Source organism: Hypanus sabinus, unplaced genomic scaffold (assembly GCF_030144855.1).
Source record: "Hypanus sabinus isolate sHypSab1 unplaced genomic scaffold, sHypSab1.hap1 scaffold_1385, whole genome shotgun sequence".
NCBI classification, from domain to species: Eukaryota; Metazoa; Chordata; class Chondrichthyes; order Myliobatiformes; family Dasyatidae; genus Hypanus; species Hypanus sabinus.
This window is the reverse complement of record NW_026779457.1, coordinates 20,906-92,994: the sequence shown is the minus strand read 5'-3', so window position 1 is coordinate 92,994 and position 72,089 is coordinate 20,906. Positions and strand designations below refer to the sequence as shown.

General features: G+C 46.2%; 1 long non-coding RNA gene across 1 annotated transcript; it reads right to left on the bottom strand.

The window, feature by feature from the left end:
• Window positions 1–24,202: 24,202 nt before the first annotated feature.
• LOC132386911 (uncharacterized) lies at window positions 24,203–29,041 on the bottom strand. Its single transcript, XR_009509706.1, has 3 exons — window positions 28,980–29,041; window positions 27,148–27,216; window positions 24,203–24,295 (listed from the first exon to the last, which is right to left on the bottom strand). It is a non-coding gene; the product is annotated as an uncharacterized LOC132386911 (long non-coding RNA).
• Window positions 29,042–72,089: the final 43,048 nt, after the last annotated feature.

The window sequence follows — 72,089 nt, the reverse complement described above, 5'->3', positions numbered from 1 at the left end:
GGCCCATATAACCATATCACAATTACAGCACGGAAACAGGCCATCTCGGCCCTTCTAGTCCGTGCCGAACGCTTACTCACCTATTCCCACTGACCTGCACTCAGCCCATAACCCTCCATTCCTTTCCTGTCCATATAACTAGCCAATTTTATTTTCAATGACAATACCGAAACTGCCTCTACCACTTCTACAGGAAACTGATTACACACAGCTACCCCTCTCTGAGTAAAGAATTTCCCCCTCGTGTTACCCTTAAACTTTTGCCCCCTAACTCTCAAATCATGTCTTCTTGTTTGAATCTCCCCTACGCTCAAAGGAAATAGCCTATCCACGTCAACTCGATCTATCCCCCTCATTATATTAAATAACTCTATCGTCCGCCCTCAACCTTCTGCGCTCCAAAGAATAAAGACCTAACCTGTTCAGCATTTCCCTGTAATTTAGGTTCTGAAAACCAGGCAAAATTCTAGTAAATATGCACTGTACTCTTTCTACTCTGTTGATATATTTCCTTTAATTCGGCCTGACCAATGCATTGTATAATTTTAACATTACATACAAACTCCTGTGCTCAATGCTCTGATTTATAAAGGCCAGCATACCAAAAGCTTTCTTTACCACCCTATCCACCTTCAGGGAACTATGCACCAATATTCATAAATCAGTCTATTCTACTGCATTCATCAATGACCTTCCATTTATGATGTATGTCCTATGTGGATTATTCCTACCAAAATGCAGCGCCTCACACTTATCAGCATTAACCTCCATCTGCCATCGTTCAGCCCACTCTTCTAACTGTCCTAAATCTCTCTGCAAACTTTGAAAACCTACCTCATTAGCAACAACGCCACCTAACTTAGTATCATCTGCATACTTACTAATCCAATTTACCACCCCATCAGCCAGATCATTAATGTATGTGACAAACTGCATTGGACCCAATACAGATCCGTGAGGCACACCACTACTCACCGGCCTCCAACCTGAGATACAGTTCTGCACCACTGCTCTCTGGTATCTCCCATCTAGCCACTGTTGAATTCATTTTACTACAAATGTACTTTAATTTTAATACATAACGATTGATCCTTCCTAACTAACCTTCTGTTCGGAACCTTGGCAAAGGCCTTACTGAAGTCCATATTGACAACATCAACTGCGTTGCCCTCGTCAACTGTCCTCGTAACCTCTGCAAAATATTTCGATAAGATTTGTCAAACATGGCCTTCCAGGCACAAATCCATGCTGACTATTACAAATCAGACCCTGTTTATCCAGATATTTATATATACCATCTTTAAGAATACTTTCCATTAATTTACCTACGACTGACGTGAAACTTACAGGCCTATAATTGCTAGGTTTACACTTAGATCCGTTTTTAAACAATGCACCCACATGATCAAAATGCCAATTCTGCGGCATCACCTCCGTTTCTAATGAAATTTCAAATATTTCTGTCGGAGCCCCTGCTATTTATACACCAAGTTCCCTCAAGGTCCTATGGAATATCCTATTAGGAGCCTGAGATTTATGCACTTTTATATTCCTTAAAATGTCAGTACTTCTTCCTCTTTAATTGTCATAGTTTCCGTAACTTCCTTACTTGTTTCCCTGACCTTACAAAATTCAATATCCTTCACCTTTGTGAATACCGAAGAAAGGAAATTGTTCAAAATCTCCCCCATCTCTTTCGGTTCCACATATAGCTGTCCACTCTGGTTCTCTAAGTGTCCAATTTTATCCCTCACTAACCCTATGCTGTTAATATACCTGTAGAAACCCTTCGGATTTATCTTCACCTTACTTGCCAATGCAATCTCGTATCTTCCTTTTGTTTTTCTAATTTCTTCCTTAAGATTCTACTTACATTCTTTATATTCCTCGAGCACCTCATTTACTTCATGCTGATTATATTTATTATAGATCTCCCTCTTTTTCGAACCAAGTTTCCACTATCCCTAGAAAACCATGGCACTCTCAAATTTTTAATATTTCCTTTAAACGTAAGAGGAACATAAAGATTCTGTTCTCTCAAAATTTCACTTTTAAATGACCTCAGTCCTTCCCATAAAACAAAATGTCCCAATCCACTCCTTCCGCCTCCTTTCGCATCTCCTCAAAGTTAGACTTCTTCAATCAAAAATCTCTACCCTGGGTCCAGTCCTATCCTTCTCCATAATTATATTGAAACTAACGCTATTGTGATCCCTGGATCCGAACTTCTCCCCAACACATACCTCCATCACCCTACCTATTTCATTCCGTAACAGAGATCTAACACTACCCCTTCTGTAGTCGGTACCTCTATGTATTGCTGCAAAAAGACTATCCTGCATACATTTTACAAACTCCTAGCCATCCAACCCTTTTGCAGAATGAGCTTCCCAGTCTATGTGAGGAAAATTAAAATCTCCCACAAACACAACCTTGTGCTTACTACAAACATCTGCTATCTCTTTGCAAATTTGCTCCTCTAATTCTTGCTTCCCATTTGGTGGTCTATAACACACGCCTATAAGTGTTACTACTCCTTTCCCATACCTCAATTCCAACAAAATAGTCTCTCTAGATGTGCCTTCTAATCTATCCTGCCAAAGCACCGCTGAAATATTTTCTCGGACAAGCAATGCAACATCTCCTGCTCTTCACTCTCCGATTCTATCACACCTGCAGCAACGAAATCCAAGAATATTTAGTTGCCAAACAAACCCCTTCTGCAACCATGTTTCACTAATAGCTACAACATCATATTTCCAGGTATCAATCCATGTTCTAATCTCGTTCTCGTCCAGAATACCTCTTTTCTGCTCCCCTGACAAAGGCAAAGCTATCGATACAGCTCGCCACTTTTCACCCTCTTCCGTGCTGAGCCACAGAAACATACTCAGTGCCTGAGACCTGCCCGCTGAGACTTTCCCCTGGTTGAGCATTTGCACCTCTCTCCTCCCATCCGGAAGTATCCAAAGTGGTCTACCTGCTATTGAGAGGATTGGCCAATAGTGGCCTCTGCAATGACTCTGGCTGTTTAACCACTTTCACCATCCTGTTAAAGTGGTCAAAGGAACTAGGGTAAAGGACGAACTGAAGGACTTTTAAATTAGGCAAGAAATGGTGTTGTATAGACTGTTGAGTCTCTAGGTTGATAATTCCCCGGGACCTGATGGTCTGCATACCAGGGTACTTAAAGAGGTGGTTTTAGACATTGTGGACGCATTGATAAGCATTTTACAATGTTCTACTAATTCAGGAATAATTCCTGGTGACTAGAGGGTGGCTAATGTTGTCCCACGTTTCAAGAAAGGAGGGAGAGAGAAAACAGGGAATTATAGACCGGTTTGCCTGACGTCAGTGGTGGGAAAGATGCTGGAGTCAATTATAAAAGATGGAATTACCACAGATTTGGATAGCCGAAGAAGGATCGGTCCGAGTCAGCATGGACTGATGAAGGGAAAATCATGCTGGACTGATCTGGAGTTTTTTTGAGGATGTAACTATGAAAATGAACAAGGGAGAGCTAATGGATGTAGTGTACCAGGACTTCCAGAAAGCTTTTGGTAAAGTCCCACATAGGAGATTAGTGGGCAAAATTAGGGCACATGGTATCGGGGGCAGAGTACTGAAATGGATTGAAAATTGGCTGGCTGACAGGAAACAAAGAATAGCGATTAACGGGTCCGTTTCGGAATTGCAGGCTGTGACAAGTAGGGTACCGACAGGTTCGATGCTGAACCTGAGCTGTTTACAATATACATTAATGATCTATATGAAGGCATTAACAGTAACATTAGCAAATTTGCTGATGACACAAAGTTGAGTGACAGTGTGAAATATCAGGAAGATGTTATGAGAATTTATGGTGACTTGGACAGGTTGGGTGAGTGGACAAATGTATGGCAGATGCAGTTTAATGTGAATAAATGTGAGATTATCCATTTTGGTGGCAAAAACAGGAAGGCAGATTACTATTTAAATGGAGTCAAGTTTGTAAAAGGGGAAGTGCAACGATGTCTTGGGGTTCTTGTACATCAATCAAAGAAAGCAAGCATGCAGTTACAGCAGGCAGTGAAGAAAGCTAAAGGCATGCTAGCCTTTATAACAAGAGGAATTGAGTATAGGAGTAAAGAGGTCCTTTTGCAGCTGTACGGGGCCCTGGAGTATTGTGTGCAGTTTCCGTCTCCAAATTTGAGGTAGAACATCTTTGTTATTGAGAGAGAGAGAGCTGCGTAGGTTCAATAGGTTAATACCCGGAATGGCGGGACTGTCATATGCTGAATGACTGGTGCGACCGGGATTGTATACACTAGAATTTGGAAGGATGAGAGGGGATCTGATTGAGACATATGAGATTATTAAGGGTTTCCTGTCACGCTGGAGACAGGAAACTTGTTCCCGCTGATGGGTGAGACCAGGACTAGTGGCCACAGTTTACGAATAAGGGGTAGGCCATTTAGAACTGAGATGTGGAAAAATCTTTTTCACCCAGAGAGTGGTGGATATGTGGAATGCTCGGCCCCACATGGCAGTGGCGGCCAAGTCTCTGGATGCATTCAAGAGAAAGTTAGATAGAGCTATTATAGATAGCGAGGTAAAGGGATATGGACAGAGTGCAGGAACGGGGTACAGATTGTGTATGATCAGCCATGATCACAGTGAATGGCGGTGCTGTCTAGAAGGGCCGAATGGCCTACTCCTGCACCTGTTGACTATTGACTATTGTCTATCACCCAGTTTCCTGTACCCTACACCGTGGGTTTAAAGACCTCTCCATATGTCTTCCCTATCAACCCCTCAGCTTCCCGAATGATCCCGAGTTCATCCAGTTCCAGTTCCAGCGCTGTTCCGCAGAGTCTCACGGCGAGATGCGTGTGGGTGTCACGGTATGGGGTCGTTTAGAGTCCGGTCGGTGTTGTTTCCATGTCATGTTGAGGGGTGCGTAGGTGTCACAGTGTCAGCTGTGTGACTCCATCACTGCCCATGCTGTCTGTGAAGTGGCCGTTCTCTGTGTTTCGCAACCTATCGTCTAAGAGCTTGATTTAACCTATCCCCTGATGAGTTTAAATGTGTCTTTTTGCCCCTCTCGCAGAGCAGTGAACATAAATGACGGAACAGAACAGACCCTTTGGGCATGAATGTTGTGATATACCACTTGAGCTGAATCACTCCTGACTGCACAACAACCAACCCCCTGCATTCCCTGCACAGTAACATCCCTGTGAAAGAGGCACATGAACTCCTCTCTCGTTGAGTTGCTCAGTGATTCTCACGTGACTAGGAAAGCCACCTCGCAACTTTCAGTACTTCCCGCTCATCACGACTAATACAACGGAAACCGGGAATGTTGAGGTGACGCTCCTGCCCGCCCTGCAACGGCGCCTCACTAATGTCTACAATATCATAATGACAGCGGATGACCCCTTCCCTGGGCCCGTCCGTCTTTCGTACAGTACTTCTCGCATTGAAACGGAGGCAGCTCAGAACATGAGTCCCAGCAGGCTCAACCTTTTGCTTGCTCACTTTGTCTGTGGTCTCAACAATATCTACTCCAACAACCACTCCAACATCTGTTTTGACATTCTGTTTTTCATACCCCTGCATCGCTGGTTCAATCCCCATCCTTCCTCATCTTTAGTGACAGAATTTCCGGCTGGAATATCAGTTCCAGTCCAGTCCAGGTGGAAACGGTGAGATTTGCTAGGTGGCGGAGGAAATGAAGGGGCTGCGCCACGTGGGGGCGCTGTGGTGCAGCCTCTGGGCAGGTGTATGTGCTTCCCTCTACTGTTCGCTCGGCAGAAGACAACCTCTGTTGGTGTCGAATCCAGATTTCGGTCGCATTCTGTGGACCACGGGCCTCAAGCTGCGTTGTGGCCTACTTTAAGCCTTATATATTAAAGTTTTTTTTGCACGTTTGGTTCTGGAGTAACGCTGTTTCGTCTGGCTGCATTTCAGCCTATTCATGTAAGACTGAATGAAAGTTCAACTAGGATTATATTGAAACATACACTGGTCACACTTTCCTTCGAAGAGAAGCCAATGTTCCAACTATCAGAAGCCCTCATTCACACCTCGACACTTTAGCCCCGTGTTAGTAGGTGTTGCCTTCCTATTTCTGGCCACATCAGCACGTTCCGAACTTCGCCTACTCACCCTCCCACTTAATATTGCTGAGGTCCCGCTCAGAGTGGTAGTGTCCCCGACACTCGGGAGGCGAAATACCATCCACGAATCCCCCTGTCGCACACAGAACCCCTTTTCTAATTCCCTAACAAATAATCCCCTATCCCACAGCGCGCCTCATCTCGCCCTCCCCCTTCCCTTCTAAACTACAGCGACCAAATCAGTGCCAGAGACCTGACCTGAGATACTTCCCTCTACTTGGTCATTTGGCCCGTCCCCCACCCAAAAGTATACTAAGCGGTAGACCTGCTATTGAACGGGTGGGCTGCAGAGGGCACTCTAACCTGGGCCTGTCTGTTGAACCGCTTTCATCCTTCTGACTGTCACCCAGTTTCCTGTAAACTGCACATTGCGTCTAACCTCTCCCAGTATAACCACCTCATCACACCTCAGCTTCCACGCAAGAATGCCAATAATTCTAAGGCGAAATAAGGAACTGTGAGGCCACATTTGGAGAATTGTGAGCACGTTGATATTCCGTATCGAACAAAGCATGTGGTTATATTTAAAAGGTTTCAAAGGAGGTTCCGGAAATAAATTGCCTGTCGTATGAAGAAAGTTTGATGGTTGTGGGCCTCTACTCGCGGGAATTCAGAATAATGAATAATGAAGGGTGCATATTGAAAAATTTCAGATTGTGAAAGATCATGACAGAGTTGGTGTGAAGAGAGTGGATCTAGGATCAGAAAACACAGCTTGAGAATATAGAGATATATTTTAAAAAGGGGATAACAAGGAACTTCCTTCGCCAGAGCGTTCTGAATCTGCGGAATTCCACGCCGCAGGCAGCCGTGGACTACCTGCCATTCTGTATATGAAAGAGATAGTTTGAAAAATTCTTCATTATTGAAGGAATGAAGGCGCGAGTTTGGAACCAAGAGGACTATGGATCAGCTGTGAAACGACCAGCAGACTCGATGTCCCAATTCTCCTCCTGCGACGTATGGGTTTAATTGAAGTTACTAGGTTATTGTGTGTTAGTAACTCAGAGTGTCTATTGTGGCCCAACACGTTCACGCAAACGCTAAGAAGGTGTCATGTTTCCGCACGTGCATTTCCCAGAGTACAGTTAACAGTCACTTTTCTTCTAAAGATTCAGAGATATAATTGTGCAATGCCACAATTCCTTATGGACAGTCTATAGTTAAAGCACTGTAGCAGAGCACTCGGTGCTCAATCGACCTTCTCCAGTTCGACTGCTTGAGAGTTTGGCTTTGGTTGGCTTGGTGCTGTATTATTTACTTCGTTTCTGAGTCTTAATTCCAGACCTGACTCTACATTTGTGTCTCGTTACAGAAGGGATCACAGCTTTAGGAGTTTGAGGGGATGTGCTCTCTCAGAGAGGATGAGGAATATTCTATGGATGTTCGGTGAGGAACTTTCTGACTCGCCGCATCGCCGCCGGGTGCGGATGCTGCAACGCACAGAATAGTAACGGGCTACAGAGGGTTCCAGCCTCAGTCGCCACTCTGGCGGTCACACCCCTCCCCACCATCGAGGACATTGTCAAGAGGCGATGCCTCGAGAAGGCGGCATCCATCACTGAGTACTCTCCCCACTCGGGAGAAGCTCTCTGCTCGTTACTACCATCAGGGAGGAGTCGCAGGAGCATGAACACCCACACACAACGATTCAGGAACATCTTCTCACCCTGCGCCATCACATCTTTGAACGCACAAGCACACACTCGACATTTTTTGCGGTGTTTATTAATGTTTGTAATTTACGTTAGCTCTACATATTTTTGCCGTACTGATGAAGCTAAAGAACAAATTGCATGCCGTATACATTTCAGGGCAAAAATCAAATAGCGACTCTGGTGAAAAAATATTCGAGAGGACAGGACACTGGGCACGCTGGCCTTCACCGGTCAGGACACTGAACACGGGAAGTCGGGAGATCACGCTGCAGTGGTACAAAGCGTCGGTCAGGCTTTATGCTTCAGGAAAAATGCCACTGAACTGGAAAAAATAGTACATGGAGTTCTCCGGGGATATTGCAGGAAATTGAGGGTTATGCAGAGAGGGAGGGAGTTTGGGACTTTATTCCCTGGATCAGTCTTCTAAACTTACAAAGTTCCATAAACCCAAGAGAGGCACAGAGAGAGGAAATAGGCACAAACGTTCACCCAGGGTTGGGTTATCGAGCACCAGACCGCACAGGATTGACGTGAGAGTGAGTGGGAAGGAGACAGTGTATATTGTGAACACTGAGAGTACAGAAAGACGGAGAGGGAAGGCAGAGAGAGGGGTAGAAAGAGGGTAGAGAGGGAGCAAAAAGTGGGAAAGAGTTGGCATAGGGAGAGGAAAAAGTGCCGGAGGAGAAAGGGCGAGGCAGTAGGGGGTGGAGAAGAACGGCACGGGATGAAATTGCCACAAAGCAGGAGATCAATGGGACAGGAGGTTTGTCGGTGTGTCGTGGAGAGAATGGGGATGCGAGCACTGATGGAGAATGGGATAGGTGGAAGGGACAGAAAGGGTGAGGAGGGAGTTCGAGAGGATGGAGCAGTGATAGTTGACGAAGACAGAATGTGGAAACAGAGGGGAGGAAGTATGAGGCAATAATAAGGTAGGTAGAGGGAGCAGAAAGAGCGGGACGGGGGAATGGAGGGAAAGAAGGGGACGGACGGGGAGAGAGGTGAAAGGGGTAAAGAGAGCAGAAAGAGCGGGACGGGGGAATGGAGGGAAAGAAGGGGATGGACGGGGAGAGAGGTGAAAGAGGGGGGTAGAGGGAGCAGAAAAAAAGCGGGAGGAGGAAGTACGAGGTAATATTAAGATAGGTAGAAGGAGCAGAAATAGCGGGACTGGAGAATTTTGGGAAGAAGGGGATGGACTGGGAGAGAGGTGAAAGAGGGGGGTAGAGGGATCAGAAGAAAGCGGGAGGAGGAGGTACGAGGTAATTATAAGATAGGTAGAGGGAACAGACAGAGCGGGGCGGGGCAATGGAGGGAATGAAGGGGATGGACGGCGGGAGAGGTGAAAGAGGTGGGAAGAGGGAGCAAAAGAAAGCGGGACGGGGAAATGGAGGGAAAGAAGGGGATGGACGGGAAGAGAGGTGAATGAGGGGGGTAGAGGGAGCAGAAAAAGCGGGACGGGGGAATGAAGGGGATGGACGGCGAGAGAGGTGAAAGGGGAGGTGGAGGGAGCAGACAGAGCAGGACAGAGGAATGTAGTGAAAGAAGGGGATGGACGGGGAGAGAGGTGAATGGGGGGTAGAGGGATCAGAAGAAAGCGGGAGGAGGAATTACGAGGTGATGATAAGAGAAGTAGATGGAGCAGACAGAGCGGGACAGGGAAATGGAGGGAAAGAAGGGGATGGACGGGGAGAGAGGTGAAGGAAGGAGGTAGAGGGAGCAGAAAGAGAGGGACGGGGGAATGGAGGGAAAGAAGGGGATAGACAGCAAGAGAGGCTTCTCGGTGTCTGGTGGAGACAATATGATTGTGATAAGCAGAGGAATTGGTGTAGCAGGGAAGGGCAGAGAGGGGTGGGCAGGGAATCTGGAATGATCGGGGAGTGAGAGTGAAAGGGAGACTGGGGACAGTCATTTGATTCACGTCGCCTCCACTGGCTGTTGACAGAGACCCTGGATCTTTTCAGGAATATGCGAGAACAAAGTTGCCGACTTCTCGCAAATGAAATGCTGATCAAGATCGCAAGGGTAAATCCTTCCGAGTGAAGTCAGGTCACACTGACTGCAAGGGGACGTTCCAGAGGACCCCTTGTACAGGAGACCGAAGCTCACATTCCTATTCAAGAGAGTAAACAATTTCAACAGAGGCAAAACAGCTCCAGCAGAGAACTCGAGCCGAGACCGTCCCCAAGCTAATCCCATGGTTTTGCTATCACCTAACAGACTGTGTCAGTACGCAAACTCATCCCACGCAACTGCTCTTCACCACGGCCCGTGCCGGTACCCAGACAGATACCTCGGGTCCCAATATCTCCCACAATCCTTTGTCAGTCCACAACAAAGGCACTGACCCAATGTCTCCCCACAGCCCGTATCCCCCAAACTAATCCCACCGAACCGCTTCCTCAACACAGTCCTCTGTCAGTCCCCATACGAATCGAACACGCCCACCCTCTCCCCTCTGATCTGTTTCAGTCCGCGAACAACCCCCACTCTACCACCGTCAAATCCACCTGCCCAGCTCTGATCCCTCAGATCTACGTCATTCAGCAAACGAATCACACTGTTCCTCCTCTAATCACAGCCCGGCAACTATCTCCGAACTAATCACATTAACCCATTGTGTGCCCATCGCCCTGTACTGGACTCCAAACTAAACCAGTTCTCCTACTCTCGCCCCACAGATCTATGTCAGTCACTAAACTAATCCGGCTGTTGCTCCCTCGCCACACAGCCCGGCGACTATCTCCAAAATGATCCCAATTAAACAAAAAGCGCTCTCCAACCGACATGGGTCATACAAAAATAATCCCTGTGTACTGCACTGTCCCCGCTGCCCCATGCAAGTTTCCGAAATATTCCCACTGCCCTGTCCTTCCCCGGTAGACACGTGTCGGCCCCAAAATGTTCGGACTGTATCACCCTGCACTCTACCCACGTACAGTCTACAGGCAAATCCCAATGCCCCTCCCTTTTCCCACAAAACTACTTCAGTCCGTAAACGAATCCCAGATAATCCCATCAGCACTATCTGAATACTCAACTCTCACCCACACATCAGTCCAAATCTTACCCGTCTTCGCATTTTCCAATCCAGTACTTAAGGTTCTTGTACAAAAGATTGTTGTATACAAAGCTCTGAGGAATTAATTTCATTTGATTAATGCCAAGAATCAAAATCTATGTAAGGAAATTCTCTCAGATGACTACAAAAGGAATCCGTGATGGGACGGTGTGGAGGGCGATTCAATCTGTGTCTGACCCCGGGAGTGTGTGATGGGACGGTGTGGAGGGAATTCACTCTTTGTCTGACCCCAAAAGTGTGTGATGGGACAGTGTGAAGTTAGCTTCACTCTGAGTCTGACCACGGGAGTGTGTGATGGGACGGTGTGAAGGGAGCTTCACTCTGTGTCTGACCACGGGAGTATGTGATGGGACAGTGTGGAGGAAGGTTCACTTTGTGTCAGACCCCGGGAACGCGTGTCTTCACGGCATGGAGGGAGAAACGCTCAGTGTCTGAACCGGGAGTGTGTGAAGGAAAGATGTGGAGGGAGATTCACTCTGTGTCAGAGCCCGTGAGTGTGTGCTGGGAGTGTGTGTTGTGTGTTCAATCTGTGCCTGAATCCGAGAGTGTGTGATGATTCCTGTGATATTGTGGGATCTTCCCGTGCTGTGACACATACCGCTTCATCCTTGAATTGATTTCCAGCAGCCTTGAATCACGGATTGAACATTCTTGTATCGCTTTTTGGAAAGATGCTTTAAACCTGGATACGTAATAACACCGGTCTTTATTTGTGACCCAGTCCTTGGAACTGTTTTGCTCTGGAAATCACGAACACGGAACAGTGAGACACAGAATGAATCTCCCTGCACAATTTCCCATAACACACAGCCGGGGGGACGCACATAGTGAATTTCACGCAATGCTGTCCCGCTATGTTCACTTGAGGTCAGGCACAAAGTGAATTTTTCCGCCCCCAACATCGTCCCATCGCACATTAACAGGATAAGGCACAGTGAATTCCTCCCCCAAACCATTCATCACACACTCGCGGAATCAAGACGCAGAGTGAATCTCGTACCACACTGTCCTATCGCACACGCCCGGGGAGAGACACAGAATGAAGTTCCCTCCACAACGTCCGATCACAGATTCACAGGATCAGGCATAGAGTGAAGTTCCCTCTACATCATCTATCACAGACTCTCCAGTCAGGCACAGATTCAGGCTTCCGCTACCACGTCCCCGAAACACTCACGGAGTCAGACAGAATGTGAGGCTCGATCCACAGCAACCCATCACACAACCGGTGTGTCAGAAACAAAGCGATGCTACCCCCACACCGTCTCAACAGTCTCTGGTTTGGACCCAGAATTAAGTTCCCTCCAAACTCACCTATCGTGCACCCCCGGTATCAGACACAGAGGGCATCAATCTCTCTCTCTCTCTCTCTCTCTCTCTCTCTCTCTCATCTCTCTCTCTCTCTCTCTCTCTCTCTCTCTCTCTCTCTCTCTCTCTCTCTCTCTCTCTCTCTCTCTCTCTCTCTCTCTCTCTCTCTCTCTCTCTCTCTCTCTCTCTCTCTCTCTCTCTCTCTCTCTCTCTCTCTCTCTCTCTCTCTCTCTCTCTCTCTCTCTCTCTCTCTCTCTCTCTCTCTCTCCCTCCCTACCCTCCACAGCGTCCCATCACACATCACACATTTGCGGAGTGAGACACAGAGCTCGGCGACTGTGACAGTGTCCATTCACACACTCCAGAGATCAGACACAGTGTAGCTGCTTCAGCACCGTCCGATTACTGACACCCGGATAAAGGCATGGAGTGAAGACAGTAATTTGGGTTCCATCCAAAATGTCCCGTCGCACATTTTAGGAGACAGACGAAGAATGAAACTCTTGTCTCACGGTTTCTGCATACACTCCCAGCGTCAACCACAGAGTGAAGCTCACCCCACACCGCCCCTCACACATTCCCTACGTCAGAGATCAGAATTAAGATCGCTCGACAAAGTCCAGTCACACAAGGCCTTGGTCAGACACAGTGTGAATCTCCCTCCTTACGTCACCTTACTTCCATCTGCACGCTCCCATCACACAGTCCTGGAATCAAATACAGTCCCTCTCTCTGCACGGTCCCACCACATAATCCCGAATTCAGACACAGAGTAAAGCCCCCGGTGCACCGTCCCGTCACACACTCCGGGATTCAGAGTGAAGCTCTCACTCCACGGTGGATAACGCACTTCAGGGGTCAGACATGGGGTGAATCTCTGTGCAATGTCCGATCACACAATCCCGCTGTCAGACACAGAGTGAAGCTGGATCCATACTGTCCCGTCAGACATTACCAGAGTAAGACAGAGTGAATCACCCTCCATGCCATAACCATACACTCCCGATGTCAAGCACAGAGTGACGCTTCCTCTCTCCATGCCTGCCCTGTGACGAGGAGCGGGTGAAAGAAGGGGATGGTGCCTCACCTCTTCTGCTGGTCAAAATTTCACAGATTTGAGCCTTGGTTTCGTTGACAGATCTATACTTCGTTTCCATCTCAGTGCACTGGTGATGGAGTTCGCTCTGCATTCCTTTAAGAAGGAACAGATTACAGTTGAGTGCAGAAAGCTTGGATTGCAGGGCTGAGTTCAACTCATGGTAGTTTCGGTCGGAGGTGACCTTAGACTGACGAATCTTGGATACTGAGAGGGATGGTGAAGGATGTTTCGCTTTTGCAGTGATACGTGAGTCAACATCGCGCTACCGCACGGGTCTCAGAGAGTTTTATGTCGGTGTGACGGTGAAGGGTGTCCCAGTAAAGGAGGAGGAAATGGCGGCGCGACGCAGCGCGCGCGGCCTCTCTGGAGATGGATATCTGTTACTTGTTAAGTAGGGATCCGAGCTCAATCCTGATTTGATGGAGACAGACGTGAGAGCCTGGAGGAACATCTGGAGAATCTTCTGAAATGCCCGCTTCGCTGCCGCTGCTACCGTGCGGTCCGGAATCTCCGGAGGAGAAGGCCTCCGAGACCTCGGCTTTGCTTGTTTCGGCGGCCGGGACGAGGTCGGCAGTGAATGTCGTGTGGGTGTCAGGACGAGTCTTGACTGTGTTACGGTTCAGGCCGTGTTTTTATCAGGTTAGGGGTGTGTCCGTGTTATGGTGATGGGTTTTAATCGGTGTTACGGTCAGGGCCGTGTCGGTGTCGCTGTGGTGTTTTACACTAACAGTTTAGTCCACTCTCTTTATTTACGGTCTGACTCCACACGGAGCCGGTTCCACTCACCATGGATCGAGAGACCGGCCACTATCACGATGAGGGCGGATGTAACGAGGCAGAGTAGGCAGATCAGACGGTACGGTCTATTTCCGATCTTCACTTTCGACTCCCGTTCTTGCGCAGCTGTGGAGAGACCATACGACCATAAGATCACAATAAATATTTAATAACACCATAGGAACTACTTACTGAATACTTTACTTCAATATCTTATTGATTGTAGTGATGACTTGCAGCAGATTGAAAAATATGAGCATGTAGATGTTACGAAAGAGGATGTAATGGAGCTTTTGGAAAGCATCAAATCGGATAGGTCGCCGGTACCGGACACAATATACCCCAGGATACCGTGAGAGCCGAGTCAAGAGATTGCTGAGACACTGGTGATGATCTTTGCATCATCAATGGAGACGTGGGAGGTTCCGCAAGATTGGAGGGTTGTGGATGATGCTCCTTTATTCAGGAAAGGGAGTAGAGATAGCCCAGGAATTTATAGACCAGCGAGTCTTACCTCAGCGGTTGGTAAGCTGATGGAGAAGATCCTGAGAGGCAGGATTTATGAACATTTGGAGAGGTATAATATGTTTAGGAGTTGTCAGCATGGCTTTGTAAAGGGCAGATCATGCCTTACGAGACTGATTACATTTTTGTGGGGATGTGACCGGACACATTGATAAGGAATAGCAGTTGATGTAGTAAATATGGATTTCAGCAAAACATTTTATAAGGTACCCCGTGCAAGGCTTACTGAGAAAGTAAGGAGGAATGGGATCCAAGGAGATATTGCTTTGTGGATCCACCACTGGCTTGCCTCAGAATGCAAAGTGTGATTGTAGACGGGTCATATTCTGCGTGGAAATCGGTCACCAGTAGAGTGCATCAGGGATCTGTTCTGAGACCCTTATTCTTCGTGACATTTATAAATGAACTGGATGAAGACCTGGAGGGATCGGTTCGTACATTTGCTGATGACACATTGTTTGAGTTTTTGTGGATAGTTGGAGGGCTGTCAGAAGTTACAGCGGGGCATTGATAGGATGCATTACCGGCTGAGAATTGGCAGATGGAGTTCAACCCAGTTAAGTGTGAAGTGATTCATTTTGGTAGGTCAAATACGATGGCAGAATATAAGATTAATGGTAAGACTCTTGGCAGTGTGGAGAATCAGAGCGATCTTCGGGTCCGAGTCCACAGGACGCTCAAAGCAGCTGTGCATGTTGACTCTGTGGTTGAGAATGCGTATGGTATATAGACTTTCATCAACGGTGGATTTGAATTTAGGAGCCGAGAGGTAATGTTGCAGCCATATGGGACCCTGGTCAGATGCTGCCTGGAGAACTGTGCACAGTTCTGGTCGACTCACTATAGGTTAAGACGTGGAATCCATAGAAAGGGTGCAGAGGAGATTGACAAGAATGTTTACTGGAATTCAGAGCATGCCTTGTGAGAATAGTTTGGGTGAACTCAGACTTCTTTCCTTGGAGCGACGGAGGATGAGAGGTGACCTGATAGAGGTGTACAAGTTAATGAGAGGCATTGATCGCGTGGACAGTCAGAGGCTTTTTCCCAGGACTGAAATCGCTCGCACGAGAGGACAGGCTTTTAAGGTGCTTGGAAGTAGGTACAGAGGAGATTTCAGGGGTAAGTTTTTTTTTTACTCAGAGAGTGGGCAGTGCATGGAATAGTCTGCAGGCGGCGGTGTGGGAGGCGGAAACGATTGGGTCTTTCATGGGTCTCCTGGATGGCTACATGGAGCGTAGAAGAGCCTGTATCGTGTTGTCTTTTTTCTTTGTTTGTATGTTTCTATATACATCACAGACAGGAGTGGTCCTGCAGAATAAAGCGTCACATTTACAGAGAGAGGACAGTGCAGGCCGACGATAAAGTGCAAGGGGCCACGACGATGTAGATCGTGAGGTCAGGAGTCCATCTGATCGTCCGGGGAGGCCGTTCTATCACCCGATAGAACCGGGCCAGAAGCCGTCCTTGAGACTGGTGGGACGTGCTTTCGTACCTTTCTCCCCGATGGGAGGGAGTCCGGATGTGTTAGACGGGAGTTTATGGTTATTCTGGCTGCTTCACGGAGACAGCAGAAAATGTAGACAGTGTCGACGAGAGAGAAAATGTCAGAATTCCATCTTTGGAGTGAGACAGCAGGACGCCTGATCAGCGCAGTGTACCAGGCGTGATGGATAGGGACTTCAATGACCTATTGTTGGGCTGCTCTGTATAAGGGAGTGGGGCCAGGGGAGATTAGACTGATTTGATTCCGGTGCACCTGTTCGCCTTGACTGGTTGATAAAGTGTACAGTGACTTTTACAAATACTGTCACATATCCCAGATGGTTAATCACTCTGGGAGATGGAATTGAGGAACGGAGGGAGAGACGGAGAAAGAAAGGAGCGGTGACAGAGGGAGAGAGGGGGGAGATCCGAAGGGTGGAAGATGGAGGATGGAGAGAGATACTGGATGGCCTGAGACCCAGAGAGAGTTGTCGGCCAATTTACACGGGAAGGACAGATCAGGCACGGGGAATAATGCAATCTACCTGGCCTTTAACAAGGTCTCAGATGTCACACTGCTCTGGAAGATGATGGTACAGGAGTCGGGAGGTCACGTGGCAGATGTACAGTGACGCCGCTCTTATTCAGTGTCGGTCGCCCTGATATAGGAAAGGCCACTGTGCTGGAAGGTTTACGAGGATATTGGACTCGGGGGAGTGAGGTATGGAGAGTGGTCGGACAGTTCGGGACATTATTTCGTGGAGCGCAGTGGCGATCTTACAGAGTTGTATTAAACCACGAGGGGCACAGGCAGGGTGAATGAGCACAGACGTTCCTCAGGCCCGGAGTTTCGGAAACCAGAGGGCACAGGATTGATGTGAGAGTCGCTGGGAGGGCGAGAGTGGGGCGAGAGAAAGTGAAAGGGAGGAAATAAGGGTAGGAGGGAATAGAGGGACGGAGCTGGGGAGAGAGGACGGACGGGAAGTGTGGGAGAGATGGGGAGAAAGAAGGCCATAGGTGGGGAAATGTTTGCAGGAGATTGGTGGGGAGAATCTGGATACAATGCAGGAAAATGGGGTAGGAGTGTGGCACTGATGTTTGGGAGGGTAATGTGTGAGTGGAGGAGAGATAGTGAGGAGAACAATGTTGTCTGGACTCGAGGGACTGAGTTCTGGAGACAAGTCGCGCAAATTTGAAGTTCAATTTATACCGTTTTGGATACTGCAGGTGGAGACGACGTACCAGGGACAAGTTGCAGTTGTTACGTCTCTGGCACCGAGACTGGAGCCTCAGAAGGGAAGGGGGGAAAAGAGGAGAGCAGTATTGATAGGGAATTCGATAGTTTCGGGGACAGATAGGAGATCCTGTGGAAGAGAACAAGGTTCCTGCATGGACTGTTACCTCCCTGGTGCCAAGGTCCGCGATATCTCGGATCGAGTTCTCAGTGTTCTCAAGAGGGAGGGTGTGGAGCGGGATTTCGTGGTCCATAGTTGGATGAACTTAGAGCATGGATTGATACATGGAAACATGATGTTGTTGCTATTAGTGAAACATGGGTGCAGGAGGTTTAAATGTTTGTGAAAGCCATGGTTTTCAAGAGATATTGGGAACTTGGTTACGAAAAAGAGAGATATGTACAACAATATTGGCACATGGAGGAAATGAGGTGCTCGAGGAATTTAAATAATGTAAGAAGAATCTTAAAAATACATTAGAAAAGCTGATAGAATATACGAAGTTGCTTTGCAAAATGGCAAGTAAATCAAAAGGGTCACTGCAGTTATATTAATAACAAAAGGATAGTGTGGGATAAAATTGGTCCCTTATAGAATCAGAGTGGAGCCGAAAGTGATGGGGGAGATATTGAACATTTTTCTTTCTTCAGCATTCACTAAGGAGAAGGATATTGAAATGTGTAAGGTAAGGGAAACGAGTAGGGAAGTTATCGAAACTATGACAATTACAGAGGAGGAAGTACTGGCGCTTTTAAGGAATATACGAATGGATAAATCTCCGGGTCCTGACAGGTTATTCACTTGGACCTTGAGTGAGGTCAGTGAAGAAATAGCAGTGGCTCTGACAGAAATATTTCAAATGCCGTTAGAAACAGGGATGGTGCCGGAGGATTGGCGTATTGCTTATGTAGTTCCATAGTTTAAAAAAAGTGTTCTAAGAGTAAACCTAGCAGTTATAGGCCTGTCAGTTTGATGTCAGTGGTGGGTAAGTAATTTTAAAGTATTCTTAGAGAGCGTATATATAATTATCTGGATAGAAAGGGTCTGATTAGGAACAGTCAACATGGATTTGTGCGTGGACGGTTGTGTTTGACAAATATTAAATTTTTTGAAGAGGTTTTGGGGAATGTTGACGAGGGTAAAGCAGTGGATGTTGTCTATATGGATTTCAGTCTATATGCACTATATTTGACCAGGTTAAGCACGGAAGGTCAGTTAGGAAGGTTCAATCTTTAGCTATTAATCTTGAAGTAGTAAAATGTATTCAACAGTGGCTGGATGGGAGATGTTAGAGAGTAGTGTTGGATAACTGTTCTTCAGTTTGTAGGATGGTGACTAGTGGTGTATCTCAGGGATCTGTACTGGGTACAAATTTTTTTGTCTTATACATTAATGATCTGGATTATGGGGTGTAAAATTGGATTAGTAAGTATGCAGATGATCCTAAGGTAGGTGGCGTTGTGGTTAACGAATGAGGTTTTCATAGTTTGCAGAGAGATTTAGGACAGTTAGAACAGTGGGCTGAACGATGGCAGATGGAATTTAATGCTGACAAGTGTGAGGTGCTACATTTTGGTAGGAAAATCCAAATAGGGCACACACGGTAAATGGTAGGGCATTGAAGAATGCAGTAGAGCAAAGTTATCTAGGAATAATGGTACATAGTTCCCTGAAGGTGTAATTTCACCTGGATAGGTTGGTGAAGAAAGCTTTTGGTATGTTTGCCTTTATATATCAGAGCATTGAGTGCAGGAGTTGGGATGTAATGTTAAAATTGTACAAGGCATCGGTAAGGGCGAATTTGGAGTATTGTGTACAGTTCTGGTCACCGAATAACAGGAAAGATGTCAACAAAATAGAGAGAGTACAGAGACGATTTACTAGAATGTTACTTCGGTTTCAGCATCTAAGTTAGAGGGAACGATTGAACAAGTTAGGTCTTTATTCCTTGGAGCGTAGAAGGTTGATCAGGGACTTTATAGAGGTATTTAAATTTATGTGGATATAGATAGAGTTGACGTGGATTGGCTTTTTTCCACTGAGGGTAAGTGAGATTCAAGCAAGAAATGTTCATACACGTGTTCAAGGGTAACACAAGGGGGAATTGCATTACTTAGAGAGTGGTAGCTGTGTGGAACATGCTGCCAGTAGAAGTGGTACAGGTAGGTTCCGTATTGTCAGAGTAATGGAGAGTTGTGGGCTGAGTGCGGGTCAGTGGGACGAAATGAGAGTAAGCGTTCGGCACGGACAAAAAGGGCAGAGTTGGTATGTTTCCGTGCTGTCATTGTATGTTATATATATGGTGAGTAGGGGTGACCTTACACGGGGGACTAAAACTACTAGCGGTGATTGTGTACAGCTATTTCCCCTACACTTGGAAAAAAGAAAGCAGAGGGTACAGGTCTAGGGTGAGTTGATAAAAGGATTTAATTAGGGTGTCAAGAGACAATCACTTTTACCCAGATGGTGGTCAGCCTATGGAACCTAACAGAGGAAGAGGTCGATGCAGATGCATTGGAAACATGGACACTTGAGAGTGAGTCACGTGACCCCTTGGAATGTCTTCATCACTGTGAACTCTGACCTGCTTGTGTAGTGGTTGACAGCCCGGCTGATCCCGAGGCAAAGGGACGACCTTCGTCCTCATCGATGCGGGAATCCACTTTCCAGAAGCTCACCTCTGAGTAAGTGGAGATAAGACCGTTTGGGAGAGAGTCGGTCATGCAGATAAGAAAGAGCGTGACAGACGTATGAATAGGGGAGGGAATAAGCGGATAAAGAGAAATGAGAACGGGAGAGAGAAGAGAGAAGCAAGTGATGGGCAGAGATGTGAGACAACAAGAGAAAGATTTTGGCAAAGGAGTGTGAGAGAGAGGATAGTGACAAGGAGGCAGAGGAGGAGAGCGATGGGCAAAGTGGAGGAGAGGGTGTGGGGGCGATGGACAGGAAGTTGCGTGAGAAAGAATGAGGAGGGAGAACGGGGTGAGAGAGGCGGAGATAGAGTTGGGGAGAGAGGAAGAGAGGCGCTTGCTATCTTGAGGCAAATCAGAGTAGATAAATCCCCAGGACCTCACAGGGTATTCCCACGAACATTGAAGGAGGCAAGTATTGAAATTGCAGGGGCCCTGGCAGATATATTCATAATGTCGGTATCTCCGGGTGATGTGCCGGAGGATTTCAGGACAGCTCATGTTCTTCCGTTGTTTAAAAAGGCTCTAAAAGTAATCCAGGAATTTATAAATCGAGGAAATCTGCAGATGCTGGAAATTCGAGCAACAGACACAAAATGATCCGATCCCAACGCTCACCTTATAACACTACTGCGAAGCACATCTTCCCATCAGCCCTCTCTTTCTGCTTTCTGCTGGTGTGGTATACTGTGTCTGGTTCTCCCGGTGCGGCCTTTTTATTTATTGCTGAGACCTGACGCAGACTGGGGGCCGTTTGGCTGAACACCTACCCTCTGTCCGCCAGAGAAGGCAGGATCTCCCAGTGGCCACAAATTTTAATTCCATGTCCCATTCCCATTCAGATATGTCTATCCATGGCCTCCTCTACTGTCAAGATGAAGCCACACTCAGGTTGGAGGAACAACCCCTTATATTCTGTCTGGGTCGCATCCAACCTGATGTCATGAACATTGATTTATCTAACTTCCGTTAATTCTCCTACTCCCCTTCTTATCCCATCCCTGATTGACTGATTTTCCCTTCCTTCCGTTTCTTTTCTTCTCTCACTCTGCCTATCCTTCTTTTCCTGTTCTCCATCTCCCTCTTGTACTCCACTCTTCCCTTTCTTTCTTTCCCTCTAGGCCTTTCCAGCTCTGCGTCCCTTTTGCCAATCACGTTTGCAGCTCTCAGCTTCACACCACTCCCTCTTGTCTTCTCCTATCATTTCGGATATCCCCGTCCCCCTCCTACTTTCAAATCTCCTACTATCTTTTCTTTCAGTTCGTCCTTACTTAGGATCTCAGCCCGAAACGTCGACAGCGCTTCTTCCTATTGATGCTACCTGGCCTGCTGCGTTCCATCAGCACTTTGTGTGTGTTCCCAGAAATTATAGGCCGGTAAGTTTGACATCGGTAGCAGGTAAATTATTGGAAGTATTACAGAGGGATAGGATCTACAAGTATGTAGATAAAAGTATATAATTAGGGAGAGTCAACAAAGCTTTTTTTGCGTGGTAGCGCAAGTTCAACAAATGTATTAGAGTGTTTCCAGGAGGTTACAAGGAAAGTGGATGAAGGGAAGTCAGTGGATGTTGACTACATGGACTTCAGTGTGGGAGGTTAGTCAGGATTATTCAGTCACTAGTTATACATGGTGAGGCAGTAAATTGCATTAGATATTGGGTCAATGCAAATGATCCTTAAACATCGACCACATGACCATAGTACATTTCCCTGCAAAAACATCATCCTAATTCACACACTCAAGTGTAAACCATGATTGCCTCATAATTTGCCAATTAAAAATTTTCCTTTGCTCTGGAAAATAGGTATAGATAGAATGAATGCAAGCAAGCTTTTTTTCGCCACTGAGGCGAGAGGGAGAAACACAGAGAACATGAGCTCAGGGTGAAGGGGGAAACGTTTAAAGAGAAGATGGGGTGGGGGCTTCTTTACACCGAGAGTGGTGGGAGTGTGGAATGAGCTGCCAGATGAAGTGGTAAATTTCGAGCTGACATCATATTTAAGAAAAACCTGGACAGGTAAATGGATGAGAAGTGCATGGCAGTATATGGGCCAGGTTCCGGTCAGTGGGTCGAGGCAGAAAAATGGTTTAGGGAAGCCAGGAAAGGCCAAAATGCCTGTTCAATGTGCTGTAAAGTTCTACAGTTCTAAGATTCCAGGGACGTAGGAAGGAATCACAGTTGAACATGCAGTTCATTGGGGTGCTATACTCTTCACTTTGGACGGGCATTCAGCAACGTCTGTTTCATGGGAGATAAATAGACATGATGGGGTTCACAATAAACTGGGAATTTGGGCTCAGATTTGGCCTGTGTACCGACCTCAGAGAGCGGCGGACGTCCGTAAATCGTGGTGCAATGCACTGATACGGCCTACTGCTTCTGCTCTTTGTGGCAATGATTTGGATGAAAATATGCATATTCAAGTAGGCTTTGCGTGTTTAGAATCTCCTGCCTCGTAGAGTTAGTAAATTGTTAGTAAATTGTTTTATTATTTCCAGGTATAGAACAGAGACAACCCTGCGGAGTACATGAATGGGCCTGCAAAGTTGTCCCGAATGCATTCCCTCTTATATGAGATATTTCAACTTTGGAAAAAGGTACTGTCTGTCGACTCAGTCTATGCCTCTTGTGATCTTAGAAACATCTGTCGGATCTCCCGTTCAAAATCTCCGGAGGCTATCCAAGGCCTTCTAATCCTCCCAATAACGTGGTGAACAGAACTGTGTACAATACGCCGGATGCAGCCTAATCAGAAATATTGATAACGCTGCAACATAACTTCCTGAATATTTGAACCCGGTGCCCCCGAAGATAAAGTCAAGCGTGTTCTATGCCTGGATAAACACCCCAGAAAGGGTACCCACGGATAACGACTTTGGACCCGAATCTCCTTCTGCTAATCAACACTGTTTAGGGTCTTGGTTTTCAGTGTGCACAATATCTTAACATTTGACCTAACAAGGTGCAACATATCTCATTTGTCCGTGTGATACTCCATCTGCCGTTTCTCCAACCCAGATCTGTACCTGATCCATATCCCACTGGATTCTTTTCAGGTCTTCTACACGATCCACACCACCACCCATCATCGTATCATCTGCAAACGGACCAAACCACTCATCTAAACTGTCATCCGGGCCACTCGCATACATTGCAGACAGGAGAGGTGCCAGTTACATACAGAACACTTTATGGCAGTGTTGCATTTGGAGATGGAAGTCGGAGGGTCAGAACGGGAGTTCGGAGAGAGCCATTTTGATTTGTTTTTCTTCTTCTCATCGGAGTTAAGAGAGTCGGGACTGCGCAGGCGTGTGACGTCGGGCAGTGAAGCGGGAAAGATTTGAAAAAGACACAGCCTTGTACAGCTGGCAGTGGAGTGGCCGGGAGCAGAGTGAAGGCTTAAGGACTTTGGCTCAACGATCTTAGGCGGAAACAGGCGAGGCTTGGTAGGTTTAGTTTTCAGTTTTTCTTGTTATGCAAGTTAATTTGGGTAAGTGCAAGCTGTTGTATTTCAGGAAGACGAGCAGCGTGAGACAGTCACAGTGAAGAGGAGGAACTCTGGGAAGGGTTAGAGAATAAATAGCCACAGGGCTACGCGAAAACATTTCCTAGAAATTAAGGTCAAGGGTGGATAGGGCGGTGAAGATTGCATCTGCATCAATCAAGGCTCTGAGTCCGTGAGTCGAGAGGTCACTTTGCATTTGTGCAGGACTTAGTTGTACAGGACCCTGGAATATTGTGCTCAGTTCTTGTCCACCTGCTCCATGTGAAATGCCACTGAGCAGCAAAGATTGCAGAGGAGGCTTTACGGGGATATTGGCGAGACTCTAGGGACTGAATTATGGAGAGAACTCAGACAGATTACGATTTTACACCCTGGAGTTCATAGGTGACTTACAGAGGTTTATAAAACCACGTGGGGCACAGACAAGGTGAATGCACAGAGTCATTTTCTATAGAATTGGAGAATTAAGGAACAGAGCGCACAGTTCCAGGGAGAGACCAGAAAGAGATTTAACTGTGTACCAGGATGACAATTTTTGTTTAAAAAACGGTGCGCCGTCTGCGGAAGGAACTGCCAGAGGAAATGGTCGATGCAAATGCATTACCACTTGTACACGTGTGCGTTTTTCACGTGACTCCTTCAGAATTACGTCATCAACGTGAACTCTGACCTGCCTGACTTCCTCGTCCCGACGCAAGAGGAGGATCTTCTTCCTTCGCGATGAGAACTTCATTTTGGCGAAGGTTCAGCTGAGAGTAGGTGGGGTCCAGTCCATCTGGGAAACAAAGCAAGAGAATGTGAGAGAGAGACAAACAGAAGGACAAGGGACAGGAAGAGAATGGTGTGGCGGAGTGAGAGACGGTGACACAATTTGAGGGAGATGAGGAAGTGAATGGAGAGAGAGGTGGAGACAGAGCAGCCGATAGAGGGATGGATCGATAGCGGAAATAGGGTCAGAGATGAAGGCGTTCGGATGGAGAATGGGGGAGAATGGGGCGACAGAACGAGGAGAGGAATTCAAAAGGCAGTGTGGATGGAGAAGAAGGAAAGGGACGGTTTGCACCTTAACAAGCGGGGGGACCAGCATTCTGGCAGGTAGGTTTGCCACTGCTACACGGTTGTGTTTAAACTAGTAAGTGGGGGGAGGGGGACGAACTGTAAATACAAGGATGGAGTTAAAGGAAAAGAGTGAATAAGAAAACGTAAGAACGACAACAGAATTAAAGGGGCAGAACGCTCAGGAAGTGATCGGAGCGTATGGCCAAGTGCAAGAGGGATCGATGTTAGAAGCAAGGGAAGTGATGGATGAAAAGTATTATACATGAATGAACGAAGTATAAGAAATAAAGCGGATGAGCTTGAGGCTCAGTTGCAAAATGGCAAGTATGATGTTATAGGAATAACATAGACATAGCTGCAAGAGGACCAGGGCTGGGAAAAGAACATTCAAGCGTATACGTCCAATCAAAAGGACAGACAGGTGGGCAGAGAGGGTTAGGTATGTCAAGCTGTGGGGGCAAGGGTGCCGGGGAACGACACAAACACTTTTTTATTGGTACAATAAAATGGTGGTTCTTACTCGCTACACAGAAGATCGGAAAATCGAGGACAAACAGGAACACGAACCTCAGACTAGGGGGACCAGGGACTAGGATCGCCGCGAACCTGGGACTTGGAAACAGGGAGCTGGTATCGCCGCGGAACTTGGACTTGGACAGGGGGAGCATGGAGTGGGTAAACAGGACATTAGCCTGACTATAGTGGTGGGGAAGGCTGGAGTCAATTATAAAAGATTAAATAGCGGCACATTTGGATAGCAATAACACGACCGATCGAGTCATCATGGATGAAGTGGGGGGATAATGCTTGACTAATTTCTGGAATTTGTTGTGGATGTAACTATGAAAATGGACAAGGAGAGCCAGTGGATGTAGTGCACCTGGGCTTTCAGAAAGCCTTTGATGAAGTCCCGCATAGGAGAATAGTGGGCAAAATTAGAGCACATGGTATTGGGAATAGGGTACTAACATGGATAGAAAATAGGTTGGCAGACAGGAAACAAAGAGTAGGGATTAACGGGTCCTTTTCAGAATGGCAGGCAGTAACTAGTGGAGTACCGCAATGCTCGGTGCTGGGATCGCAGCTATTTACAATATACATTAGTGATTTCGATGAAGGGATAAAGAGTAACATTAGCAAATTTGCAGATAACACAAAGCAGGGTGGCAGTGTGAAATATGAGGAGGATTTTAGGAGAATGCAGGGTGACTTAGACAGGTTGGGTGAATGGGCAGATACTTGGCAGATGCGATTTAATGTGGATAAATGTGAGCTTACCCTCTTTGGTGGCAAGAATCGGAACACAGATTACTATCTGAATGGTGTCAAGTTAGGAAAAGGGTAAGTACATCGAGATCTAGGTGTTCTTGTTCATCAGTTACTGAGAGCAACCATGCAGGTACAGCAGGCAGTGAAGAAAACCAATGACATGTTGGCCTTCATAACGAGGGGAGTTGAGTATAGGAGCAAAGAGGTCCTTCTGCATTTGTATACGGCCCTGGTGAGACCACAGCTGGAGCATTGTGTTCAGTTTTGGTTTCCAAATTTGAAGAAGGACATTCTTGCTATTGAGGGAGTGCAGCGTAGGTTCACGAGGTTAATTCCCGGGATGGCGGGACAGTTATATGTTGAAATATTGGAGCAATTGGGCTTGTAGACACTGGAATTTAGAAGGATGAGAGGGGATCTGATTAAAACATATAAGATTATTAAAGGATTGGACACACAACAGGCAGTAAACATGTTCCCTATGTTGGTGGAGTCCAGAACCAGGGGACACAGTTTAAGACAAAGGGGTAGGACATATAGAACTGAGTTAAGGAAACGCTTCTTCACCCATAGAGTTGTGGATCTATGGAATGCTCTACCTAAGAAGACAGTCGAGGGCAATTCTCTGGATGCTTTCAAGAAAGAGTTAGATAGCGGAGACAAGGGATAAGGGGTGAAGGCAGGAACGGGGTACTGATTGTGGATGACCAGACATGATCGCAATGAATGGGGATGCTGGCTCGAAGGGCTGAATGGCCTCTCCTGCCCCTATTGTCCATAGTCTATCGGCTATTGCGTACAAGAGTAAGGCGCTCATGTTACAGTTGTACAGGACGTCGGTGAGGTCACACGTGGAGTATGGTGTTCAGTGTTGGTCGTCCTGTTCCTGGAAAGATGCCAACGAACTGGAAATGAGTGCAGGGGAAATTTTCGACGACGTTGCCGGGAGACCGGGGACTGAGTTAGGGAAAGAGGTTGGGTTGATTGCGACTTTATTCCTTGCAGGGCAGGGATGACCTTTCAAGGGTATACAAAGACACGAAGAGCACAGGCAGAGTGAATGTGCGCTATTATTTCCCCTAGACTTGGTCAATCGAGGACCTGAGCGCTCAGGTATAAGGAGAGAGGGGAAAAAAGATTCAACTGGTGAGCCGATTGACAACCGTCTGTTACCCAGTTGGTGGTCAGTCTGTGGAACAACTGCCAGGGAATTGGTGGAGACAAATGCATTACACACTTGAGCATTTGGGAGTATGACATGTGAGCCCTCCAGAATGACGTCGTTGTTCCATCACTGACCTGCTTGTCTATTGCTGAGCCGTTCGACTTTCCGAATGTTCAGCTCGGTGTAGGTGGAGGTCAGATCGTCTGCGAGAGAGAGATAGACAAGTATGAGATAGCGCGATAGAGAATCGGGACAGTTAGGTGCAGAGGGAAGTGAAGAGGTTACAGAGACGGTGGGGGGTTAGGGTTGGGGACAGCGTACGGGTTGAAGGGAGGCAAGAGAGGGAAGCGAGATAGGGAGTACAACGACAGAGAGAGTGAAATGGATGGATTGGGTTGTTGAGAGTGGGTGACTGAAGAGTGCCGATGGGTGGGAAAATGGAGCAGAATTGGTGAAAGAGAACGAGGAGAAATAGGATAGAGAGGGGTTAAGTGAGGTGAGGGGAGTGAGGTAGTCAGTGCGGAGAGTAGGATTAGGAGGCGAGGCAGAGGGGTGAGAGAGTTGAAAGTACAGGATGGAGAACTATTGGGGGTTAGAGGATGGAAGAGTCAAAAGGAACGAGAGACTGAGGGAAAGAGTGCAGAAAGAGAGCCAGAGTGGGTGTCAGGGGAATGGTGACAGAGGAGAGAGGATTAATAAAGTGGGCAATGAGAGAGGGAAGAGTTAATGGGTAAAAAGGGGTAGAGAGATACTGGGAGATAGAGAGCGGACAGAATAATCACGCGAGAGGGAGGCAAAAGAGGAGGTAAAGAGGGAAAGGGAGAGAGTGAGAGCGAGGGAATAGTGGGACAGATAGCGTGAAAGAGGGCAGGTACGGAAGAGAGAGAGGTTCAAGGACGAATAGAGAGGGGAGGGGGCGTTAGAGAGGAGCCAATGATAGAGAGCAGTATGGGGAGAATAGTTAGAGGGTAAAGAGAGGGGATGATGAGGGCCAAGGGGGAGAGAGAGAATAAGAGAGGGGAGTGTCGATGAGATGGGAAAAGAGGGATAGATTGAAGAGAGGGGAAACAGAAGAATGAGTGTGAGAGGGAAATGGAGAGAAAAGGGGAAGAGGTAAGGTTTGTGCAGAATGCGGGGGGGAGGAGATGGAAAATACGAGAGAGGATCAAAATATATTTTAGGGGGCTCCCTCATCACCGCATCTCTCATTGCCCTCTCCAAACACCAACCTTCTTACAGTGCTCCTTATTCACCTGCCATCCCACAACCCTCACTCCTTTCGCCTTCTAAGCGCTCCCCTCTCATTCACCCTTCCACCCCACCGCCTCGACCGCGTCACTTCCACAACACTGCCCCCCATGACATTCCGTTCTCCCACCTCACACTCTCTACACACCACTCCACAATGGTGCCTCGATAATGCCCTCCTATGCCAGTCGCTCCATGCCACCCTTCCCAAAGCACGCCAGCGTCACTGACGTCCCCACCCCCTCACATTGCTCCCTCCGAGTCGCCTGTCCTGCGCTTTCCCTCTGACATATTCTCAAACAGCGAATCATTCGGGTCAGCTGTCAGTTTGCCCTGAGGTTTCTCGACAGCAATGGGCAAATTACATGACCACAGTAAAGGCAACAAAGATGAATCTGACTTCCTTCTCTACGGACCTGGGGCACAGAGAGAGTTTAGGCATTAGGCTCCACGTACGATACATCAGGTTCAGAAATTGGCTGAGGCTCCCTCATCATCGACCCAGTCAAACACAGAGTGAATCTCCCTGTGCAGCGTCTCACAAGTCCTGGGCTTAGACACAGAGTGACGCTCCCTCCCCAATGTGCCATCACAAGCCCCCAGGGTCAAACGCAGAGGTGGTTTCCATCCACACTTCCAACTTTCACACTTCCACTTTCCGCTCTCGGAGTCAGACTGAAATTGAAACTCCCTCTCTCCGTCTTTCTGCCCCACTCACCTCGGGAAGGTGCCCTTGAGCCTGTATTTGTGCGTTTCTTATTCATGGAAGCTTCGCGGTCGTCTATCCTGTCGAGGATGCTCTGCGTGTCTGAGCTCAGGAACGAGAAGTAACCGTTGTCAGCGGAAGCCGGTTTTGACAACTGAGTCAGACTGACAATCAAAAACACAAGCTGAACAGCTGTAAATGAGATGAAGCGAGAGCTGGGGGTAGGAGAGGTACCGTGGAGATGGATCGAGAGTGCGAGAGAATGGACTGCAGAGATGGACTTCAGTAAAGCCTTTGACAAGGTCCCACATAGGAGGTTAGTTTAGAAGACTCAGTTGCGAGGTATCGATGGTAAAGTAGTAAACTGGATTCGACATTGGCTCAATGGGAGAAGCCGGAGATTGGTAGTGGATGATTTCTTCCCTGAGTGGAGGCCTGTGACTAGTGGTGTGCCACTGGGATCAGTGCTGGGTCCATTGTTAATTGTCATCTGTATCATTGATCTGGATGATAATGAGCTAAATTTGATCAGCAAATTTGCCGATGATACAAAGATTGGAGATGTAGTGGACAGTGAGGTAGGTTCTCAAAGCTTGCAGAGGGATTTGGACCAGCTGGACAAACGGACTGGAAAATGGCAGATGGCGTTTAATACAGACAAGTGTGAGGTGTTGCATTTTGGATGGGAAAATCAAGGTGGAACATACAGGGTAAATGGTAGGGCACTGAGGTGTCCTGTAGAACAGAAGGATCTGGGGATACAGATACACAATACCCTAATTTCCTTTGTAAATACTGATGCAAAAAAAAAAAAAACAGATAATATCTCTCCCATTTCTTTTGGTTCCATACAAAGCCTACCACTCTGATCTTCAATTTTATCCGTCTGCACTGAACATACCCATAGAGGCTCTTAGGATCATCCTTCACCCTGACTGCCAAAGTAACCTCATGTCTTCTTTTACCCCTCCTGATTTCTTTCGTAAGTATTTTCTAACTCTTATTATACACCTTCGAGGGATTCACAAGTTGATAGGGTTGGAAAGAGAACTTTTAGTACATTGGCCTTTATAAATCGAAGTATTGAGTATGAGAGTTGGGATAAAATGGTGAGGTTGGATAAGACATTGGTATGACCGAAATTGGAGCATTGTGTGCAGTTTTGGTCACCGAATTAGAGGAAATATATTTACAATGTTGAACGAGTGCAGAAAAGGTTTGCAAGGACATTGCAGAGACTCGAGAAACTTAATTACCGAGAAAGGTTGAATAGGTTTGGTCTTTATTCCCTGGAGCGTAGAAGAATGTGGGGAGATTTGATAGAGGTATATAAAACAATGATGGGTATAGATGGAGTGAATGCAACCAGGCTGTTTTACGCTGAGGCCAGGGGAGAAAAAAAAAACAGGGCATGGGTTAAGGGTGAAATTGTTGGCGCGTGGCCTACTGCATAAGACATTGGTCTAGTGATTTAATGGTCACTGGTTCAAGCCTCAGCTGAGGCAGCGTGTTGTGTCCTTCAGCAAGGCATTTATCAACACATTGCTCTGCGACGACACAGGTGCCAAACTGCTTGGGTCCTAGAGCCCTTCCCTTGGAGAACATGAATAAGAATAAGGAACATTTGTTCTTGGGGGATAATGGAATTCTGATAGAGAAGAAGAGAGAGATGTAGAACATGTATAGGCAACAGGGAGGAAATAATTTGCTTGAGGAGTATAAAAAGAGTAATTTTTATATACGTTTGAGGACTATAACAAGTATACTTAAGAAAGAAATCAGGAGTGCTGAAAAAAGACATGTTGTTACTGTGGCAGTCAAGGTGAAGTAAAATATTAAGAGTATCTACAGGTATGTTAAGAAAACAGGAATAGTAATAGATAAAATTGGTCCACTTGAAGATCAGAGAGGTCGGCTATGTATGGAGCCAAAAGAAATGGGAGAGGTATTGACTTTTTTTTTGCATCTGTATTTACTAAGGAAACTGGAATGGAGTCTATGAAAACAGGGCAAACAAGTAGGGTGGTCATGGAACTTATATAGATTAAATAGGAGGAGGTGCTTGTGCCCTGAGGCAATTCAGAGTAAATTAATCCCCAGGACCTGACAGGGTATTCCCTCGGACCTTGAGAGGGACAAGTGTTGAAATTGCAGGGGCCCTGGCAGAAATATTTACATTGTCGATATCCACGGGTCAGGAGCCGGGGGATTGGAGGGTAGCTCATGCAGTACCATTCTTTAAAAAAGTCTCAAAAAGTAAGTCGGGATATTATAGGGCGATAAGTTTGAAATCGGTAGTAGGTAAGTTATTGGAAGGAATACTAAGAGATAGGATCTACAAGTATTTGAATAGACAGACACTTATTAGAAAAAGTCAGAATGGATTTATGCGTGGTAGGTCATGTTTAACCAATCTATTAGAGCTTTTCGAGGACGTTACCAGGAAAGTGGATGAAGGGAAGGCAATGGATGTTGTATACATGGATTTCAGTAAGGTCTTTGACAAAGTCCCGCATGGGAGGTTAGTTAGGAAGATTCATTCGGTAGGTTTACAAGGAGGGGATTATTGCTGGGTCCATTGTTATTTGTTATCTATATCAATGATCTGGATGATAATTTGGCAAATTGGATCCGCAAATTTGCTGATGATACAAAGATTTAAGGTGTAGTGGACAGTGAGGAAGGTTTTCAAAGCCTGCAGAGGGATTTGGATCAGTTGAAGGAAATGGCTTCAAAATGGCAGAAATGATGTATTGCACCTCGGAATGTCACGCCAAGGTAGAACATAAAAGGTAAATGGTAGGACATTGAGTAGTGCAGTAGAACAGAGGGATCTGGGAGGACAGATACATAACTCACTAACAGTGGTTTCACAAGTAGTTAGAGTTGTAAAGGAGGCGTTTGGTACATTGGCCTTTATAAATCAAAGTGTTGAGTTTCAGAGTTGGAATGTAATGGAGAGCCTGTATAAGATATTGCTGAGATCGAATTTGGAGTATTGTGTGCAGTTTTGGTCACCTAATTATAGGAAGGATATTAATAAGGTTGAAAGAGTGCAGAGAAGATTTAAAATGATGTTGCCGGGACTTGAAAAACATACTTACAGTGTAAGGTTGTATAGGTTTTGACATAATTCCCTGGAGCGTCGGAGAATGTGGGGTGATTTGATAGAGGTGTGAGTCGAGCTAGGAGATACCTGAGCCTCTAGTGATGATGTTTGTATCTTCAAAGGGGACGGGTGAGGTTCCGGAGGATTGGAGGGTTGTGGATGTTGTTTCTATATTCACGAAAGAGAGTAGAGATAGTTCAGGAAATTATAGACCAATGAGTCTTACTTCAGTAGTTGCTACGTTGAAGGAGAAGATCCTGAGAGGCAAGATTTGTGAACATTTGTAGAGGCATGATATGATTAGTAATAACCAGCATGTATATGCAAATACAGGTCGTGCCTTATGAGCCGGGTTGAAATTTTTTCAGGATGTGTCTGAACATGTTGATGTAGGTAGCGCAGCAGATCTAGCTTATAGAGATTTCAACGAGAATTTGATAACGTATCCAGGGAAGGTTTATTGGGAAAGTAAGGGTGCATGGGGCAGAAAGGGACTGCTTTCTGGATGCAGAACTGACTAACCCAAAGAAGGATTTAGATGGGTCATATTCTGCATGGAGGCCGGTGAACAGTAGAGTTCCTCAGGGATCTGTTCTGGGACCCTTACTCTTCGTGATTTTATAAGTTACCTGGATGAAGGTGTGGAGTTGTGGCTTCGTAAATTTGCGGTGTATACATGGTTGGGGTTGTTGAGATACCCTCAATTATAAGGTCAGTCAGAGATTACAGCAGGACAGTCACAGGATTCAAAACTGGGCTGAGAAGTGGCAGATGGTGCTTAACCCAGATAAGAGTGAGTTTGTTCTTTTCTGGAGGTCAAATATAATGGAAAGATTGTCGGCAGTTTGGTGGATCAGAGACATCTTGGATGTTCGAGTCCATAGGACACTCAACAATGCTGCGCAGGTTGTCTCTGTGCTTAAGAGAGCATCCGGTGCATTGGCCTTCATCAATCGTGAAGCTGAGTTTAGGAGCAGAGAGGTAATATTACAAATATATTGGACCCTTATCAGACCCCACTTGGAATACGGTGCTCAGTTCTGGTCGCCCCATTACAGGGAGGTTGTGAAAACGATATCGAAAGGTTGCAAAGGAGATTTACAAGGATGTTAACATGATTACATCAGGCAGGATGTAATGGTGGAGTAGAATGAATGGGACAAATGGTCTAATTCTGCTCGTAACTCCTACGTTCTCATAATCAGTTACTTTGTCTGAATGTGAAAAAAAAAATGCTTTTACCAATCTGTACTGGCTGAAGATTGATGTCACGAAGGTCACAGGATAAGATGCAGACGCTGCCTTGCTTGTGCGATCTAACAAAAGCTAGCAGCATTGCATACCAGGAATGAGGTAGTGTTAACATTTATCCATCACTGTCTTGGTAAAAGAGTAACTGACTGCAGATGTGCAGTTCTAATTTTGTGCACCACGGGGAAGCATTCGTAGACTAGCTGATATCCAACAAGTACTTCTTGAATTCGCTCACTGAGTATATTTGGCTGTTGGCTCGTGCCCAAAATTCAATGTATAAATTTAAGAGATAACCTGTCATTGGCGGAGTCGTGGGGCAACGGGGACACCTGTTGAGGGGTTAACCGAACACCGATGTTTGTGTCTTTATTTCAGTTTGATCCCAGGATAAATTCTTTTACAGTCCAATTCGGTAAAAACAAGGGTAATTCCTTCGAGAATAATGATGTGGGACACAGGGAGAGATGACCGGCTGATTTGATTTTGTATGAGCTTTTTTTTATTGGTATGTGTAATAAACTTAGACATGTCCATTAAGAACATCCCAGATGGTAGACACCCTGGGAGCTGTTATTAACCTAGCCAAAGAGAGTAAATTTGGTGGGGTACTTTCTGACTATCCACACGATCAATGCCTCTGTCAAGTCACCTCACATTCTCCGTCGCTGCAAGGAGAGAACTGCGAGTTCACTGAAACTATTACTAGAAGGCATGATCCCCAATCCAGGCAAAATCCTTGTAAAGCTCCTCTGGACCAGTCCTATAGGTTCCACATTACCCTTGCGGTGTGTTGACCAGGATTGAGCACAGTCTCCAAGTGGGGGGGGGGGTTCTGAACGGTGTGCTATAGGGCTGTAAAATTACCTCTCGCTTTTGAACTCAATTCCACGGCTGATGATTACCAATGCACCGTATTCTTAAACACAGAATCAAACTGCGCAGCAGCTCTGAGTGTCAGATGGACTCGGACTCCAAGATCCCTCTGATCGTCCACACTGCAATGTTTACCATTAGTAATATATTCTGCCATTATATTAAACCTACACAAATGAACCACCTCCCGCTTACCTGGGTTGAACACAATCCGCCAATTCTCAGCCCAGTTTTGCATCCATAAGACCGTAAGACAAAGGAGCCTTGCATGGGGTAGCTTATCAAATGCCTTGCCGAAATCCTTTAACACTGAATCTGCTGCTCTTCCTTCATCAATGTGTATAGTCACATCCTCAAAAAACTCAATCAGGCTCGTAAGGCACAAACTGCCCTCGACAAAGTTATGCTGTCTATTGCTAAATATATTATACCACAAATGTGCATAAATCCTGCCTCTTAGGATCTTCTCCATCAACCTATCAACGACTGAGGTTGGAGTCACTGGTCTATAATATCCTGGGCTATATCTACCCCCCTTCTGTAATAAAGGAACAACATCCGCAAACCTCCAATCCTCCGGAACCTCGCCTGTCCCCATTGATGATGCAAAAATCATCGCCAGAGACTCAGCAACCTCCTCCCTTATCTCCCCGAGTAGCCTTGGGTACATCTCATCCGGGCTCGGCGACTTATTCAAACGATGCTTTCCAAAATCTCCAGCACATCCTCTTTTTTATTATCTACGTGCTCAAGCTTTTCAGTCTGCTGTAAGGCATCACAACGATCACCAAGATCCTTTCCATAGTGAGATCTCACTGAGATCTAACACCTGACCAGGTTAATTTTCCAATACTAAATCAAGAACAGATCTTCGTCTTGCAGGCTTATGTACATATGGTGTCAAGAATCTTTCCTGAACGCACCTGACAGACTCCAAACTATTTAAACCTCTTGCACTAGGGGGATGATAATCGATATTTGGGAAATAAATATCTCCCATCGCGACTACTCTGTTATTATCATAACTTTCCAGGATTTGTTTCCCTATCTGCTCCTCGATACTACCGCTACTGTAGGGCGGCCTATAAAAAAAAATCCAGTAAAGTTATTGAACCTTTCCTGTTCCCAATCGTCACCCTAAGAGTCTCCGTAGCTAATTCCACCAGATCGTCCAGATTTTCTGCAGATGTGTCACTATCTCTGGTCAGCAGTGCCACACCTCCACCTCTTTTGCCTCCACCCCCCCTCCCCGTCCTTTATGAAAAATTTAAAAAGTCGGCACTTGTATTATCCATTCTTGTCTCTAAGTCATCCAAGTCTCTGTAACGGCCACCACATCATATCTCCAAGGGAATACTTCTTCAGTTTGAACGGGGCACGACTGCGCAAGCGCGTGAAATTCGGTCCGGGAGAGTTTAAAAATCGAGCAGATTAACGGAGCGGGGGACGTAGTTGAGGGAAACAGAGTAGGAAGTATTTTGTTCCAGAGGCTTCGACGAGCAGATGCAGAGGACGAGTTTGCTCGCAGTGGGGTAAGGCCGGGTAATCTCCTTTAATTAATCTAATTAGCTTTGGGATAGGTAATAGAGGCGGCATTTAGGACAATCGAGTGCTCCGTTTGCAGTTTGTGGGAAGTCAGGGAAGTCACTGTTGTCCCTGATGGCTACACCTGCAAAAGGTTCATCCAGCTGCAGCTCCTGACAAACCGTGTTAGAGACCTGGAGCGGGAGCTGGATAAACTTCAGAGCATTCGGAGGCGGAGGCAGAAATAAAGATGAGTTACAGGGAGACACTCAGCACGAAATGTCAGGAGGCAGGTAGCTGGGTGACTGTGAACGGAGGGAAGGAGAATAGACAGAATGAGCAGAGCACCCCTGTGGCCGATCCCACCAATAATAAGTATACCGCTTTGGATACTGTTAGTGTGGACGACCTACCAGGGACATTTTGTGATGGTCACGTCTCTGACACCGAGACTGGATCCTCAGCTCAAAAGGGAAGGAGTGAAAAGAGGAGAGCAGTAATGATAGGGGATTCAATGGTTGGGGGGGGGGGGTGTAGAGATAGGAGGTTCTACGGGAGAGATGGAGAATCCCGGATGGGCTGTTCCCTCCCTGGTGCCAGCGTCCGCGATATCTCGGAACGAGTTCTCAGTATTCTCAAGAGGGAGGGTGAGCAGCCGGATGTCCTGGTCCATGTTGGTATAAATGACGTGGATATGAAGAAGGTGGAGGTCCGGCAAAGGGAGCTTAGGGGGTCAGGTGGAAAGTTGAAGGACAGGACCTCCAGCTTTACAATCTCAAGACTGCTTCTCGTGCCACGTGCTAGTGATGCCAGAAATTGGAAGATAATACAGATAAATCCGTGGCTAAGGAGTTTGTGCAGGAAGGATTCCTTTATGTTTCTGGACAATTGGGCCTTATCCCAGGGAACGAAGGACTTGAACTGACGGGACGGGTTGCACCTGAACTGGTGCGGGAAGGTTTGCTAGTGCTGCACCGGGGGGTTTAAACTAGATTTGCAGGGGGAGGGGAACCAGAGTGTTAGAGCAGATAGAGAGGTGGAGACGGATAAAGGTCATGCGAGAGCTGCAAGTACAGTGCTTGGAGTAAAACCAGATCTAACATTTGAGGAGAGAGAAACAGAATAAAGGTTGTAAATGTAGTTAGGTAGAAGGGCTAAAGTGCATGTACGACAATGCAAGAAACATCAGGAACAAAGGTGATGACAAATCACCCTTACAATTTCTCAGTTCTATCCATAGTGACTCTACAACTCCTGATTCTATGTCACACCTCGCAAGGGACTGAATTTCATTCCTCACAGGCAGAGCCACCGCACCCCCTCTCCCCACCTATCTGTCCTTTCGATAGGACGTATACGCATGATTATTCATTTCCCAGTGAAAAGTGGCAGATACGTTCACCTCGGAGAAGTGTGATGTGATACACTTTGGAAGGACAAACCCCAATGCAGAGTATAAAGTAAGTGACAGGATACTTGGTAGTGGGGAAGAGCAGAGGGATCTGGGGGTACGTGTTCACAGATCCATGAAACTTGCCTCACAGATAGATAGGGTAGAAAATAAAGCTTATGGGGTGTAAACTTTCATAAGTCGAGAAATAGAGTTTCAGAGTCGCGATGTAAAGATGCAGCTCCAGAAAACCCTGCTTAGGCCAGACTTGGAGAACTCTGTTCAGTCTGGTCGCCTCACTATAGAAAGGATGTGGAAACATTGCAGAGGCTATAGAGGATATTTACCAGGATGCTGCCTGGTTTAGTGAGTATGCATTATGATCGGAGATTAAGGGAACAAGGGCTTTACTCTTTGGAGAGAAGGAGGATGAGAGGAGAAATGGTAGAGGTATACCAGATATTAAGAGGAATACATAGAGTGGGCAGCCAACGTCGTTCCCCAGGGCACCACTGTTCAATACAAGAGGACATGGCTTTAAGGTAAGGGGTTGGAAGTTCAAGGGGGATATTAGAGTAAAGTGTTTTTGCTCAGAGTGTGGTTGGTGCCTGAGTCAGTGGTGGAGGCAGATACACTAGTGAAATTTAAGAGACTACTAGACAAGTGTAAGGAGGAATGCAAGGTGGAGGGTTACATGGGGGGAATGGGTTAATGGTCGGTACAGCTTTGTAGGCCGAAGGGCCTGTAATGCTCTGTTCAGTTCTGTGTTCTACGTTGTATCATTGCCATGCATTTCTTATTCGTCATCTCTACCGAAAAAGCCTCACTTAGACGAATTTCCTTGCCTGTCCTGACTGTCCACTGCGGTAACATTTTCTCAGACTAGTAATGTCACCTCTCCTCCTTCAATTACTTCCGCTTTCTCACGACTAAGAATAGGGAAACCCAAAGTATCGTGCTCTCCTGCTTGCTCCTCCTACATCCAATTAGTAGTAATGACTACAATGTCATAATTCACTATATTGATTTATTCCCATAGCTCAACTGCCTTTTTTTTTTAAGTTTCCTGCATTGAAATATACGGAGCTCAGTGCAAAAGTCGCATTATGCATAAACTCTTGATATCTGACTTTTTTCTGCGCTCTTAAAAACATCTGTCACCATATCGACTCCGCTATCGGCTCTGGAGATCTGAATCCCACCACCCTGCAACTCGAGTTCAACAACTCTCCCAAAAACTCTCCTGCACAGTCCTGACAATCCTTCCTGCTAAGATGTCAGTTTCCCTCAGTTCAGGTGTAAACCGTAAATCGTGTTCCATCTCTTCTATACAGATCCCACTTTCCTTGGGAAAAAATACAATGATTCTAAATTTTACACCACGTGCTAAACAGCATGGAATTCCTATGTCTGGGCACACTGGGACTGGTAGTAGTCCTGTCCTTTAATTCAATAACTAAATCCCTGAGCTCACTTTGAAAAAAGCACCTTCTCGTGGATACTGATTTCATTTGTACATCTATGCTGCTCACTCTCTCCCTTAAGAATCATGGAGAAGGAATGGTGTGCTGAGATAAGAGGAAGGAAGGGGAGTAGTGTGGGGCCACAGAACGAGCGTTCAGATTGCAGTCGTTGGAGCAGAACGTGAGAATTGCCATTTTCGTCTTCCATATCTCTAATTGGAGTCTGTTTAAAGCCCAAAATCCACTGACCTATGACGAGGAGTCAGAGCGATGGCAAGAATCCCTCCATCGAATCCCATCACACAATCGTGGAAACATACACTGAGTAAGACTCCCTCCTCAACGATCCATCACACACTCCGCAGTCATACATGGCCTAAAGCTCTGTGAGTGGACTGTGAGCTGCCAGAAGAGGAAGGAAGGGGAGGAGAGATGAGGCCAGGGAAAGGCTGGTGAGATTGAAGATTACGGGAAGGTTTGCCAGTGCTACATCGGTGGTTGAAACTAGATTTGCAGGGGGAGGGGAACCGAAATGTTAGAGCAGATAGTGAGGTGGAGAAGGATAAAGGTCATGCAAGAACTGCAATAGTGGATACACTATAGTGGATGGAGTAAAGCCAGATCTATCATATAAAGATTTGAGGAAAGAGAATCAGAATAAAGGGTGTAGAAATAGTAATGTACAAGGACTAAAGTGTGTGTTGCAATGGAAGAAGCATCAGAAACAAAGTTGATGAACTGACAGCTTGGATACTTACATGGATTTATGATGTAGTGGACACTGCGGAGACTTGTCTGGCACCAGAGCAGGAAGGCATTCTCAATATTCCAGTATTCTGTGATTTAGAAGGGATAGATAGCGGAGGAGAGGGGAGTAGGGGTGAAATTACTGTTTAGGGATGCAATTACAAATGCAAAAAGGTGGGTAATGTAACAGGATCCTCTTTTGTGTCAGTATGGGTGGAATTCAGAAACAGGATTGGAGCAGTTACTCTGTTGGGAATACTTTTTGGCCCGCTGGTAGCAGCAGAGATATTGATGAACAGGAGGCAGATTTTGGAAAGGTGAAAAAATCACAGGATTGTTATCATGGGTGGTTTTAACTTCCCTAATATTGATTGGCACCTGATTAGTGTCTATGCTTAGTGTCTATGGGACAGAGTTTGTTAAGTGTGTCCAGGACGGATTCCTCTCACAGTTCGTTGACAGGCCGACTAGGGGGAATGCCACACTAGGTCTTGCATTAGGTAACGAACCGAGTCAGGTCACAGAACTCTCAGTGGTTAAGCATCTGGGGGACAGTGACCACCGCTCCTTGGCCTTTAACATTATCATGGAATAAGATAGAATCAGAAAGAACAGGATTTTCTTTTATTGGGGAAGGGAAAATTATGAGGTTATAAGGCTAGAACTTGCGGGCCTGAATTGTGATGATGCCTTTGCATGGGAATGTATTATGGACATGTTGAGGTTCTTTAGGGATCTCTCGCAGAATGTTCGGGTTAAATTTGTCCCGGTGAAAAAGATAAAGAATGGTAGGGTGAAGGAGCCATGGGTGACAAGTGAGGTGAAAAATCTAGTCAGGTATAAGAAGACAGCATACACGAGGATTAGGAAGCAGGGGTCAGATGGGGATATTAAGGAATATAGGGTAGCAAGAAAGGAACTTACGAAGGGGCTGAGGAGAGCAGGAAGAGGGCATGATAAGGCACTGACGAGGAGGGCAAATGAAAATCTCAAGCATTCTTCAATGAATGATGTGAAGAGCAAATCGTTGACAGAAGTGAAGGAAGGACCGATAAAGATGGCCAGATGTGCCTGGACGCTGTGGTGGTGAACGAGGTACTCAATGAATACAACTCTTCGGTATTCACCATTTTGAGGGAACTTGAAGACGGTGAGGACAATATGAGTAGGTTGAAGTTCTGGAGCATGTTGATATCAAGGGAAAGTCTGTGTTGGAGTTGTAAAAATACTTCAGAACGGATAAGTCCTCGGGACCTGACAGAATATTCCACTTGCTGCCCCACGTGGCGAGGGAAGAGATTATTCTGCCTTCGGCTAGGATCTTCTTGTCCTCGTTGTCTCCGGGATGGTACCGGAGGATTGGAGGGAGGCGAATGCTGTCTCCCTGTTCAAAAAAGATAGTAGGGATAGTCCGTGTAATTATAGACCAGTGAGTCTTACGTCTGTGGTGGGAAAGCTGTTGTAGTTTCTTAGGGATTGGATCTATAGGCATTTAGAGAATTATGGTCTGATCAGGAAAAGTCAGCATGGCTTTGTGAAGGGCGTATTCTGTCGAACCACCCTGACATCGTTATTTGAGTATTTGATCAGGCATATAGATGAGGGTAGTGCAGTGTATGTGATATACATGGATTTTAGTCAGGCATTTGTTAATGTTCCACACGGTAGGCATATTCAGAAATCAGAAGGCAAGGTTTCCAGGAAGGTTTGGCCAGGTGGATTCAGAATTGGATTGCCTGCAGAAAGCAGAGTATACTGGTGGAGGGAGTACATTCGGATTGGATGGTTGTGACCAGTGGTGTCCCACCAGGATCGGTTCTGGGACTCCTACTTTTTGTGGTTTTTACTAACGACCTGGATGTGAGGGTTGAAGGGTGGGCTGGCAAGTTTGCAGACGGCACAAAATTCGGTGGTGTTGTGGATAGTGTAGGGGATTGTCGAAGATTGCAGAGACATTGATCGGATGCAGAATTGGGCTGAGAAGTGGCAGATGGGGTTCATCACAGAGTAGTATGAGGTGATACACTTTGGAATGACCGAATCCAAGGCAGAGTAGAAAGTAATTGATAGGATGCTTGGTACTGGGAAGGAGCAAAGCGATCTGTGGGTACATGTGCACAGATCCTTGAAAGTTTTCTTACAGATAGATCGGATAGTTAAGAAAGATTATCTGGTGTTAGCTTTCATAGCTTTCATAAGTCGTGGGATAGAGTTTAAGAGTCGCGAGGTAATGATGCAGCTCTACAAAACCCTGATTACGGCAAACTTGGAATGCTGAGTCCAGAGTGGGTGTCGCACGATAGGAAGGATGTGGAAACTTTGGAAAGGATACAGAGCAGATTTACCAGGATGCTGCCTGGTGTAGAGAGTATGGATTATAATCAGAGATTAAGGGATCCAGGGCTGTACTCTTTGGAGAGAACGAGGATGAGAGGAGTCATGATAGAGGAATACAAAATATTAGGAGGAATAGATAGTGGACGACCAGTGCCTCTTCCGCAGAACACCACTGCTCAGACCAAGAGGACATGGATTTAAGGTAAGGGGAGGGAAGTTCAAGGGGGATATTAGAGGAAGGTTGTACACTCAGAGAGTGGTTGGTGCGTCGAAGGCGCTACCTGAGTCTGTGGTGGAGGCAAATACACTAGTGAAATTTAAGAGACTACTGGTCAGGTATATGGAGGAATTTAAGTTGGGGGGGGGGGGTTATATGAGGGGCAGGGTTTAAGGGTCGGCAACAACATTGTGGCTCGAGGGAGCTATACTGTGCAGAACTATTCTATGTTCTAAGTTGTAACAATGCCATACAATTACAATTTGTCATTTCCACCATAAAGCTTCACTCAGACGAATTTTCTTGCCTGTCCTGACTGTGCACTGCTTTGGCATTTTCTCAGCCTAGTAATGTCACACCCCACCCACCCCCGAAATTCCTTCCGCATTCTCACGACTAAAAAACGGAAAACACGAAAATTCGTGCTGTCCTGCTTGCTGCTCCTACACTCAATTCTCAATAATGGCTGTAATATCATATTCACTGTGTTGATTCATGCCCTGAGCTCAACTGCGCTTCTTAGATGCTTCCTGCATTGAAATATACGGAGCTAAGGGCACCAGTCGCATGATGCACATCCTTTTCAATCCTGATTTTTTCTGAGGTCTGAACAACATCTGTCTCCATATCGACTCCGCTATCTGCTCTGGAGCTCTGAATCCCATCCCCCTGCACCTAGAGTACAACAAGTCTCACAAAACCTCTCATGCACAGTACTGACGAACCGCCCCGCTAGGGTATCGGTTCCCCTCAATTTTATCTGTAAGCCATCTTCCATCTCTTCTATACAGATGCCATCTTCCTTGGAAAAAAATGTAGTGATTCCAAATTTTGGAGCCCTCCCACTTACACCACGTGCTAAGCTGTATGGACTTCCTATATATGGACACACTGGGACGGGTACTGTTCCTGTCCTTTATTTTAACAGCTAAATCCCTGACTTCACTTTGCAAAACCACCTCCCCGTACATACTGATTTCATTTGTACATATCTGCTGGTAGGTATATTTGTTAGAGAGGCTTCAGTGGATTTAAACTATATACGAAGGGGCATGGGGAATCAGCGTGTTGGAACAGATTTATGTGAGAATGAAGAAAAAGATGACAGTAAAGTTATATCTACGGTCCGAGATAAACAGAGAGGAAGAGGTGGAAAAAGTCTTAATTGGAATTATTTTAATGCTCGGAGCATTGTAAGAAAGGTGGATAAGCTTAGAGCATTGATTGATCACTGGAAATATGATGTTGTAGCTATTAGTGAAAGAAGGTTGCAGGAGGGATGTGAAAGACAACTAAATATTCCTGTATTTCGTAGCTTTAGGTGGGATAGAATCGAAGGGACAAAAGGGGGACGTGTTGCGTTGCTTGTCAGAGAAAATATGACAGCGTTGCTCTTGCAGGATAGATTACAGGACTCATCTAGGGAGACTATATGGGTGGAATTGAGGGATAGGAAAGGTGAAGTAATACTTATAGGGTTGTATTATAGACCACCTAATGGGGAGCGAGAATAGGAGGAGCAAATCTGCAAGGGAACAGCAGATGGTTGTAGTAAGCACAGGGTTGTGATTGTGGGAGATTTTAATTTTCCATAATAGATTGAGAAGCCCGTACTGTAAAAGGGATGGACGGGAGAGTTTGTGCCGGACAGTTTTTCTGCAGCAAAACATAGAGGTACCGACTAGAGAAGGGGCAGTGTTGGATCTTGCGTTAGGGAATGAAATAGGTCAGGTGACGGAGGTATCTGTTGGGGAGTTCTTCGGCTCCAGTGATCACAATGCCAATAGTTTCAGTATAATTATGGAGAAGGGTAGGACTGGACCCAGGTTTCAGACTTTTGCTTGTAGAAAGACTAACTTGGAGGAGATGCGGAAGGATTTAGTAGCTGTGGATTGGACAATTTGTTTTATGGGAAGTTTGTAATAGTGAACTGGCGGTCATTTAAAGGTGAAATTTTGAGGGTGCTGAATTTTTATGCTCCTGTTAGGTCGAAAGAAAAGGTTAAAAGTTTGAGAGAACCATGGTTCTCAACGGATAATGGAAACTTGGTTCGGAAAATAAGAGAGAGATCTACAATGAATACAGGTAGCATCGAGTAAGTGAGGTGATCGAGGAAAATAAATAATGTAAAAAGAATATTAAGAAAAAATTTAGAGAAGCTAAAAGAAGATACGAGTTTGCTTTGGCAGCTAAGGTGAAGATAAATCCGAAAGGGTCTACAGTTATATTAATAGCAAAAGGAGAGTGAGGGATGAAATTGGTCCCTTAGAGAATTACATTGGACAGCTATGTGTGGAGCCGAAAGTGGCGGGGGCGATTTTAAACAATTTATTTTCTTCGGTATTACCGATGGAGAAAGATATTAAATTGTGCAAGGTAAGGGAAACAAGCTGGGAAGTTATGGAAAATATGACAATTAGAAAGGAGCCCGTACTGGCGCTTTTAAGGAATATAAAAGTGGATAAGTCTCCGGGACCTGACAAGACATTACCTAGGACCTTGCGGGAATTTAGTGTCCAAATAGCAGGGGATCTGACAGAATATTCCAAATGTCAATAGAAACGGGGATGGTGCCGGAGGATTGGCGTAATGCTCATGTGGTTTCATTGTTTAAAAAGGGTACTTGACGTCAGTGCTGGGTAAATTAATGGAAAGTACTCTTGGTAATGGTATAAATAATTATCTGGATAGACAGGGTCCAATTAGGAACAGCCAGCATGGATTTGTGCGTGGAAGTTCATGTTTGACAAATCTTATTGAATGTTTTGAAGATGTTACAAGGAAAGTAGACGAGGGTAAAGCAGTGGATCTTGTCTATATGAACTTCAGTAAGGCCTTTGACAAGGTTCCGCACGGGTGGATAGTTAGGGAGGTTCAATCTTTAGGTATGAATATTGAAGTAGTAAAATTGATTCAACAGTGGCTGGATTGGACACGTCAGACAGTAGTGGTGGATAACTGTTTGTCAATTTGGAGGCCGGTGACTAGTGGTGTGCCTCAGGGATCTGTACTGGGTCGAATGTTGTTCGTCATATACATTAATGATCAGGATGGGGTGGTAAATTAGATTAGTAAGTATGTAAATGATACTAAAGTACGTGGTGTTGTGAATAATGAAGTAGGATTTCAAAGCTTGCAGAGATATTTAGGCCAGTTAGCAGAGTGGGCTGGACTATGGCAGATGGAGTTTAATGCTGATAAATGTGAGGTGCTACATTTTGATCGGAATAATCCAAATAGGACATGCCTAGGAAGTTGCAGGACATTAAAGAAAGATGTAGAACAGAGTGGTATAGGAATAATGGTGCATAGTTCCCTGAAAGTGGAATCTCACGCGTAGAGAGTGGTGAAGAAATCTTTTGCTGTGCTAGCCTTTATAAATCAGAGCATTGAGTATGGATTGGGATGTAATTTTAAAATTGTACAAGGCATTGGAAAGTCCAAATTTGGAGTTTTGTGTACAGTTCTGGCCACCGAATTATAAGAAGGATGTCAACAAAATAGAGTGAGTACTCAGAAGATTTACTAGAATGCTACCTGGGTTTCAGCACCTAAGTTACAGGGAACGGTTGAACAAGTTAGGCCTGTATTCTTCGGAGCGTAGAAGTTTGAGAGGGGAATTGATAGAGGTATTTAAAATTATCAGGCGACATACAGTGTCGACGTGGATAGACTTTTTCCATTGAGAGTTGGGGAGATTCAAATAAGAGGACATGAGTTGAGAGTTAGGGGGCAAATGCTTAGGGGTAACACTCGGGGGAATTTCTTTACCCAAAGAGTGGTAGATGTGTGGAACGAGCTTCCAGTAGGAGTGGTAGAGGCAGGTTCGGTATTGTCATTTTATGTAAAATTGGATGGGTATATGGACAGGAACGGAATGGAGGATTATGGGCTTAGTGCGGTTCAGAGGGAATAGGTGAGAGTAAGCGTTCGGCACGTAATAGAAGGGCCGAGATGGCCTGTTTCCGTGCTGTAATTGTTATATGGTTACAAGGATGAAAGACGGAGGCCGGAGTGGTGTAGTGGAGGGAGTGCGTGACGGTGACGGGGAGTGTTATAGGAGACGGTGTTTTAAGGAGTCCTTGAGTGGTTTTGGAGAGGGAGGAGTATTTTTGAGTGACAGCGCAGGGCGTGACTCTGTGTTGGTATCGTTGAGTGGTGAGATCCTGCTGTGGGCCAGTTCCTGTCAGTGTGTCAGTGTCACGATGAGGCCGTTTTCATTTCGGATATGGATTGGGTCTGTGACACAGAAACATATTCTATGTCCCTTTGAAGACGATCTTCGTGGCACAGTGAGGGCTGTGTGTTTCGTTCACAGAATATGCAGTCTGTGAACTGGCCTTTCTCTGTGTTTATCGATCCATCGCCATATTATCCGCTTTGCCCAATACACTGCTCTTCCCAGTAGTCGAGTTCAAAGGGTTTTAATTCGGTGATGAACCGCAGAGAAGGTTCATCACCGAATTAAAACCCTTCCGCCCAACAAGTTGAGATCTGCCAATTAAACTAAATCCCTTTGCCGGCACAGCGTCCGTCTCCCTCCATTCCCTGCACAGTCCCGTGTCTGTTCCAGAGCCTTTTAAACGCCTCTATAGATCTCCCTCCACCGCCAACGCTGGGAGCATGTTCCAAACACCCAACAATCTTTGTGGAAACAACACTTGCCAAATGTACCTACCTGGCACGTCACCCCTCTCACCTTAATTCATGTTTCTGATGTCAGTTATTCCAAACCCGCGGGTAAAAATACCCGCTGTCTGGTCTCTCTGTACCTTTCGTAATGATACAGACAACTGCATGTGTTCTCTCAGACTCACCAGCTCCGGAGAGAAAAAAAAAAGATCCGAGCTCTGCTTATAGATTTTACTCTCACAGGCAGCGTCCCAGAAAACACCTTATGTATCTTTCCAAAGAACCCCACTCTCATCCCGTAACGTGGCGAACAGAACTAAATTAGTGAACACGGAAACGTCAAAAGCAGAGAGAGGGAGAGTGAGCGAAAGAGTGGGTGTGGAATGAGAGAGACTGAGAGAATGCTGGTAGAGACAAATTGAGTGAGAGAGAGTCGGGCTAGGAACAGAGATTGAGAGAGTCCTGGTAGAAATAGACTGAGTGAGAGTGATTCGGGCTAGGAAGAGAGACTGAGAGAGTGCTCGTAGAGACAGATTGAGTGAGAGTGATTCGGGATAGGAGGAGAGACTTGAGAGTTGGGGCGAGAAAGAAAGATAGAAATATCGTCACATCGAAAACCTGCAGCAAAATACAGGCTCTTCGGCCCACAATGCTGTACCAAACATGTCCTTACCTTAGAAATTATCTGGATTTCGCATCACACTCTATTTTTTGGCTCAGTGTACATACACAGGAGTCTCTAAAATAACCCTATCGTATCCGCTTCCAGACCGACGCCGACAGACCATTCCAAGCACTCACCACTCTCTGCGTTAAAAAAAAAATCCCTAACATCACCTCCGCATTGACTTCCAAGCACCTTAAAAACGCCCTTTCGTGTTAGCCATTTCGTCCCTGGGAAAAAGCCTCTGACTATCGACACGATCAATGCCTCTCATCATCTCGTACACCTCTATCAAGTCACCTCTCATCCTCCGTCTCTCCAAGGAGAAAAGGCCGAGTTCACTCATCCTATTCTCATTAGACATGTTCCCCAATCCAGGCAACATCCTTGTAAATTTTTTCTGCAACATTTCCATAGTTTTGACATTATTTTTGTAGTGATGCGATAAGAACTGAGCACAGTGTATCCAAGTGGGGTCTGATCAGAGTCCTATATAGCTGCAACGTTAGCTCTCGACTCCTAAACTCAGTCCCACGGTTGATGAATACACAGCACCAACTCTCCACTACCCAACTTTTCAGCGTTTGCGCACTCTCAAGTTGAATGTGCCTCTCGCAGATGGTAAGTGTGTGAGTGACTGACTGTGAGCGGCGGGTTGAGCAAGGATGGGGAATAGAGAAGAGCCAAGAGAAAGTGTATTAAGTTTATAGATACTGAGGCAAGTGGTGCGGAACCAAAGACCGGCCTGTGGAGAAGCTCAGATACTGTTGATAGATTTCCAATAAAGTGGGCGAAGTGTAATACCAGACGTAAACTCTCCCTCATGCTCCCAACAATTGTCCGTGACACAGAAAGTGAGAAGAGTCGGGAGATGGGGGGGGGGGGGTTGAGACGTTGATTGGGAGCTTTTAGCGGAAGGAGTGTTTGACGGAGAGGGAGACGGGTATAGGGATATTACAGGATGTGAGGGGGTAGAGAGAGTGTGAAATAGAGGCGGCACAGCAAAAGAGCAGGGGTAAAAAAGGGAGAGGGCGAGAGGGTGCGTGAGACAGAGAGAGTTGGGGGTTAGCGACAATATGTTTGGGTGGGCGTAGAGCGTCAGAGAGAATGAGAGTGAGAGAGAGAGAGAGAGAGAGAGAGAGAGAGAGAGAGAGAGAGAGAGAGAGAGAGAGAGAGAGAGAGAGAGAGAGAGAGAGAGAGAGAGAGAGAGAGAGAGAGAGAGAGAGATCAATAAGAGAGAGAGAGCGCCCTTGGACTGCTGAACAAAACACAACTGGGGGTCAGGCACAGAGTGAATCTCCCTTCACACCGACCCATCACACACCCGGGTATACACTCAGAGTGAAACTCTCTCCACACCGTCACATCACACACTCCCAGGATCAGACCCATATAGACAATAGAAAATAGACAATAGACAATAGGTGCAGAAGTAGACCATTCGGCCCCTCGAGTCTGCACCGCCATTCTGAGATCATGGCTGATCATTCACTATCAATACCCAGTCCCTGCCTTGTCCCCATATCCCTTGATTCCCCTATCCATCAGATATCTATCCAGCTCCTTCTTGAAAGCATCCAGAGAATTGGCCTCCACCGTCTTCTGTGGCAGTGCATTCCACACCTCCACAACTCTCTAGGAGAAGAAGCTCTTCCTCAACTCTGTTTTAAATAACTGACCTCTTATTCTCTTATGACTCTTATGGCAGCTCCATCCACATCACACATCGACATCCCATCACACAATCCCGAGCTCCCTCTACGCCGTCAGATCACACACCCCCGATGTTAAATACAGAGTGAATCTCCATCAACACCGTCCCATCACGCATTCCCGGTGTCAGATAGAGAGTGTATCGCAATCCACAACTTCCCATCTCACAGCCCCGCGGTCAGCCACAGAGTGAATCTACCTCAATACCGTCCATCACAGACTCCCGGGGTCAGACAAAGAGTGAATCTCCCTCCACACCGTCACATCACATAGTCCCGCATTCCTCCACACAGTACGAACACATTTCAAGGGTCAAAGAATCAGATCCCTCATCATCACAACACACTTTAATGGAGTCAGAAAAAGTGCGCAACCCCTCCTCCGTTCTCCCCACTCACCAATATCCAGTATTTTGACACCCCTGTTGACTCAAATTGAGCGTGCCTCTCAGAGATGGCGTGTGTTTGTGTGACCGGATGGTGCGCTGCGGGTTGAGGAAATAGGAGGAGAGTAGAGGCGAGAGAAAAGGTGTTAAGATTGCAGACACTGAAGCAAGTGGTGTGAAAAACATACAACAGGCCTGTGTACGCAGAGCTGTGAACAGACTCAGAACTTTTGATAGATATTTTGGTAGGGCATTGAGGAATGCAGAGGAACAGAGAGATCTAGGAATAACAGTGCATAGTTCCCTGAAGGTGGAGTCTCATGTAGGCAGGGTGGTGAAGAAGGCTTTTGGAACACAGGCCTTTAACAATCAAAGCTTTGAGTACAGAAGTTGGGATGTAATGTTAAAATTGTACAAGGCATTGGTAAGGCCAAATTTGGAATATTGTGTGCAGTTCTGGTCACCGAATTATAGGAAAGATATCAATAAATTAGAGAGAGTGCAGAGACGATTTACTAGGATGTTACCTGGGTTTCAACAGTTAAGTTACAGAGAAAGGTTGAACAAGTTAGGTCTCTATTCAATGGAGCGTAGAAGGTTGAGGGGGGATTTGATCGAGGTATTTAAAATTTTGAGAGGGATAGATAGAGTTGACGTGAGTAGGCTGTTTCCATTGAGAGTAGGGGAGATTCAAACGAGAGGACATGATTTGAGAGTTAGGGGGCAGAAGTTTAAGGGAAACACGAGGGGGTATTTCTTTACTCAGAGAGTGATAGCTGTGTGGAATGAGCTTCCTGTAGAAGTAGTAGAGGCCAGTTCAGTTGTGTCATTTAAGGTAAAATTGGATAGGTATATGGACAGGAAAGGAGTGGAGGGTTATGGGCTGAGTGCGGGTAGGTGGGACTAGGTGAGATTAAGAGTTCGGCACGGACTAGAAGGGCCGAGATGGCCTGTTTCCGTGCTGTGATTGTTATATGGTTATATTATATGTTATATGGTTATATCCAGTGGAAGGGGGGTGGTGTAATACAAGACGTCATTTCTCCGTCATACTCCCCACAATTGCCTGTGCCACAGAGAGTGAGGAGAGTCGGGAGAGCTAGGGGTGGGAGGCGACCGAGATGTGCAGCGTTTTCTTCGGCATTCACTAAGGAAAATGATATTCTCTAAGGAGAAGCATTGAAAGAAGTGCATGGAGTAAAGCCAGACCTAACATATAGAAAGGCTTTGAGGAAAGAGAGGCAGATTAAAGTGTGTAAAGCTGGTAAGGTGGAATAACTAATGTGTGTGTACTTCAATGCAAGAAGCATCAGGAACAAAGGCTATGAACTGAGAGCTTGCATACATATATTGAATTATGACGTACCGGTCATTACAGAGACTTGACAGGAATGTATTCTCAATATTCCAGGATTTCAGTGCTTTAAAAGGATACGGGGGGGGGAGGGATGGTGAGGAGGTGTGGCATTACTGGTCAAGGATACTGTTACTGCTACAGAGATGGTGGGTAATGTAGCAGAATCCTCTTTTGACTCAGTATGGTTGGAAGTCAGGTCCGGGAAAGGAGCAGTTACTCAGTTACTCACCTGGAAGTATTCTATAGGCCCCCTGGCAGCAGCAGAGATACCGAGGAGCAGATTGGGGGGCAGATTTGGAAAGGTGCAAAAATAACAGGGTTGTTATCATGGGTAACATTAACTTCCCGAATATTGATGACATTTGATTGGTTTCAAAGGTTTAGATTGGACAAATTTTGTTAAGATGTATAGGATGGATTCCTTTCACAGTATGTTGGCAGGCCGATTAGGGATATTGACATAATAGATCTAGTAGTAGGTAGCGAAGCGGGTCTGGTCACTGATCTGTCAGTGGCTGAGCATATGGGGAACAGTGTACACCGCTCCCTTGCCTTTACTATTAACATGGAGAAGGGTAGAATCAGAGAGGAGAGGAACACTCTTAATTGGGGAAGGGCAAATTATGAGGATAGAACTTACTGGTGTGAATTAGGATGATGTTTTTGCAGGGCAATGTACTATGGACATGTGGTCGATGTTTAAAGTCTCCTGCAGGACGTTAGGGGTAAATTTGTCCCGGTGAGGAAGATCAAGAATGGTAGAGTGAATGAACTATGGGTGACTAGTGAAGTGTAAAATCTAGTCAGGTGGAAGAAGACAGCATACATGAGGTTTGGGAAACAAGGGTCAGATGGCTGTATTGACGGAGAATCTCTTTTGGTCCCTCAACATCAGCTCCATAGAAAAGAAAGCCCAGCAGCGTCTCTACTTTTTGCGAAGGCTGAGGAAAGTCCATCTCCCTCCCCTCCATCCTCATCACATTCAATATCGGTTCTATTGAGAGCATCCCATCACACTCTCCCAGGGACAGACACCGAGGGAAGCTCCCTCCACACAATCCTGTCACACACTCCCGCAGACAGACACAGAGAGAAGCTGCTTCCACCCCGTCCCATCACAGTCTCCCGGGTTTAGACACAGAGAGAATCTCCTTCCACACTGTCCCATTACACGCTCGTCGACTCCTCGTGTCAAACATAGAGTGAAAGTCCCTCCACAATGTCCCACAATTTGGCAGAAGAATCCAGTGGTGGAGAGGATTTTGTTGAGGGTATAAGCATTCTTGAGACAGGTGGTCTGGTGATCTGGCAGAGGACCAGTAGGGAATTCGCGTTTATCCTGGAAACGTTCCAATGCATCTCATAGACATTTAGACGATATTAGCACCTGTTCCTGTTCAACTCCTGATATTGTTCCCAAAGAGTCTTCTAGTCCCGGTCGGAAGTGATCAGAGAGTGAGGAATCTCTGTCAGGAAACAAAGAAATGCTTACGATGAGTTCATAGAGCGAGTAAAGTTGGAGATCTAGAAGATTATAAGGCTAATAGGAAGGAGCTTAAATTGGAATAAGGAAAGCCAGAAGGGCCATGTAAGACCTTGGCCTGCAGGATTAAGGATGTTCCCAAAGGATTCTGCAAGTATGTGAAAAGCAAGAGGATAAGACGTGAAAGAATCGGACCCATCAAGTGTGACAGTGGGAAATTGAGTATTGAACCGGAGGAAGTAGCAGAGGTACTTAATGAAAACATTGCTTCAGTATTCCCTATGGAAGAGGATCTTGGCGATTGTAGTGATGACTTGCAGCAGACTGAAAAGCTTGAGCATGTAGAAACTAAAAAACAGGATGTGCTGAAGCTTTTGAAAAGATCAAGATGGAGAAGTCGCCGGGACCGGATGAGATGTACTTCAGGCTAAATTGGGAGGCGATGGAGGAGATTGCTGGCCTCTGTACATGATCTTTGAATCATCACTGGGGACAGGAGTGTTTCTGGAGGATTGGAGGGTTGCGCATTCTGTTCCTTTATTCAAGAAACGGAGTAGAGATAGCCCAGGAGAGCAGCGGGTCTTACCTCACAGGTTGGTAAGTTGATGGAGAAGATCCGGAGAGACAATCGTTATGAACTTTTTCAGATGTATGATATGATTTGGAATAATCAGAATCGCTTTGTTAAGGACAGGTTGTGCCGTCCGATCCTGATTGAATTTTTCGAGGATCAGGCTAAACACATTCATGAAGGACGAACAGTAGATGGATTTCAGCAAGGCATTTGATAAGGTACTCCAGGTAATGATTATTGAGAAAGTAAGGAGGAATGGGATCCAAGGGTACATTTTTTTGTGCAGCCAAAACTGGCTCACAGAAGGTAATGATTGTTTTTAGTCGCGTCATATTTTGCATGGATGTCGGTCGCCAGTGGAGTGCCTCAGGGATCTGTTCTGAGAACCTAACTCATAGTGTGTTTTTCTTAATGACCTGGGTGAGGAAGTGGAGGGTTGAGGCCGAAATGGGAATACATGGGTGGTAATATAGTAGGCCCTCCAGGGAATGGTGTCCAAGCAGACAAGGGGTCACCGATGCAAAGTTGCACCGGCACCATCGCAGAACACTCTACTGGAGTCAGAAAAACTGCGCAACGCTCTCCCTCCTCCGTTCTCCCCACTCACCAATACCCAGCCTTTTGGCTTTCGAGTGTCGAATTGAATGCTTCTCTCGGAGGTGGTATGTGTGTACGTGACCGGATAATGTGCTGCTGGAGAAGCAAGGAAGGGGCGGAGAGAAGAGGCGAGAGAAAGGGTGTTAAGATGGTAGATATTGAAGAAGTGGTGTGCAACCACACCACCGGCCTGTGCATACAGAGCTGTTGAGAAGCTCAGATCCTGGTGATAGATATACAGTGGAAGGGGGAGGTGTAATACTAGACGTCATCTCTCCCTTATACTCACCACAATTGCCTGTCACACAGAGGGAGGAAGGAGGGAGCGGGGTCAACGTAGATGGGGAGCGTTTAGCAAATGGAATGTATCTCGGATACAGAGATGGGCGTAGGCAACGTACAGTATGTGAGGGGGTAGACAGAGTGTGTCAAATAGAGGCGTCACAGCAAAAGATAAGAGAGTCAGCGCAGAAGGAGGGAGAGGGAGAGGGAGATAGTGACACAGAGATTTGAGTGTGGACAGTCTGTGTGAATCCTCTGTCATGACAGCTCACCTCTGCTCTCACTCACATTCCCTTCTGAACTACCACACACACACACACACACACACACACACACACACACGCACGCACACACACACACACACACACACACACACGCACGCACACACACACACACACACACACACACACACACACACACGCACGCACACACACACACACACACACACACACACACCAGGATTTAAGAACTTTTTGAGTAAACCAGTATCTGAAGAGTATGTTTGTGTATGTGTGTTGGCGGCGGTGTGGGGGCTTGAGGCCGGAATAGGAATATGTGGGTGGTGATATAGTAGACCCTCCAGGGAGTGGTGTCCAAGCAGACATGGGGTCACTGATGCAAAGTTGCTCCGGCACCATCTCAGAACACTCGATTTGAGTCAGTAAAACTGCACAACGCTCTCCTTACTCCGTTCTCCCCTCTCACCAATACCCAGCCTTTTGGCTTTCGAGTGTCGAATTGTATGCTTCTCTCGGAGGTGGTATGTGTGTACGTGACCGGAAAATGTGCTGCAGGAGCAGCAAGGACGGGGCGGAGAAAAGTGGCGATAGAAAAGTTGCTAAGATTGTAGATACTGAAGAAGTGGTGTGGAACCACACCAACAGCCTGTGCAGACAGAGCTGTTGAGAAGCTTAGATCCTGGTGATAGATATCCAGTGGAAGGGGGAGGTGTAATACTAGACGCCATCTCTCCCTTATACTCACCACAATTGCTTGTCACACAGAGGGAGGAAGGAGGGAGCGGGGTCAACGTAGATGGGGAGCGTTTAGCAAATGGAATGTATCTCGGATACGGAGATGGGCGTAGGGAACGTACAGCATGTGAGAGGGGGTAGACAGAGAGTGTGAAATAGAGGCGGCACAGCAAAAGAGAAGGGAGCACAGAAACAGAGAGAGGGAGAGTAAGGTCGTGACACAGAGATTTGAGTGTGGACAGAGTGTGTGTGTGGGCGTAGAGTGAAGCAGGAAGAGAGAGGGAGGGAGGGAGGGAGAGAGAGAGAGAGGAGAGAGAGAGAGAGAGAGAGAGAGAGAGAGAGAGAGAGAGAGAGAGAGAGACAGACAGACAGAACAATAACCCATGGAGAGTACGATCAAACACGATCTGGGACAGTCACAGAGTGAATCTCCCTGGACACCATCCCATCCATCGCACACTCCCGGGGTTAGGCGTCGTGTGAACATCACTCCATACCGTTTTATCACAGAATCCCTGGGTTAGACACAGAGTGAATCTCCATCCACACCGTCCCATCTCACACTCCCGGGGTCAGACACAGAGTGAATCTCTCTCCACACCATCCCATCACACTCTCCCTGGGTTAGACGTAGTGTGAAGATCCCTCCATACCGTCTCGTCACGTAATTCCTGGGTCAGACATCGACCCTTTCGCACTCTAGCTCTCTGTTTGACGTAGATGTAGTGTATACGGATTTCAGCAAACCATTTGATAACTTACCCCGTGGGTGGCCTATTGAGGAAGTAAAGAGGTATGGGACACAAGGCGACATTGCCTTGTGGAGCCAATACTGGCTTGCCCATAGAAGGCAAAGAGAGGGTGTGTACTGGTCATATTCTGCCGGGAGGACAGTGACCAGTGCGGTGCGTCAGGGATCTATTCTGGGAGTCTTACTGCTCGTGATTTTTTTAATGACTTTAATTTTTTTAATGATTTTTAATGATTTTTTTATGATAATAGTTTTAATGAACACGACGTTTTCTCCTCGGAGGGACGGAGGATGACAGGAGTATAAGATGATGAGAGGCATTGATCGTGTGGATAGACAGAGGCTCTTTCCCAAGGCTGGAACTGTTGCCACAAGAGGTCGCGGGTTATAGGTGCTGGGGACCAGGTATCAGAGAAGATGTCAGCGGCAAGACATTTTTTTCTGTTCTCAGAGAGTGGTGAGTGCGTGGAATGGGCTGCCAGCACCGTTGGTGGAGTCGGATACAATACGCTATATTAAGAAGTCCTTTTAAGGACCAGGAGCTTAGGAAAATGGAGTGTTCCGGGTAAGCCTAGTTATTTCTAAGGTAGGGGCATGTTAGGTGGAAAGGCCTGTATTGTGCTCTAGGTTTTATGTGTCTCCACCTGCAAACATTCACTTAGACAAGTTGTCTTGTCTGCTCTGACTGTGCTCTGCGGTGACATTTGCCCAGCCCTGTAATGTCACCCCTCCTCCTGTAATTATAGGCAATAGACAATAGACAGAAGTAGAAGTAGACCATACGGCCCCTCGAGTCTGCACCGCCATTCTGAGATCATGGCTGATCATTCACTATCAATACCCAGTCCCTGCCTTGTCCCCATATCCCTTGATTCCCCTATCCATCAGATATCTATCTAACTCCTTCTTGAAAGCATCCAGAGAATTGGCCTCCACCGTCTTTCGAGGCAGTGCATTCCACACCTGCACAACTCTCTGGGAGAAGAAGCTCTTCCTCAACTCTGTTTTAAATAACTGACCTCTTATTCTCAATCCATGCCCTCTGGTACTGGACTCTCCCAACATCTGGAACATATTTCCTGCCTCAATCCTATCAAATCCTTTAATTATCTTAAACTTTTCAATCAGATCCCCTCTCAATCTCCTCAATTCCAGTGTGTTCAAGCCCAATCTCTCCAATCTCTCTGCGTAAGACAGCACTGCCATCCCAGGAATCAACCTAGTGAATCTACGCTGCACTTCCTCAATTGCCAGAATGTCCTTCCTTAAACCTGGAGACCAAAACTGCACACAACATTCCAGGTGTGGTCTCACCAGGGCCCTGTACAAATACAAAAGGACATCCTTGCTCTTGTACTCAATTCCCCTTGTAATAAAGGCCAACATTCCATTTGCCCTCTTCACTGCCTGTTGCACTTGCTCATTCACCTTCATTGACTGATGAACTAGGACTCCTAGGTCTCTTTGCATTTCTCCCTTACCTAACTCTACACCATTCAGACAATACTCTGCCCTCTTGTTCCTGCTTCCAAAGTAGATAAATTCACATTTATTCACATTGAATGACATCTGCCAATTATCTGCCCACTCACCCAGCCTATCCAAGTCTCCCTGTATTCTCCTAACGTCCTCTTCGCATGTCACACTGCCACCCAGTTTAGGATCGTCAGCAAACTTGCTGATATAGTTTACAATGCCCTCATCTAAATCGTTGACATAAATCGTAAAGAGCTGTGGTCCCAATACAGAGCCCTGTGGTACCCCACTAGTCACCTCCAGCCAGTCCGAGAAACACCCATTCAGTGCTACCCTTTCCTTTCTATCTGCCAACCAGTTTTCTATGCATGTTGTAACCCTGCCTCCAATGCCATGAGCTCTGAATTTACTCACCAATCTCCTATGTGGCACCTTATCGAATGCCTTCTGAAAATCTAGGTACACAACATCCACTGGATTACCCTCGTCTAATATCCTTGTTACACCCTCAAAAAACTCCAATAGATTAGTCAAGCATGATTTGCCCTTGGTAAATCCATGCTGGCTCGGCCTAATCCTATTACTGCCAACAAGATATCCCACTATTTCGTCCTTAATAATGGACTCATGCATCTTCCCCACGACTGACGTTAGGTTAACAGGACGATAGCTCCCCGTTTTCTCCTTCCCTCCCTTCTTGAAAAGTGGGATAACATTAGCCACTCTCCAATCTCAGGAACTGATCCTGAATCTAAGGAACATTGAAAAATGATTACCAATGCATCCGCAATTTCCCGAGCAACCTCTTTTAGAACCCTCGGATGCAGACCATCTGGAACCGGGGATTTATTAGCCTTCAGTCCTACCAGTCTACTCATCACAGTTTCTTTCCTAATGTCAATCTGTTTCAATCCCTGTGTTATCTTATGACCCTGGCGCGTCCATATATCTGGGAGATTGCTTGTGTCCTCCCTGATGAAGACAGATCTAAAGTACGCATTAAATTCTGTTGCCATTTCCCTGTTTCCCATAACAATTTCTCCCAATTCATTCTTCAAGGGGCCAACATTGTTCTTAACTATATTCTTTCTCTTCAGCTAGTAGAAATTCTTCCATTCTCTCACGTCTAAACACAGGGAAACCCGAAAGTCGTGCTGTCCTGCTTGCACCTCCTGCACTCTATTCCAAATAATGGCTGCAATATCATATTCACTGTATTGATTCATTCCCTGAGCTCAACTGCGCTTCTTAGAACTTTCCTGCATGAAAATATACGGAGCTCTGGGCATCATCCGATTTATATGCAAAGTATTGATTTCTGCCTTTTTCTTAAGACTTAACAACATGTCTCCATATCGATTCCGCTATCGGCTCTCGAACTCAGAATCCCATCTCCCTGCAAATCGAGTTCCACAACTCTCCTAAAAATTCTCAAGCCCGGTACTGGCAAATCTTCCCTCTAGGATATCAGTTCCACTCCAGTTTATGGGTAAACCGTCTTTCCTCTCGCCTGTAGACATCCCACGTTCCTTGGAAGAAAGACAATGGATTTTGAAGCACTCCCAACTGCACCGTAGCTTGAGCCACATGGTAAACTGTATGGTCTCCCTAGGTCTTGGCACACGGGGACGGGTGGTGGTCCTGTCCTTTAATTTTATTGCTAAATCCTGACCTCATTGTGCAGAACCACCTGCCCATACATACCGATTTAATTGGCACATATATAGACCAGGACGTCTTGGAATCTTGTTGCATTTGCAGTTGAGCCTCTTTCTATTGCACTTAAGTCAACTAAATTATTTCAAAGTGTTAGAAGGTCCTAGAACATTTCCATTGAAGTCCTCTCAATTCACATCTAACCCTGTCTTGCGTTCCACCCTCAAAATTATTAATCAATTTCCTTGCCATTATACGTTAACGTCAGTTCAATTTTGGGTCCCATTCATAGAAACCATCTGCTTCTTCCCTCCACACTCGATTTAGATTTTACACAATGGGGTTTGAACATTCTTATGTGCATTAAGAATTTGTGAACTGATAATATATCTAATAGTTTTGATAACCTGTGCAGTAAATGTGACCTTCCACATAATCATTTTTTCCAATAGCTACAGATTCTCCACTTTGTCAAGGAAAAATTTCCCTCTTTTCCTGATCTACCACCTGCTATGTTGTGGGACAAGCTTTAATAATAAAGGGCTGATTTCTGTACTATACTCCCAGCTGATGTATTTGGGAGTTCAAGATCTAAACTAAACTACGACTAGCTGGGAGGATGACCTTGGTGTGGATCTGGCAGAGGAATATTGGGCAAAATCACTGAATAGGGTTCATTCTTCGTCATCTTGTGCTAGACTCGGGCTCATACAATTCAAAGTTTTACACAGTACATTTAAGTAAAGCCAGGCGTGCTGACATATATCCTGGAACAGACGCTGGCTATGACAGGTGTTCCTTCTGCCCGGTTGGTTTAGTGCATGCATTTTGGTCTTGCCTTCGGCCTGGTTTTCAAAATTATCAGTGAGGTTTCGGGTGTGACACTGTGACCTTGCCCACTTGTAGCTGTATTTGGTGTGGCCGATGATGTTTTGGGTTTAAATGCAAACCAGTCGGATATCATTTTACTTACATCGTTGTTGGCGCGTAGGAGAATCTGCCACTCCCCCATCTGCTGCTGCTTGGTTAGAGGACGTAATGTTCTTTTTCTGAAATTAGACAAGATTAAATTCACTCTGAGGGCGTCTGTGAGAAAGTTCTGTTCGAAATGGGGACCGTTCTTGTCCTATTTTGGGAGTCTTAAGGAATTACCTAATAGTTGAGGGCATTTGATTGTACTTGGGAAGTTGCTTCCGTTTTAACACGCGTATGATTTACCGCACAGGGTGGTTGACTAATTGTAATATGAGTGTATTCTGGATCATCTGAGCTGTTGTGGGACTTCGTCTTGAAGTAGTGTGGGGGTCAGACTGTGAAATGTCCGTACTTGTAGATGTGAAGTGTTGTATTGAAAATAAATTAGCAGTCATTTTATGTTCGGGGGGGGGGGGGGGTGAGGGGAGGTTTGTTTAGCAGTAAGATACAAAAGCAAAATGGAGGAAAATATATTCCATTATGTATTATATATTGTGACGTTCCTTCAACAAAATATATTGTTAAAAAAAGAATCATCGAGAAGGAATGGTCTGCTGTGAAAACAGGAAGGAAGGGGAGGAGAGCGGAAGCCACAGAAAGCGTGTTCATATTAAGCCTTTTGAGCAGAACTTCTGAAGCACCATTTTCTTCCAACGTATTTCTGATGGGAGTCTGTTTAATCCCCGAAATCCACAGTTCCTTGGCCAGGAGTCACAGACAGAGCGAGAATCCCTGCATACAATCCCATCACATACTCCTGGAAATATACACTGAGTAACTCTCCCTCCGCAACGATCCATCACTCATCGCCTGGATCATACACAGAGTGCAGCTCCCTCCATATTGTTTCATCACACTCTCCCGGGTCACACACAGAGTCAAGCTCCGTCTTCCCAGTCGGATCACACACTCCCGATGTCAGATACAGAGTGAATATCCCTCAGCTCCCTCCCATCACACACTCTCGATGTCAAGTAGAGAGTGAACCTCCCTCCACACCACCCCGTCACACTGTACCGGGGTTACACACAGTGAGAATCTGCATCCACATCGTCAGATCACACAGTCCCGTGGTCCTCCACACAGTACGAACACATTTCTAGAGTCAGAGAATCAGCTCACGCTTCATCACAACACATTCTAATGGAGTCAGAAAAAGTGCGCAACCACTCCTCCGTTCTCCCCATTCACCAATATCCAGTATTTCGACACCCCTGTTGACTCAAATTGAGCGTGCCTCTCAGAGATGGCGTGTGTTTCTGTGACCGGATGGTGCGCTGCGGGTAGAGAAAATAGGAGGAGGAGAGTAGAGGCGAGAGAAAGGGTGTTAATATTGCAGACTGAAGCAAGTGGTGTGAAAAACATACAACCGGCCTATGAACGCAGAGCTGTGAACAGACTCAGATCTTGTTGATAGATATCCAGTGGAAGGGGGAGGTGTAATACTAGACGTCATTTCTCCCTCATACCCCCCACAATTGCCTGTGAAACAGAGAGTGAGGAGAGTCGGGAGAGGTGGGGAGTGGAGAGCAACTGAGGTTTGGAGCGTTTTCTTCGGCATTCACTCAGGAGAAGGATATTCACTAAGGAGAAGCAGTAAAGAAGTGCATGGTGTAAAGCCAGATCTAACATATAGAAAGGCTTTGAGGAAAAAGAAGCAGAATAAAGGGTGTAAATGCAGTAAGGTAGAAGTGCTGAAGAGTGTGCATTTCAATGCAAGAAGCATCTGGAACAAAGATGATTAACTGAAAGCTTGCATACATACATGGAATTATGATGTATTACGGAACTTGGCTGGCAGCAGTGCAAGAATGGATTCTCAATATTCCTGGAATACAGTGCTTTAATAGGGATGCAAAGACGGGAAAAAAGAGGAGGAGGATTGGCAATCCTGTGTAATAGTGTAATAGTATCCTGGTCAAGGAAACTATTACAGTTGCAGAAAGGGTGGATAATGTTGCAGGATCCTCTTTTGAGTCAGTATGGGTGGAAGACAGGAACTGGAAAGGAGCTGTTACTCCACTGGGGTTATTCTATAGGCCCCCTGGTAGCAGCAGAGATTCCGAGGAGCAGATTGGGAGGCAGATTTAGAAAGGTGCAAATATAACAGGGTTGTTATCATGGGTGATTTTAGCTTCCCGAATATTGATTGACACTTGATTACTTCCTAGGGTTTAGATGGGACAGATTTTGTTAAGTGTGTCCCGGATGGATTCCTTTCACAGTATGTTGACAGACCGACTGTGGGGAATGTCGTACTTCATCTATTTTGATGGTCACCCACTGACTGATCTGTGACCTGACCCAGTTCGCTACCTATTAGATCACCGATCCCTGGCCTTTAGTATTAACATGGAAAAGGATAGAATCAGAGAGCAGAGGAAAATATAATTGGGGAACGGCAAATTATGTGGCTGTAAGGCTAGAGGTTCCGGGTGTGATCTGGGGTGATGTTTTTGCAGAGACATATACTATGGAAATGTGATCGATGTTTAAGGATCTGTTGCAGGATGTTAGGCGCAAATTTTTACCGGTGAGGAAGATAAAGAATGGTGGAGTGAAGGAACCTTGGGTGACAAGTGAAGTGGAAAATCTAGTCTGGTGGAAGAAGCAGGGATCAGATGAGTCTATTGAGGAATATAGGGTAGCAAGAAAGGAGCTTAAGAAGGAGCTGAGACGAGCAAAAAGGGGGCATGAGAAGGCCTTGGAGAGTAGGGTAAAGGAAAACCCGAAGGAATTCTTCAATTATGTAAAGAACAAAAGGATGACAGGAGTGATGCTGGATCGAATTAGAAATAAAATTGGGAAGATGTGCCTGGAGGCTGTGGAAGTGAGCGGGGTCCTCTATGGATACTTCTCTTCTGTATTCACCACTGAGAGGGGACTTGATGACGGTGAGTGCAATATGAGTGACGTTAATATTCTGTAGCATGTAGATATTAAGAGAGAGGAGGTGTTGGAGTTGTTAAAATTCATTCCAACGGATTAGCCCCCGGGACCTGACGGAATATTCCCTAGGCTGCTCCACGAGGCGAGGGAAGAGATTGCCGAGCCTCTGGCTAGGATCTTTATGTCCTCGATGACCAGGGAAATTGTACCGGAGGATTGCAGTGAGGCGAATGTTGCCCCCTTGTTTAAGAGACGCGATGTAATGATGCAGCTCTATAAAGCTCTAGTTAGGCCACACTGGGAGTACTGTGTCCAGTTCTGGTCTACTCACTATGGGAAGGATGTGGAAGCATTGTAAAGTATGCAGAGGAGATTTACCAGGTTGTTGCCTGATTTAGAGAGTATCGATTAATCTCAGAGATTAAGGGAGCTAGGGCTTTATTCTTTGGAGAGAAGGAGGATGAGAGGAGACATGAGAGAGGTGCACAAGATATTAAGCGGAAAAGACAGATTGGACAGCCTGTGCCTCTTCTTCAGAGCACCACTGCTATGTACAAGAGGACATAGCTTTAAGGAAAGGGGTGAGATGTTCCAGACGGATATTAGAGAAAGCTGTTTCACTCACTTGGTGCGTGGAACGCACTGCCTGAGCCAATGGTGGAGGCAGATACACTAATGAAGTTTAAAAGAGGTATATGGAGGAATTTAAGACGGGAGTTGTATGGGAGACAGGGTTCGAGGGACGGAACAACATTGTGGGACGAAGCGCCTGTAATGTGCTTTACTATTCTATGCTCTATGTATATTGAATTGTGTAAGGTAAGGGAAACAAGGAGGGATGTTATGGAATCTATGACTAGGTGAGATAACGTTCGGCACGGAATAGATGGGCCAAGATGGACTTTTTCCGTGTTGTAATGGTTTAGCTGCAGCTTCACGGAAACGCAGAGGGGCGTAGGGAAAGTACGGGATATGGCAGGAGGCAGAGAGAGTGTGTTAAATAGAGGCATCAGTGCAAAAGACAAGAGAGGGAGAGTGTGCGAGAAACAGAGATTAAGACACAGAGTGAAACTCCCTCCCTTCCACACAGTCCCATCTCACACCCCCGGGGTCAGAAACACAGAGATGATTCCCCCACATATAGAGAATCTCATTCCACACCGTCCCATCACACACTCCCGGTGTTAGACACAGAGGGAAGATCACTCCACCCAGTCCCATCACAGACTCCAGGAGTCTCTCAGTCCTTAGTTTAGGAGCGGGGGATTGGGGATGTAACCTCACCTTTCCTGCTGGTCAAAAGTTGGCAGAAGAATTCGGGGAGAGGAAGGATTTTCTTGAGGGTTTGAGCATTCTTGAGACTGGTGGTCTGGCTGATGACCAGAAGGGAATTCGCGTTTATCCTGGATTCAACGTTCCAATGCAACTCATGGACATTTAGAAGATTTCGGCACCGATTCGTGTTCATCTTCTGATATTGATCCCAAAGTGTCTTCTGTCCCGGTCGTAAGTGATCGGAGAGTGAAGAATCTCTGTCAAGAAACAAAGAAATGCTTACCAAGGGTTCATAAAGCGAGTAATATTAGAGATGCAGAAGATTATAAGACTAATAGGAAACAGCTTAATTTGGAATATGGAGAGTCATAAGGGTCATGTAAGGCCTTGGCCGGCAGGATTAAGGAAATTCACAAAGGATTCCACAAGTATGTGAAAAGCAAGAGGATAAGACCTGAAAGAATTGGACCCATCAAGTGTGACAGTGTGAAATTGACTATGGAACCAGATGAAATAGCAGAGGTACTTAATGAATATTTTGCTTCAGTATTCCCTATGGAAGAGGATCTTGGTGATAGTAGTGATGACTTGCAGCAGACTGAAAAGCTTGAACATGTAGATATTAAGAAAGAGGATGTGCTGGAGCTTTTGAAAAGTTCAAGTTGGATAAGTCGCCCAGACCGGGTGAGTTGTTCCCCAGGCTGCCTTGGGAGGCAGGGAGGAAATTGCTGAATCTCTGCAGATTATCTTTGAATCATCAGTGGGGACAGGAGAGCTTCTGGATGTTTGGGGGTCTGGGGGTTTGCGGATGTTTTTCCTTTATAAAGAAAGAGAGTAGAGATGCCCAGAAATTATAGAGCAGTGACACTAACCTCACCGGTTGGTAAGTTGATTTAGAAGATAAGGAGATGCGGTATTTCCCAACTTTGTGAGAGGTATAATATGATTAAGAACAGTCAGAATGTTTTTGTCAAGGGCAAGTTGTGCCGAAAGAGAGGATTGAATTTTTTGAGGATGTGACTAAACACGTTGATGAAGGAAGAGCAGTAGTGATAGTGTATGTGACTTGCAGCAAGGCATTTGATAAGGGACCCTACGCATGGCTTATTGAGGAAGTAAAGAGGCATGGGATCCAACGGGAGATTGCCATGTGGAGCCAGAACCTGCTTGACTACAGGAGGTAAAGAGTGGGTGTGGATGTGTCATATTCTTCATGATGGTCGGTGACAACTGGTGTGCTTCAGGGATCTGTTCTGGGACCCCTTCTGTTCTCGACTTTTACAAAAGACCTGGTTGAGGATGTGGAGGGATGGGTTAGTAAGTGTGATGATGACTCAAAGTTTGGAAGTGTTGCGGGTAGTGTAGAGGTTTGTCAGAGGTTACAGCGGGACATTGATTGGATGCAACACTGGATTGAGAAGTAGCAGATGGAGTTCAACCCAGAAACGTGTGACGTGTTTCAGTTTGATACGCCAATAATATGGCAAAATATAGCATTAATGTTAAGACTCTTGGCATTGCGGAGAATCAGATGGGTCTTGGGATGCGATCCAAAGGACGATCAAAGCAGCTGCACAGATCGACTCTGTGGTTAAGACGGCGTACGGTGTAGTTCCCTTCATCAGTCTTGGAATTCAAATTAGTGCTCAGAGGTAATGTTGCAGCGATATATGCCCCTGGCCAGACACCACTTGGAGTACTGTGCTCAGTTCTGTTCGCCTCACAACTGGAAGGACGTGGAAGCCATAGAAAGGGTGCAGTGAAGATTCACAGGGAAGTTTCCTCGATTGGGGAGCATGCCTTATGATAATTGGTTGAAATGAACTCGGCCTTATCTCCTTGGAGCGACGGAGGATTAGAGGTGCCCTGACAAATTTGGAAAATAGAATAAGAGGCATTAATCGCGTGGATAGTAAGACGATTTTTTTCCCTCGGCTGAAATGGTTGCCACAAGGTGACACATGTTTAAGGAGCTGGGGAGTAGGTACAGAGGAGCTGTCAGTGGGTTAGATAGAGATTCGTGAGTGTGTGGAAATGGCTGCCGGCAAAAGTGGTGGAGGCCGATACGATCGGGTCTTTTAAGAAACTTTTCCATAGGTACATGGAGCTTAGTGAAGGTCTATAGGTAAGCCTAATAATTTCTAAAAGAGGGACAGGTTCGGCAGAACTTTGTAGGCAGAAGAGCCTGTATTGTGCCGTCGGTTTTCTATGTTTCTATGAAAACAACACAACTCAGAACATGGATCCCAGCAACATATCATCCAGGACTCTCGTTCTCTCCACAGAGTCTCCGTTTGTTACCCACATTAACGTATCCCCTGTTACGACAGCTCGACTCTGCTCTCCCTCACATTCCCTTCTGAGTCAAAGAACATTAAACAGAGCCAGCAAACTGCTGTCAGCAAATACCACACACACACGCACACACACACACACACACACACACACACACACACACACACACACACACACACACACACACACCTGCATCCGAAGTGTCTGGTTTGTATGTGTGTAAGGGGGGGTGTGGGGTTAGAAGCCGAAATGGGAATATATTGCTGGTGATATAGTGGACACTAGAGGGAGTGGTGTCCACGCTGAGCTGTGGAAATATACCGAACCGAGAGGTCAATATCCGATGGAAAGGACGAGATGTGACAACTGGCATCGATATTCCCCTGCCTCCTCACACATCCTTCTGATCACAGAGAAAGTGGGGTGTAGCGGAAGGAGGTACAGATATACTGAGGGGAGTAGAGGAGGAATGGGAAGACGGAAAAGTGTTTGGTGTGCAGAGGAGGGCGGGGTGCTGCATCCGAAGAACAGTATGCGGGAAGGAATTGTGTACGGAGACATGGAGTATTTTCAGGGACGTAAGAGTGAAGGGGACGTGAAGCGTCCTTCTATTCACATTCTGTATTCCCCCGCCTTGAGAAACAAATTCCTTCTCTCCTTCAACACTTCCCCCGATTCACAGTATAGGTCGTTCACTGCTACAACGAAGTAAACACCTCTTGGGCTGCAATTTAACAAGAGCATCTTTGCCAGCAAACATCTTATCCAAATTCACACATTCCAGATCCTTTCTGATCCAAGGTAAACTTGGTCTTGCTCCTTTAGAATCTAAATCTGAGGAACGTCCTATCGTTTTCGACATTTTCATGAAACTAACGACTTTTTGATCACTAGAAACTCTGACACCTGTCTTGTCTCATGCTGCAGTAGCAGATCACTGCTGCAGTAGAGAGAGTAGCTCTTTCTCTCTCTCTCTCTCTCTCTCTCTCTCTCTCTCTCTCTCTCTCTCTCTCTCTCTCTCTCTCTCTCTCTCTCTCTCTCTCTCTCTCTCTCTCTCGTTGGGACGTCGTACTGATTAAGGAATCTTATCTGAACATTTTTGACAAACACTATCCCACAGGTCCTTTTGCAGTATGCGTCTCAGTCAAAAGGTTAGAAGCTGAAATGACCTGCTATCACAGTCTTCTATTTCCTGCAACTTTCTACTATCTCTCTACAGATTTGTTCATCCTGATCAGGCGGACTATTGGCTGTTCTACAGAGTAGCCACTTTCTCTTGGCCATTCATTTCTTGTTCCTCATTTCCTCATTTCTATCGATGAAGGAAGAGTAGTAGATGTAGTGAACATGGATTTCAGCAAAGCATTTGATAAAGTTCCCCATGCGAGGCTTATTGAAAAAGTAAGGAGGCAAGGGATCAAAGGGGACATTACCGTGTGTATCCAGAACTAGCTTACCCACAGAAGACAAAGACTGGCTTTTAGACGGGTCATAATCTGCGTGGAAGTCGGTCACCAGTGGTGTGCCTCAGGGATTAGTTCTCCGACCCAAACAGTGCGTCAGTTTTATAAATGACCTGGGTGAAGAAGTGGAGGGTTGGGTTAGTAAGTTTGCTGATGACATAAATGTTGGAGGTGTTGTGGAGAGTGTAGAGGGCTGTCAGAAGTTACAGCGGAACATTGATAGGAAGCAAAACGGGCTGAGAAGTGGCCGATGGAGTTCAACCCAGATAAGTTTGAAGTGGTTCAGTTTGGTAGTTCAAATATGATGGCAGAATATAATACTCAGTGTAAGACTCTTGGCAGTGTGGAGGATCAGAGGGATCTTGGGACACGATCCCACAAGACGCTCAAAGCAGCTGCGTAGGTTAATTCTGGGGTTAAGAGGGCCTACGGTGCATTGGTCTTTATCAAACGTGGAAATGAACTTGGGAGACGAGAGGTAATGTTGCAGCTACCTAGGACCCTGGTCACACCGCATCTGGAGGATAGTGCTCAGTTCTGTTCGCCTCATTACAGAAGGGCTGTGGAGACCATGGGAAGGGTATAGGGGAAATTCACAAGGAAATTGCCTGGATTGGGGAGCATGTCTCATGAAAACATTTTTAGTGAACACGGCCGTTCCTCCTGCGAGTGGAGGATGAGAGGTGACATGATAGAGCTGTATAAGATTAATAGAGGCTTGGATCGTGTAGATAGTCAGAGGTTTTTACCCAGGGCTCAAATGGTTGCCACAAGAGGACTCGGGTTAAAGGTGCTGGCGAGTAGGTACAGAGGAGATGTCAGGAGTAAGTTTTTTTACTCAGAGAGTGGTGAGGGTGTGTATGGTATGATCTGCCGGCAACGTTGGTGGAGGCGGATGCAATAGGGTCGTATAAGAGACTTTCAGAAAACCTTTGATAAGGTCCCACACAGGATATTAGTGGGCAGAATTAAAGCACTTGGTATGGAAGGTACGGTACTCACTTGTATAGAAAATTGGTTGGCAGACAGGAAACAAAGTGTAGCGATTAACGTGTCCCTTTTCAGACTGACACGCAGTGACTATTTGGGTACCGGAAGGCTCGGTGCTGGGACCGCAGCTATGTACAATATACATTAGTGATTTAGATGAAGGGATTAAAAGTCACAGCAGCAATTTTGCAGATGACACAAAGCTGGGTAGTAGTGTGAAATATGAGAAGGGTGTCAGGAAAATGCAGGGTGACTTGGACAGGCTGAGTGAGTGCACAGATTCATGGCAGATGCAGTTTAATGTGGATAACTGTGAAGTTATCTACTTTGGTGGCAAGAACAGGAAGGCAGATTACTATCTGAATGATGTCAAGTTAGGAAAAGGGGAAGTACAGCGAGATCTAGGTGTCCTTGATAATCAGTCGCTGAAAGTATGCATGCAGGTACAGCAGACAGTGAAGAAAGCTAATTGCATGTTGGCCTTCGTAACAAGGGGAGTTGAGTATAGGAGCAAAGAGGTCCTTCTCCAATTGTACAGGGCCCTGGTGAGACCACACCGAGGGTATTGTGTTCAGTTTTGGTCTCCAAATTTGAGGGAAGATATTCTTGCTATTGAGGCAAAGCAACGTAGGTTCACGAGGTTATTTCCCGGAACGGCGTACCAGTCATATGTTGAAAGATTGGAATGACTGAGCTTGTATACAATGGAATATAGAAGGATGAGAGGGGATCTGAATGAAACCTAAGATTATTAAGGGATTGGACAGGCTAGAGGCAGGAAAAATATTCCCGATGTTTGGGTAGTCCAGAACCAGAGGCCACAGTATAAGAATAAGGGGCAGGCTATTTAGAACAGAGTTGAGGAAAAACTTTTTCACCCAGAGAGTGGTGGATCTATGGAATTCTCTGCCTCAGAAGGCAGTGGCGGCCATTTCTCGGGATTCTTTCAAGATTCTCTACATAGAACGCTTAACGATAGCGGAGTCAAGGGATATGGGGAGAAGGCAGGAACGGAGTACTGATTGTGGATCAAATTGAATGGCCGTGCTGTCTGGAAGGGCCAAATGCCCCACTCCAGCACCTATTGACTATTGTCTCTTGACTTTTTGATAGGTACACGGAGCTTAGAAAAAATACAGGGATATGGGTAAACATAGTAATCGATAAGGCAGGAGCATGTTCGGCACAACTTTGTAGATGGAAGCCCCTGTGTTGTGCGGTGTGTTTTCTATGTTTCTATGTTTCCACCCATTAAGCCTCAGTTAGACGAGTTCTCTTGTCTGTTCTGACTCTGCTCTGCGGTGACATTTTCTCAGCTGGCCTGAGCTCACCTTCCAGTCTTTAAACTTTCTGCATTGAAATATACGGAGCTCATGGCACCAGTCGCTTGATGCACAGCCGTTTGGATCCTGACTTTTTCTTAGGACTTAATAACATCTGTCTCCATATCGACTCCGCTGTCTGCTCTCCAACTCTGAAGCCCATCCCACTGCAAATCGAGTTCAACAACGCTCGGAGAAACTTTCATGTGTACCTCTGACAAAACTTCCCGCGAGGATATCAGGTCCCCTCCAGTTTATGTGTAAACCGTCTTCCATCTATTTTGTACACGTCCCACCTTCCTTGGAAAAACTACAGTGATTCCAATTTTTTGGAGGCCTCCCACCTACACCAGCACTTGAGCTTCGTGCTGAACTGTATGGTCTTCCTCTGTCTGGGCACACAAGGACGGATAGTGGTCTTGACCTTTAATTTAATGGCTAACTCCCTGACGTCATTTTGGAAAACCAACTTCACATACATACCGATTTAATTTGTACATATATGCTGCTCACTCAGCCTCTTAAGAATCAAAGAGAAGGAATGGTGTGCTGAGAAAAGAGGAAGGAAGGGGAGGAGACTGGGGCCACTGAAAGGGTGTTCAGTTTGCAGCCGTTGGAGCAGAACGTGTGAGCTACCATTTTCTTGCTCCCTATCTCTAATTGGAGTCGGTTTAAACACCAAAATCCACTGACCCATGACTAAGAATCAGAGGCAGACCAAGAATCCTTCCATACAATCCCATCGCACACTGCTAGAAACATACACTGAGTAACGGTCCCTCTGCAAGGATCCATCACACACTACCGGGGACAGGCACAGAGTGAACCTCCCTCCACACTGCTCCCATTATGCACCCCCGGGTTCAGACACAGACAGAAACCCCTTACGTACCTTCATATCACACAGTCCCGGCGTCTGACACAGACAGAAACTCACCCTACACCGAACCATCACACCCCTGGTGTCAGACATGTGAACAACCCCCCGCACCATCGTAGCACAGTCTACCGGAGTCAGAAAATGTGCGCAGATCCCTCTCTCCCCCGGTCTCCCCACTCACCAATACCCAGCACTTCGGTGTTCCAGCAGACTCGAACTGTGTGTGTCTCTCACAGATGCTGTGTGTGTCTGTGTGACCGGATGGCGTGCTGCCAGAAGAGGAAGGAAGGGGAGGAGAGAGGAGGCCAGTGAACGGGTGGTGGGACTGCAGCCACTGATGGTGGAACCACGTGACCGGTCTGTGCATGTAGAGCTGTGGAGAGGCTCAGAAACTGGTGACAGATATCCGGTGGGAGGGGGGAGGTGTAGCACCAGACGTCCTCTCTCACTCATAGTCACCACAATTGCCTGTGAACACAGAGAGGGGAGGGGGACGATGGAGATTGTGAGGATAAAGCGTGTCACGGGGAGTGGGTGAGCCATAGGGAAGGGAGAGGATGAGGGACACGGCGAAGTGAGGGAATGGTTCACGGTGACGTGGGAGCTTGCAAAGCATGGAGGGGTGACGGAGACGGGTGGTGTAGGAGAGGGACTGATTGACGGAGATTTATTTGATCTTTTGATCTCTTCCCACCCAATGAGTTTAAACAGCACTCTGCGTTTTTTACTACAGAGCAGAGAACGTCAGTAGCAGAACAGAACAGACCCTTTGGCCCAAAAGTTTGTGATATACCAAATGAAGCAAATGCCTGCTGCAGACACCATGTCAGTCTCCCTCCATTCCCTGCACACCGTCGAGCCTGTTAAACAGCGTTAAACGCCTCTGTGGATCTCCCTTCACCACCTGCGCTGGCAGCACGTTGCAATAACTCACCAAACCCTATGACAGCAGAAACGTACCAAACACATTTCCTTTCAACTTACCCCCTCTCTCCCTAAAGCGGGCCCTCCGGTATTAGGCATTCCCACCTTGAGGGTAAAATACCCGCTGCCTGGTCAGTCTCTCGTAATGACGTAAACAGCCATCAGGTGAACCCTCAGAATCCCCCTCTACAGAGAAAAGAAACGAAAATTTCCGACCTCTGCTTTTAGATTTTGCTCTCTATTCCTGTCATCGTCACAGGGAACCCTCCTCTATATCCTCTCCAGAGAACCCCACACTCATCCTGTAAAGGGGCGACCCAAAGTGAATGAGTGGACTCGGAAACGTCAAACCCAGTCCCCATCCCGATCTACTTTGTCCGTCGGCTGCTCGCACCCTGATCCTGTTCACTGAAGTCGCGCTCTCTTTCAGTTCTTCCTAGTATTCACGTTCGGTCCCCGCCCTACTACACTGTGGTTAAACAACGCTTGGGCTCCCAACGTACCAAGTACAACTTTGCCAGAAAACAACCCGGCCGAATCCGCACTTGCCAGATCATTCCCGACTCCAGTAAAGTTGGCCTTTATCCAAGTTAGGATCTAAAACTTAGGTCAGACCGATCCCTTCCCATAATCACCTTTGCACTATTCAAA